This window comes from Cricetulus griseus, chromosome 10, assembly GCF_003668045.3.
Source record: "Cricetulus griseus strain 17A/GY chromosome 10, alternate assembly CriGri-PICRH-1.0, whole genome shotgun sequence".
NCBI lineage: Eukaryota > Metazoa > Chordata > Mammalia > Rodentia > Cricetidae > Cricetulus > Cricetulus griseus.
In genome coordinates, this window is record NC_048603.1 from 29,761,535 (window position 1) to 29,832,211 (window position 70,677).

The following is a 70,677-nucleotide window of genomic DNA, read 5'->3' on the forward strand; positions in this document are numbered from 1 at the left end:
TACTGCCAAACTCATCTTAGAAATTATTTTCTTTCCAATATTTTCGACATACTTTCTTTGTTCCCGACAATCTGGCCCATTTATCCGTTAAGCCCTGAATGCCTCCCGTGTCCAGGTCTTTTGCTGATCAGAATAAAACTAGGACCTGTCAGATACTGGATTTTATAAAGTCTTTCCATTTGGAGGAAAGGCACAGTAGTGGGAAAACAGGCTGTCTAGTTGAGTTTAGGTGGAGTTTTAAATTTTGCATTTAAATTTTAAAATTGCATGTTTATTTGCATGTGTTGTGTGCACCTGCCATGACACACGTATGAGGTGAGAAGGCAACTGGTGGGTGTCAGCTCTCTCCTTCTACCATATGAGGTTCCAGGGATCCAACTCAGGCTCCCAAAGTTGGCAGCAAGTGATTTTTGTCCCCTGAGCCATCTTGCTGGATCCGTTTTTTGCATTTTTGAGATAAGGTTTCAGGCTAGTCTTGAACTCACACGCCCCATCTGCTCCAGCTTCTCAATGGTTGGGATTATGAGCTGCTGTGCCTGGATTTGATGACGGCTGAGCTGCGTGTGACTTTGAGGAACTTTCACCTGGTTTTCAGTTTGCATAATTAAAGTGTTCATCTCTGGGTATTACTATATTAAATAAGATGACATATGCAAAGTGCAAGCACAGAACTTGGTGTTGGGTAGGTTCTTGAGGCAAACAAGCTTAGTGTGGGTGCCAGGGGATACTATTTTCTTGTTAGTGAATGGTCTACACCACACAGTAAACAACAGAAGAAAGGATGGAATTCCAGCTACATTTTATTTATTTTTAAATATATGTATAATTTATTTTTATTTTCTTTGCATTGGTGTTTTGCTGCATGTGTGTCTGTGGGAGGGTGTCACTCAGATCTTGGAGTTACAGACAGTTGTGGGCCGCTGTGTGGGTAATGGGAATTGAACTCAGGTCCTCTGGAAGAGCAGCCAGTGTTCTTAACCACTGAGCCATCTCTCCAGCGCCCCTGGCTACGTTTTAATATTGTTGGGAATGGCAGCGATAGGTCGTGACTCTTGCCACAGCATCTTCTCTTGCAAGGCGGGGCTGATCAACCTGGTATCTAATGTAAGGATGTGCTCCATGTAGGCATTATGCTGTGAACTTCTTAAAGAAACACGCCATTGTGTGTCAGGCATCCTGCTAGGACAGTGTTCCTGATTGTCGGTTGTGACCGAATCTTTGAGTTTCCAGCCCCTTCCGTCAGTACCAGAGAGCTGCACGAAACAGAGCTTCAGCTCTAGTCAGTCTCCTGCTTCTCTCTTAGAGAAACAATAGAAATACATTTTTATTTTTAAAAAATTGCCTTTCAAATGACTTTTATGTATATAAGGGTTTGGGCTGAATACCTGTGTGTGCACCGTGTCCATGCCTAGTGCTCAGAGAATCGAGAAGGCGGCAGCAGATTCCCTGGAACCAGTTATGGATGGCTCTAAGTCACCATGTGGGTGCTGGGAGTAGACCCCAGGTCCTTAGCAGGGGCAACAAGTGCTCTTAACGGAGCATCTCCCAGGCTCTTCTTACTTCTTACCCTTCTGCTTTTTTTGAGACAGTCTTGCTATCCAGCTCAGGGTGTCCTGAAGCTCTGACTCTCAAGCTTCTGAGTGGTTGGGATTGTACGACTGTGGTACCACACCTACCTTGGACTCGTGCTTTTTATGTGGATGCTAGGGCTTGAGGAACTATGTGCACTTTCCCAACGGGGCCATCTCTGCAGCTCCATCACCGGCAAGGAAACCAAAGGCCTGAGAGGTTAAGTGGTTTGCACATCACCACGACAGTGCTAAGCAGTGGTTTCTCACAATATAAACTTCAGTGTTTCTAAGCTGGGTGGTGGTGGTGCACTCGGGAGGCAGAGACAGGAGGATCTCTGTGAGTTGGAAGCCAGTCTGGTCTACAAAGTGAGTTTCAGGACAGCCAGGGCTACACAGAGAAATCCTGTCTTGAAAAAACAAAGGGCATGCTGTGGTCTGTCCTGTATCAGTCCCACGCTAGGAAGCCATTTATTCCAGACTGATGTCTTTGGGGCTGCAATTGGAGCCAGCAAAACAGCCCCGGGTCCATCCCTGAGTGGGAGAGTGCGGATTGGGGAAACTCCTAGCCACCCACGGGTGATACAGACGAGACAGAGGCATCTTGTCATCTCAGTCCATGCTGGAGTCTGGAGACCACGGTTTATTCAAGCATCCTCTTTTTTTTTTAATGTAAAGAAATTTTATTTATTTTTATTTTCTGTACATTGGTGTTTTGCCCTTGGTGTCAGGTACCCTAGAACTAGAGTTACAGACAGTTGTGAGCTGCCATGTGGGTGCTGGGAATTGAACCCTGGTTGTCTGCAAGAGCTTGTCAGTGCTTTACACCACCGAGCCATCTCTCCAGCCCCTCAAGCATCCTCTTAAATAGCTTTCCAACAGTGGGGGTGATATCAGAAGGCATGTATTATTATGCATAAAGCTGATATCAAATATTTCTTTTAATCCTAGAGGCACCCCTAAAACTGCAAGCCTTCACCACCCTCTAGGCATGAATATAAGCCCTCAGAATAGCCATGGGCCTGGGGCTGGACAGATGGCTCAGTGCTTAAGAGCACTAGCTGCTCTTCCAGAGGACCTGGGTTCAATTCCCAGCACCCACATGGCAGCTTGTAACTGTCTGTATCTATGGTTCCGGGGGATCTGACACCTTCATACCATTGCACATAAAATAATGTTAAATAAATTATTTAAAAAAAAGGTGTGGGCCCACCCAGGGCCTAGGTCTATTGTTATGCAAACTAGGAGACATTCTCTACTGAGGCCGAGTCATACTTGGTGGGAACCTGCCAACATCTAAAAGGCAACGTGAGATTCGAGCCCCTGGGATAGAGTTTGAGTCCTGCATCTGCAATTATAATTGATATTTTTGGGCCCCAACAAGGACAAAAACCTCTAGTGTTTCTAAAGCGGGCAGTCAAGTCCAGACCACTCACTCGGCGAATCTGGGAACACAGCCTGGACTTTGGCTTCGGGATATTTTTGTGCTTTTCTCATGCACACGTATGGAGCTCATTAGTGGAACTTTCCACAGCCATGTTGGGTAACCAGTTTCTTCCTATTCCTTATACCTTACTTAAGATGACAGTGCTGGGCACAGAAAGAGGCAAAGTTGTGCCATTTGAACTCTCCTGACTATGGTGGAAGAAGTTTCTTCATAGACTTTCTACACTTGAGAACCTGTAGGACTCCAAATTTTGTATCCTCTCATTAAACTGTGAAATATTTAGCACCTTTCTATTTTGAGAAATGTGCATTTCTTAACACTCAAAAGGGGTAGTGACCAAAATTCTTTGAAATAAAGGAACATTGTGGGTTTTTTTTTTTTTTTTGAGGGGGGTGGTTCAAGACAGGGTTTCTCTGTGGCTTTGGAAGCTGTCCTGGAACTCGCTCTTGTACACCAGGCTGGTCTCCACAGAGATCCTCCTGCCTCTGCCTCCCAAGTGCTGGGATTAAAGGCTTGTTGGGATTAAAGGTGTGGGCCACCACCCGGCAAAATAATGGAACATTGGAAACTGTAAATGCATCCATGTATTTTATCTTTGCCTGGAGAATGTGAGCCGCCTGGGCCACTTGGACCTAAGATTGAGGATTTTCCCCTCTCAGCGAGTCTGCTTATTTTAGGCCCAGGCCTGACGGTAATCAGACCTTACACACAGCTCCGGTCAGCTCTGCCTTCAACCTACAAAGCGCTGCTTCTTCTAGCAGCTGCCAACCCTTCCCCCTTTCCCTCCCATCCCATAATGACGCTTTTGTTTAGTGAGACGGGTCCAGGTTTCTTTCTTTCTTTCTTCTTTTTTTTTTTTGTTTTGTTTTGTTTTTTGTTTTTCGAGACAGGGTTTCTCTGTGTAGCTTTGGAGGCTGTCTTGGCACTCTCTCTGTAGACCAGGCTGGCCTCGAACTCACAGAGATCCGCCTGTCTCTGCCTCCCGAGTGCTGCAATTAAAGGTGTGCGACACCAACGCCAGGCTGGGTCCAGGTTTCTTTGGTGAACCATCTCTATTTTATTTTATTTTATTAGTTCAAATTAGGAACAAGCTTGCTTCAGATGTCAATCCCCTCCCCCCAACATCCCACCTGCCCCTAGCCATCCCCCCTCCACTCCCTAGGCAGGGTAAGGCCCTCAAAAGGGGCTCCCCAAAGTCTACCACATCATCCTGGGCCAGGCCTAGGCCCTTCGCCATGTGTCCAGGTCAAGAGAGCATCCCTTCACAAGGGATGGGCTCTCAAAATCCCTTCTTTTTTTTTTTTTTAAGACCTTACATATTTAATACAGTGTGTTACCCCTGTACAATTGGAAAAAAATTAAGGGTGAACCATCTCTCTCATTGCAGTTAAGTCCAAACGTTTTGTTCTCTACAAGTCAAGCTTACAGTTGTGTTCTCCACGGAAGGTTCCACCGCTTGCACCGTAGGTCCTGCTCCATGACAACGGCAACAAAATAGAATAAAAGTTCTAGTGAAATAGGTATGTTTCCAGCGACTGTTTTGTTTTTGTTTATTTTTTCGCATCATCTTCATTTGTAGCTAATTTAAAGCCCCCCCCAAGCAACCAGATTAAAAATCAATGGGGGGGGGGAGAGGGAGAAGGGATTGACATGTGAAGCAAGCTTGTTCCTAATTTGAACTAAAAAAAAAAAAAAATTAAAAAATAAAGAGCAGGGCTGGAGAGATGGCTCAGAGGTTAAGAGCACTGCCTGCTCTTCCAGAGGTCCTGAGTTCAATTCCCAGCAACCACATGGTGGCTCACAACTATCCGTGATGAGATCTGGTGCCCTCTACTGGTGTGCAGATATACATGGAAGCAGAATGTTGTATACATAATAAATAAATAAAAAATCTTAAAAAAAAATAAAGAGCAATACCCAAACAAACAAACCAAAACCAAGTCAAGGCCGAACCCCCTTTCAGTTCCCTTTGCAGTCCTGTTAAAAGCCGTCTTGTCTCTCCGTGACAAACTCTTTCCCTAGGTTTTCGTTTGTGCAGCCACCCTTGCTCAGAAGGCCACGGATGTGTCCATCTGCAGCCGTCTCTGCAGCCGTCTCCCGGTTCTCCAGTGCTCCGCTGCACCCTTCCCCGCCATCTCTATTTCCCCCACACCCTCCTCCGGAGGAAACCTTTGCTCCATTTCTCATTTTTTCCTGTCTAACCGTGCCACGGCCGCAGTTGCATCCATCCCCGGGTGTCAGCAACCCGCCATTCAGGGATTCACCGTGAGCAGACGGACGCCCGACGGGAGCCATGGCAACCGTGCACTTCGCCGCCTCCTCGCCCTTTAAATAAATAAACACTCACGGAGAGGCACCGGCTCGGCTTTCCACGCCAGCGAGCGCCGGCCGGAGGGCACGCGACCTCCCCGTGGGCTGCAAAGACTGGCCGTTGCCCCGGGCAACCGCGCGGTTTCCCACGAGACACGCCGCCCCGCCCACCCGCCGCGCTTGGCTCCGCCCCAGGAGGGCGTGCCCGGGTTTAAAGGGGACACTGGCCCTTTAAGGCGCGAGGGCCTCTCTGGTCACGTGGCCCCCTCGCGCGCGCGCGCACTGGCTCGCGGCCGCCGGAAGGGGAAGTTTCCCTGGTGAGCGCTGCCTTGGCTCGCCCGCTCGCTCGCTGGCTCGCCCGAATTCGGTGGCGCCACGTCCGTCGGTCTCCGCCTCCTGCACGGCGGCTGCGCTCCTGGCTGTCCCTGGCCGAGGCGGCCGAGCGGCGCGGCGCAGCCGGCCACCTGACGGGCCACCATGTCGGACATCGGGGACTGGTTCAGGAGCATCCCGGCCATCACGCGCTACTGGTTTGCCGCCACCGTCGCGGTCCCCTTGATCGGCAAGCTCGGCATCATCAGCCCGGCCTACTTCTTCCTCTGGCCCGAAGCCTTCCTCTATCGCTTCCAGGTAGGAGCCGGCGTCGCGCCGTGGGTGGAGACTACAGCCCCCAGGTGCCCCCGCGGCGGCGGGGCCGCGGCGGCGGGCTGCGGGGCGCGCTGGGGCTGGTGGGATTTGTAGTGCGTCCGGGGCCGCTGGTGGCGGTGGTGGGGGGGCGTTAAGGCTTGGTTGGTCCTTTGGGTGTCCTGACTTAAGAGTCGCTGGGAAGTGACTCACGACCCTTGTCGTCTGGCACCATGGGGCTCCCCGCCCTCCTGGCGCTGAAGGAGATGGTGGTGAGAAGGTAAGTTAGGGATGGTTACCAGTCTGTTGGCGGATGGGGACTGCCACCTGCCTCCATGTCCTCAGCCCTCCGTCGGTCCCCACCGCGGCAGTGCCATCCCAGTCAGTGGTGTCCGCTTGACAGACTTGTACACGGGCCGTTTGCATGTCTACAGCTTCTCTCTGCGCCTTATTGAAGTGGTTTAAGGTCAGAGATTAAAAAAAAAAAAACGAAAGAAAGTGTGAATTTATCTGTATTTCCTGAGGGCCCTAACCCAGCTCCTGGCGTAGGGTAGTTAAATGTATCAGTGAATGATTAAGTTACTCAGGAAGCGGGAGATGTCAGTTTTCTTAAGCTCCCAGGAAGACATCCAAATTACCTTTCCGGGCCAAAGAATATTAATTTCCTAGAGGTTATTTTTAATCGTTTCTGTGATATAAAAATTTAATCAGGGGAGGCTCAGGTTCTCCCATCGGGAAACACTGTGTACAGGCCCTCGACTTCGTTTTCCCAGCCCAGAATCTATCAAGAAGGTCATTTGGGTGCTACCTCACCTGGATAGCTGGAATACAGGCCTCTCTCTTTCTCCATTGCAAGCTGTTACCACTCCAGCGTTGCCCCATTTGTTCTCAGTGGGCAGCTAGAGTGATCCTGTTAAAACAAAAATTATGTCCTGTCAGTCTCCCTAGAACTCTCCAGTGTCTGAAAATGGATGAGTAAAACCCTTGCCTGCTTGCTGCTGACCTAGGTGGACCCCAGGGCTTTTGCACATGTATTTTTCTACTGAGGAGATAACCATGGCTCACTCATTTACCTCTGGGTATTTTTCAGGCCTCTGCCCAAATACCATTTTACTTTTTTTTTTTTTTTTATGAGATAGGGTTGCTCTGTGGCTTTGGAGGCTATCCTGGAACTAGCTCTTGTAGACCAGGCTGGTCTCGAACTCACAGAGATCCGCCTGCCTCTGCCTCCCGAGTGCTGGGACTAACAGGGTGTGCCACCACCGCCTAGCCAGTACCATTTTACTTTTAAGGCCTTCTCTGATTGCCTCCATGGGAGAATGCTCCTCCTTCACCGTGTCCCTTATCTTTGTTGTCTGTTGGTATTTGGTAGTTCACTTCCCATCAGGAAGGATCTTGACCGCTGCCTTTGATACCTGGACTAGTGCTGGGCACATAATAGCTGCTTGTACATTGCTTGAGTTGATGGAAATACCTGGATGCTTGCTATGTTCTGGGCACTTGACTACAATTGCGAAGCAGACAGAGGTTCCTGAGCCTATGGAAAAAGCAAAAGGATTTAAGGTAGCAGTGTTTCTGAAAAGTCTTAAGAGGACACTTGAAGAGTGTCCTGGATTGGGTCTGGTTTTGGACCTCACCTTCCAGCAGCAGGGATAATAAACTGAGAAAACAGGACAGAGACTGGGAACAGAAAGGGGGATGGGTGTCCAGTAGAGAGCCAACAGGTGGTGAAACCTGGCTGATGATGACAGGGAGTTAACCAGGGGTGTGTACTGCAAAGACGGGAATTAGATTAGGGCTGGGGTAAGACGTTTGTGTTTTAATTTTTATTTATTTATTTTTGGTTTTTCGAGACAGGGTTTCTCTGTGTAGCTTTGGAGCCTATCCTGGCACTCGCTCTGGAGACCAGGCTGGCCTCGAACTCACAGAGATCAGCCTGCCTCTGCCTCCCGAGTGCTGGGATTAAAGGGGTGTGCCACCAATGCCTGACACATTTTAATTTTTTACAGTGCTGAGGGTCAAACCTAGGGCCCTAGGGCGTTGCACATGCTAGGCAAACACTCCCTACCTTCAGACTTTGATTTGTTTGAACAAAACCCAGAAAGGTGACTGCCTACTCTGAGGAGTGGAGTTGGTGTGTTGGGAAGTGCTGGGTAATGGAATCAGAGAGACACAAACTAGGAGGTAAGAAAGGTGGTGTGTGGATGGAGGAGTCTGTGGACACATGTGGCAGTTAGCGTGGACAAGAGGGTCTCAAGGATAGCGCTGTTTCTCAGGAGTGACTGATTGGCGCAGGCCTTTATGTGAGTGGGAATGCTTACAGGGGCTTGGCTTCTAACTGTGGATTGTGGTGGTGCTTTGGCCAGTGTTAAATCTTGAGGTGCTTTCCAGGCCTGTGTCCTAGTGGAGACAACCTGCAGCAGCTGGTCGCAACAACACAGTCTAGAGCACAGCCAGGTCTGCACACGGTTTCCAATGACTTGCTTTAAAAACTGTTTTGACAGAGTGCTCTTGTGCACCTTGTACCTGGTGGCATGTTGGGTAATGTGTGTGCATGAGGAGTGTTGGCCGTGAATCACTTTATGAGAACGAGGTGGAAACAGACTCTTTGAGCCGTCTGGTGAAATCTTGCTCACTTGTAGCCAGATTGGTAGAATAACGAACATGAAAAGCCTTTCTGATAAGCTGCAGCCATAGCAGTGTTAAAGCCGGAACTGACTAGGGACATTATTTGTGTCACACCTCAAGTGTGGATACGTCAGCCCCTCCTGCAGATTTGTAACCTGCCTAGTGGAAACAGCGCAAGAAAGACGGAAAGCACAGAAGGTGTGCTCTCACAGTTTCTTCAGGAGATGCCTCTCCTTAGGCGCCATCTGTGTCAGCTCAAAGAAATTGTGGGATAATTGATTTAAAATTGAAGGAGCGAAACATTCACAATTTGAAGGAGCGAAAGATGTTTCCTCCTCCTCTGTGATTACTTTCGGGAAATGTGATGCTTTATACATGCCTATAAAGTTCCCAGTGCTATTTCTCTAGTTTGGATAACAAAACACAGCAAATGTGCTAAGACTGGCTACTTGGCTGTCTCCAGTTTCTCCCTATCAAATACTTCCCAGTGGTGGAGTGTCTTCATATTTGCCCTGATCACAGAGAGGAGGCAGTTTCCTGATGCCTTAGTGTTTGCCGAGATTATTTGCCCCCCCCCCCCAGCCTGCAGTGTTTCATTTTCTACAAACAAAACAGCCTCATTCCCTTTGATCAGTATTGTGCTCTTCTCTGTGGAGGCTGTCTCAGCTTCCACAGGCGTCCTGAGATAAGTGCTGGCAGCTTATGAACACTACAGCTGGTTTCTGTCTCACTAGTTAAGAGTGGTCTGAGTTGTCTTAAATCCCTTGTTAGCCCCTACCCCCAAGTGCTTAGCAGAACATTTTGAAAAGTGATATCTTCCAAATTAGTTATAGAAAATGATTTTTCCTTTTTTTCCTAGAGCTGGAAGACCATAAGACTTCATGTAATTGAGTCATTTACCATAGGAAAATCACAGGCTTTCAAGTATTTCAAGTAGTTGGGTCTTGACATCGAGGCCCCAACTCAGACCCTTACAAGTTTGTGCCATGAACCAAGTCTCTGTCGGGACCTACACTACCCTTACCTAAAAGCAGAGATAATATAATGACATGATAACTCACCAGGGTTCTAGAACTCTGTTGACTGTAGGGCTCTCCATCAGTTTAATGCTGTTTTGGAAGAAGAGTAGAAATTACATGAAGTGAATATATTAATTGTAAGGCAAGTCCTAATTTCAGAAACAAAAACCAAAGTGCTTTCAAATCAAGTAACTATATTAGCTGTTTCATAACTCTCTTTAGTATAACACACAAAGAAAATTGTTTATATAATAACCAATAGTCTTCATAAGCAAACTATTGAAATAGTTGCCATTTTTATGTATTAGTAGTAATAAGAGATTTTAATACTAATTTTAAATTAAATTAGAAATATAATTCATGAATCATAATGATAATGTAGTCTCTGTAAAAGAATCCCATCTTACTGGGCACGGTGGTACAACCTGTAATTCCAGCACTGGGGAAGCAGAAGCTAGGCTGGGCTGGGCTGGCTGTACAGCAAGTTTCAGGCTACCAAGAGAGAGCAAAATAACAACACCTGCAGGAATGAAAAAGGCCACTGGGGCCCAGGGACGTGGCTCAGTTGGCAGGGTGCTTGCCTGGGCCTTTGGTCTGACCCCTAACACCACATAAGCACCATCTAGACATGGTGGCATGTAATATAATCCCAGCACTCGAGAGGTGGAGGCAGGGGGATCACAGATTCACCATCATCCTTGGCTGTAGAGTATCGTCAGGGATAGTCTGTCTTAGAAAAATAGAAAGAACCAACAAACAACAAAAGGCCCCTAACTGAGAATGGACAGACAAGACAAGAGCTCTCAGCTTCTCTGGCTTGTTTGCCTGGATCAGAAATGGCCCAGCCACGTCTGTGCTGCAGGCTGGTGCTTACACTTCCCAGCTTTGCTTGCATTGTCACATCTAACCCAATGGCTGCAGGTTGACATAAGAGATTTGAGTTATGCCTTGTATGTAGCTGGAAGAAGAGTCCACTTGAACTGTAGGCTGACATGGCAGTAGCAGCAAGAGGGCTAACACCATCATTCAGCACACAGGGACACCATCATCTTGCTTGAAGACCACGGTGTGTGTGTGTGTGTGTGTGTGTGTGTGTGTGTGTGTGTGTATGTATGTATGTGTATGCATGCTCAAGAATACATGTGTGTGAAGGACAGAGATTAACTAACCTTGGGTGTCATGCCTTGGAGCTGTAAACTTTGTTTTTTGAGACGAGCTATCTCCCTGGGACTTGGTGCTTACTGATGAGGTTGGGTTGGTTGGCCTGCAAGCCCTAGGTGCTTTCCTGGTTCCATCTTCCTAGTGCTAGGGTCACAGGCGTGTAAAGCCACAGTGCCTGGCTTTTTATAAGGGTTCTAGGTATTGAGCTCATGCCCTCATCCCCCTTTCCCTGTCCCTGCCCCAGTGCTGACATTCTGGACTTCAAAATCACCCTTTGTGTTTCAGACAAATGTTTTCTCGCTTTACTATTTGACTGTGATAGTGGATGGCATTTGCAGTTATGTCATTAGCGGGCTATTTGGGAAGTTTTAGTTCAATGATAGATAGAACCGCCAACACTGTTGGAAGAGTAACTGAAGAACAATGGGCCTTTCTGAGGGTTTGTGTGACAGTGAACACGCTCTAGTTCCTCAGATTACCTGATTCCAATTAGGACCTAACTTCCCTCCCTCCCTCCCTCCCTCCCTCCCCCTTCCCTCCCCCTTTTCCCCTCCTTCCTCCCCCTTTCCCTCCTTCCACTTTCCCTCCCCTCCCTTTCTCCTCCCTTCCCTCTCCTCCCCTTCCCTTCCCTCTCCTCCCCCCTTCCCTTCTCCTCCCCTCCCCCCTCCCTTCCCCTCATGCTTTTTTCTTGAAGAACACACACATTTGAGCCGGGCATGGTGGCACAGACCTGTAGTTTGAACCCCTGGTAGGTTGAGGCAGGAGGCTTAGCAGTGTAGATTGCAATGTGAGCACCAGGGCCAGTTAGGATTGCCCAGCAAGACCCTGTCTCAAAGGAAAGCACAGCCTCCCCCCCCCCTCCCCCAAAGAACCTCATCCCCCAGGGCCAGGGCAGGGCCAGGGCAGGGCCAGGGCAGGAACAGCCCACTGTGTGTTGAGGGTCTGGCCTTGGGATGCTGTGCGATGGAAGAGTCTCCCCACCAAGTCGTCCTAGTGGGACCGAGACACAGTTCTGTCTGCCAGGCTTGGCTCCTGTGCTGTGCCTGGCTGCCCCTTTGGCTTTCCAGAGTTGAAAGTGTACCTTTCTGCTCATGGCCCTGCAAACAAAGCCTGTGTCCTCTCCTATTTCCCTGTCAGATAGAGGAAGGAGGAGGCTGCAGTGGAGACTTCAGAGATAAACACTGGAGCCTCCTCGAAAGACCCAGTGCTTAGTGATTTCAAATTATAATTTGAAAGTAATACAAAAATAATAAGTCTCTCAGATGAATGAAGCAAGCGTAGCTCAAGGGGAAGCTTAATGAACAGGGGAGAGAAGTGAGGTATTTTGACAGACACTGATTTCTGAAGAGCAGGTGCACACAGTGGCTAAAAATAGTGTTGTGTCATCAACGGTAGAGAAAATGTAGTCAGGGGAAAAAAAACCCAGGGTTCTTTTCTAAAATCAGGCCTTGAGTAATTTCAAGGAATATGGGAGTGAGTGAAATAAGAATTTCTAAAAACCAGGTCAGTGGGTGTTTTCTGCAAGGCTGTACTAGTAACACACCTCCATCAGTGCTTTCATTTTTTATTTTTTAGTTTTTTTAAACAGAGCACATTTTCAATCCACTTTCTTGATTTCAACCTTTGGAACCCTGTAAGGTAAAAGGGTGAGGGCAGGTGTTTCCAGGACAAATGTCATAGGGTAAATAAACAAAGCCAGCCCAAGATTGCAAGGCTTCTGTCCTGTAGTACAGTGCTTTTTGCAAGTGGGGGTGGGGTGGGGTGGGAGTCAGGTAGGTTTACTCTTAAGTCTGTTTCTGGGCCATACAAAGATAGCAGTATTGGGAATTTTCATTAATTGTAGTTGTAATACTGATGTCTCTTATGAGCGGCATTGTAGAAATGAGGGTTTAGTCTTGCAAATTCTAGAGTCATGCTAGGACAGTTCTGTCCCGACTAGTTTGTTACTAGCTACTGTGTATTGTCACACTGTTTCCTCATCTGTAAAACCCACCTTCTGAGTCATCCAGCCTAAATAAGCCAAGTAGCATGCTAATTCATTTTTTCGAAAGCCATTCATCGAGGTCTGGGGTTGTATTCAGGCTTGGTTGATAAAGCATTTACCCACCATATTCAGGTCCTGGGTTCCAATCCCAGGACCCCCTAAACAAAACAGAATAACCCACTGGGGACTGGACATGACTCCCCCCTTACTTACACTCTGAAATTGAGGCTGAGAAATATTGACTTTACAGGAACTTCTGGTCAGGGCCTCTTATATCATCTGCAGTGCTGTTTCTGTGGTCAAGTTGTGAATGGAGATGACTGAGCCTGCTGCTTTACTGCTTTAATGCAGGGTTCTTGGAAGGTCACGCTCACCCCACACGGAGCGCTAAGCTCTGAGGGTTCCATTTCTGTCCATGGAGAGTGGACTTGGCAGCTCTGTGCCTGCTAGTGTCTTCATTCTAGCAGCCCTGGATTGCTAGCAGTCCTCTTGTGTTTATCTTGCTCTTGCAGTTCTTGGGGGCTTTGTGCCAAGAGTGTATTTTCTCTTCCTGGTGCCAACTCTTGCTCATTTTGACAGCCTTCCCGTGATGGATGCAGCCATGCTTTTCCTGCTGGGCAAGTGATAGTGTGCCTTCAGACACATAGCTTTTAAGCCAAAGGTCAGCGTTATGTTGTTTACCGGTCTAGGAGGCCATCACTTTACTATTGCTGTTTAATAATTTTTTGGAGATAGGAGCCAGTGAATGGTAAGGTAAAAGACAATAGGAAATTTTATTGCGCATAGGCTGGTGTGCTTGGGAAAGGCAAGGGTTCGGTTTTCGAATGCTACCAGTTTTGAGGGTTGGTTATAAAAGGGAAACGGGAAAATGCTGTAGAACCGAGGCAGTGAGGCAAGAGTGACGTGTCACACTGACACAAACAGAGATGGATGCTGGGTCTGATCTACTTGAGAATAGTGTGAGACTAGCCAGGAAAGAATCTGTGAAAGAAATACGTTATTAATTTAGAAATTACAATAACTTAGTATAGGCATTCATTCCAAATGATCTAATCTCAAAGTAGGCCTTAAAATGAATTAGCCTTTCACATAATTGGAGAAAGTGCATTTGCTTTAATGGAGACCAGATAGCAAATGACCATCTAGAAAAATCAGTTGGATCTGTTCCTCATTCTGTGTGAATTGTAAAGGTGTTGCAGTAAAATTGAACATGTTTCTATCCTTGGGAAAAAAATCTTAGAAAAAATTTTGTAAGCATGGTAGTGACTCGTACTTGCCTACATGTTCAGCTTTTATGTTGAACACACAGCAAAAGTACTATAAAAATCAGTGTCTTTAACAGTAAAGACACTATAAAATAGATATTGCTGTATAAAATACAGCAAAAGTACTATAAAAGCATGAGTCTAATGACAGAACAGAAAATAGCGTGTGCCAAGAAAATCTCATAATATGTATAGAAACGCCCTTCTTTTGGGGGACTGGATGTTTTTAAAATGTGGAAAAGGTAGAAAGAAAATATAGTTAGAAAATACAGGAAGATGCTCAGCCTTCTCAGAGCAAAACAAATTAGTTTTCAGGTTAGTGATTGTAAAATACTCTCTGTGGTGAATAAGTGTAGAAAGATGGCACTCATTTACATTTTAGGAGGAGGTATAAATTAATTAAACATTTCTGTAGACATTTGGCAATGTCTACCAAAATAAGTGCATATGTCTGTTGATCTAACAGATTGATTCACAGGCATTTACTCTCTCTCCTTTTCTCTCTCTCTCTCTCTCTCTCCATGTGTGTGTGTGTGTGTGTGTGTGTGTGTGTGTGTGTGTGTGTATGGTGTGTGTGTATGGTGTGTGTGTGTGTGTGTGTGTGTGTGTGTGAGAGAGCAAGTGTTTGTAGAGGATATATAAAAATATCCATCATGGCATCATAACAGTTTAAATGAAGTTTGAATATCCACATAAAGAAATACTGTGAAGCCAATAGAAATATTTTGTCAAGGGAATGAAGATTGAAAGCTGCAATTTAAAGTATGGTGAAGACAGAAGAATCTGGTAGAGTGTCCAGGAAATGGGCCCCACATCATGGCGTGCTCTTAGATCTTAGCACGTGGAGGCTGAGACAGGCAGATCGAATGGTCCAGCATAGCCTGGGCTTTGAGTCCTTGTTTCAGAAACAAAGCAAAGGCCAGGTTGGGAAGCAGAGCCAGGCAGATCTGAGTTCGAGGTCAGCCCGGTCTACATAATGAGTTCCAGGACAACCAGGGCTACACAGAGACACCCTGTCTCAACAAACCAAAAATAAAAGCTTGGCCTTGGGGTGCAGGCAGCTTTGTAATCCCCGAAACTCTTGATGCTGAGGCAGGAGGATTGAAAGTTGAAGAACTAAATCTGCTATGGATAAGTTCAGGGCCAGATGAGGCAATGAGTGAGTCCCCCTCTCAAAATCAAGTGGGAGAAGAGGCTGAGTACTTCAGTGATAGAGTCAAGTCCTGGGTTCAGTTCATAGCATTGCCCCCTAAGGAAATCAGAGTGGAGTTAGAACGTGGGTGTGTGTGTGTGCTTGTGTGTTACTTTCTTTTGTGCCCATATTGCTTATTTAGCACAGTGGTTTGATCCCTGCTAACCTCTGTCTTTTGAGTGTGATGCTTTTACTTTAGGATTATCTGTAAGCCTGATCTCAGGCAAGACTAGCCATACATTACATAGTATTGATTTTGTGAACTTGTTTAAAAATGTTTATTGATCATTTTGATGTCCTTTTATTTCTCTGCTCTGTGAATTGATGTTGTATAAGCTGGCAGGAACTCTGTTTCCTCAAATTGTGTTGATGTCAAACTTTAGTTCTCATTGAAAGATAGTTTGATTTTGTTTAGTTAAAAGCAAAAATAAATGTTCGATCCCGCTCAGAGAAACTGACAGCTGTTTGTTTTGATCTGTTCAGATATGGAGGCCATTCACTGCCACCTTTTATTTCCCCGTGGGTCCAGGAACTGGATTTCTTTATTTGGTCAATTTATATTTCTTATATCAGTACTCTGCACGGCTTGAAACAGGTAAGTTAGCCATCGTTGTTTTAAGTATTGTTTCACTCTAACTTTCTAATTCATACGTTTACTTGGATTTGGGGGCCATCAGCAGTATATAAAGGAATCCCCCATAGTGATGCTTCTTACATGCACACTGGGTCATGACTATTAGGCACTTAGACTGAGTTTTGTGTTTTGTTTTTGTTTGTCCGTTCCCCTGCCCCCCCAAGATGGGGTCTTACTATCCATCTCTGGCTAGACCCAGAAGGCTTCCAATTCAAGAGATCCCCCTGCCTCTGCCTCCTGAGCCTGGGATTAAAGGTGTGCACCACCACACCAAATTCAAGGTTTACACACTCAGCCAAATGTTTGTTGTGTTATAGAAGCAATTAACAGAAGATGAGAATTTCCATGTCTTCCCCATTTCCTCCAGTCCTTGTCCTGCGGGAGTAAAGCTGGGCTAGAGTATATGCATCTCTCAGACAGACGGAGGGGGAAAGGCCCTACTTCACAAAGTCAGGGCCTAGTCTCCATCTCAGTGGTAAAGCACCCAGCTCGGGGCAAGGAGGGATGGCTGGGCAGGTGAAGTGCAGGCCTGAGGGTTTGATTTCAGATCCTTTTAGCTATGCAAATGAGCTGGGTGTAACTCGGTGCACCTGCAGTTCAGTGCTGGTCACTTAAGAGTCCTGGTGTGACACCCTGCTCCTGCAGTTCAGTGCTGGTCACTTAAGAGTCCTGGTGTGACACCCTGCTCCTGCAGTTCAGTGCTGGTCACTCAAGGGTCCTGGGGGTGCTCTGGCCATCTAGTGGACTCAGTTGGAGAGTTGCAGTTCCAGTGCCTGGCTCTAAAAATAAGGTGGGCAACAGTAGAAGAAGATCCTGACTGTTGACCTCTGACCTTCACACACGCCCCGTGGCACCCGCATGCGCACACATGCATATACTACAATGTCCTTTACGCAGTGAGCACTGCTACTGTGGTAGTTTTTCTAACATGACCTCCTGTGTGATAGAGTGGAGAAGCAATTCAATGTTTTCCAAGTGTCTTGTTGAATTATATGCTTCCTATAATACTTGAGAGGCCATTTTGAGTTGCTTATACAAAGAAGCAGTAAATTGACACCCTATTAAAATACAGATATACTTTTGTTGAGTGTAAATGATTTGCAAAGGTTGGCTGACTTTGGAGATTTTATAAAACTGCTGGCTCTTCCCTAGGTCAGGTGTCTGAACCATCCTTGAGTCTGCCCAAGTATTTGAAAATTGTCACTCTGTCTTACTGCTGCAGGGACAGAGTGGGGTCGACATTTGCTGTGAAATACAACTTTTAAAAAGAAGTCACTGTTTTAGTACAAAGCATAAGGTGGGGCCCCAGACCTTTTTTTTGCAGATAAACAGGAGACTGAGGCAAGTAAGGTAGTCCACCTGGTCAAAGTGCTTTCCACCAAGGCTGGCAACCCCAGGGTGATGCCCTGAAGCCTACATAATGGAAGGATGGAACTGACTCCCAGCAAGTTAGCCGCCTCTGCTGAATGCATGCTGATCTGCATGTATGCGCGCGCGTACACACACACACACAGACAGACAGACACAGACATAGAGATACACACACACACACACACACACACACACAGACACACAGACAGACACAGACACAGAGACACACATACACAGAGACTGAGACACACACAGACTGAGACACAGGCACACACAGACACATAAACACAGACACACAAACACAGACGCACACACATAGTCACACACGAATGCAGAGACACACGCAGACACATACTCAGTCACACACCACCATACCAGGGCTCTCCTCCTGTCTCCCAGAAGCTATGCTTTTCACCCTCCCTTGCTCAGTTCTCGTTGGAGTAAATTCTAGGTCAAGTTTGGCTGATCCATGACAAGTTAGTGACCTTTTCCTATGGGGAAAATGGAAGCATGTACAAAATTAGAGGTCAGTGACCTTTCCCCTCTCACCCTCATGGAGAAGAACTCATTTCACCTCACACTCTTTGTTAACCCTTTGGAAGCAGGTGGGTGATTCAGTGGCTTTAGTGTGTTCGTTAACATCACAGCAGTTTAATTTCACAGCCCCTTCCAGTGGACCCAAAGCAGTTGCTTTCCACCCTGACTCCCCACCCCCAGCTCCTGCCTGTCGCTGGCTGTATCTGTGTGGGTTTGCCTTTGTAGGCCATTTTTTCTGTTGGTTTGTAACTGGCTTTAACTTGGCGTTAGCATTGTCGGTTCTCACTCATGTTGTGGGATGTGTCGGTGTGATCTCTGTTTGACTGTCATCCCAACCACGGTTCTCCTGGAGTGCATTGTTTTGTCTGTGTCCTACCCACAGTGGTTTGAAGCAGAATGTCACGAATAATTCCATCTCATTTGTCAGTACTTAGCATACCTCTGAAGTCAAGCCTTAAGGACTCACTCTGACAATGGAAGCCAGATCTGCGCTGTGATAGTTATGTGGCCACCTTCTGCTTGTTTACTTACGTTCTTACACCACCTTCCCACTTTATTAACTTGGTCAGCTAAAGCAAACTGGTCTGTGGTGTTTTATATATGAGTAACAGGTTAGAGAAACCTGTCAGTTGCTTTGGTCCTTAGAAGTGGCTTACCTTTCTTTCTAGAAAGAGTAATTTTGAAATGCTCAAACTGAGAGGCATTTTGTTTTCTCAAGATTTATTTATTTATTATGTATCCAGTATTCTGCCTGCCAGAAGAGGGCACCAGATCTCATTGTGGATGGTTGTGAAGCTGCCCTGTGGTTGCTGGGAATTGAACTCTGGACCTCTGGAAGAGCAATCAGTGCTCTTAACTTCTGAGCCATCTTTCCAGCCCGCTGAGAGGCATTTTTGAAAGTTTCTTTGAGATAAGAAGTTGCTGTCTATATCTGGGTTCTGTGTCTGGAGTCAATTGCCTCAGAACCCCCCCCCCCCCAAAAAAAAAGAAAAACCCAGAAACAAAATACCTTAGCTGGGTGTTGGTGGCACATGCCTTTAATCCCAGCACTTAGGAGGCAGAGGCAGGCTGATCTCTGTGAGTTCAAGGCAAGCCTGGTACAGATCAAGTTCCAGGACAGCCAGGACTATTAAACAGAAAAACACTTTTCGAATAACTAAAACAAAACAAAAAGAAGCAGTGTTGACTTAAGAGGGTTCTGATTTGCACTGAAACACTACAATTAAAGACCAGTTATGTGTAAATTCCTAGTTGTTTGTACGCCAGTTTCTGTGATCACAGTATCTTAAGTACACAGCCTAACGAGTCCTTGGAAATCACAGAGCCAGAACCACACCAAAAAGCATGGCTCTTCTGCAGATTCAGAAGTCTGGTAGGGATCTCACCTGTATTTCATTATAGGGAGCCTTGAGCTAAGTGTCCTTACTGCTGAGCCTTTGAGGTAGGAGCGAGAGGGAGGCAAAGCAGAGGACGAGCGGAGGATGGTCCCTCCTTCCTCTGCCCTCCTTTCCATCTTGTGTCTTGAGAACAGGAACTTGCTGTGTGATATGGCCCTGGCTGGCCTTCTCCTTGCCGTCCTCAGCTTCCAGCAGGTGTACACTGCAAACCCTGTCACCCTCTTTTCTCTTTCTTTAAGACCCATCCTCTGTCTTTCTGATTCCTGTCTTAGGGGCCTGAAAACTTGACTGCCTGTGTCTTGTAGAGTGTGCAGGAGAGAAGGTAGCTTTTAGGCAGCTTTTGAGCTGGAGTGACTTTCTGGTCATTTTTGTATCTTCCTCTGCTTCTTTTCCAGTGCCCTGACTGAGGTGTGAGGATTTGTCCCTAGACCAGAGAGCTGACTGTTGGGTTTTCTCCCTAGGAATGAAGCATTCTTAGCAACAGTGCAGGCACAAAAGCACTAAATGATGCTTCCGACAAGTGTGTGACTTGAGTCGGGTGACTTTATTTTCTCACTTGGAAGTAAGGGGCTATAGACCTGTCCCTTGCACCTCACAGATGCCCTGTGGAGAAAGTCAGTTGTGGAGAGGTCTGGCCATTCCTTTGTCCGTCCGTTCTCTTCTGGTTGTTTTCCCTTGTTCCAGGTTGTAAGACCCTGTAATAGAGGCTGAATCTGCTCAGAGTGTCAGCCCTGGGTTGGACAAGTGGCAGTGCATCTGTCTGGTGTTAGTAGTGACAACAGCAGCAGCTAATGTCCCTGTCATAATAGCGGACTTCCAGCACAGTCGTGCTGCGGGAATGACAGTGGCAGCCAAAATGGACAAGGGTCTTGACGAGCTTTGGTCTGTAAGTGAGGACAGGAAGTAAGCTCGTATCAAGGTGTGCTCACTAGAGTATGTTAGGGCCACGAAGGCAAAGCCGGCAGGTCATGAGGAAAGTGAAAGGGCCTCACTGGTGTCCCGATGACTGTCCCCTTGGGTCTGGTTTAGCTTTCTGGAAGTCAGTCAGTAGAGCATGTGCCTGTGGTTCACTTTTATTGCCATGCTATAAACTTTGGAAAAAATTCACTTTTCTTTAAAGAAGAGATGTTAAATGTTTTAAATGAGATCTTGGGGAGAATTTTCTCCCTAGATGCTACTCTTTTCCACAGTTCTGCACTCTGATGCTTGCCTTGTGTTTGTTTCCAGGAGCTTTTGACGGGAGGCCAGCAGACTATTTGTTCATGCTCCTCTTTAACTGGATTTGCATCGTGGTATCCTTCAGGGCTATTCTGGCCCGGAAATGAGCTCCTCCATCCCCCTTTTTAACGTTTTGGGAAATAGAATTTTATAAAAACATTTAAATCACTTTTAATACCATTTTAAAAACTGTAGTTAAAGCTAGGGTAAATTGTAGGTTTTGGAGATGCCTCCTCTTAGCATTGCCTCTGGGATTTTTCCATATTCAATTGAGTTTTATTGCTGTCTCCTTGAGTCCAGTTCTCTGTGTTCTCTGGATGACAGTTTGTCAGCTGAAGCACAGAGACTCGGTGCCATGAGACAGCTTTTGAAATCTGTGGCTCTTACCAGAAAATTAATTTTCTGACTTCATTGCTGTATGCCTTTTGAGTCCTAAATAATAATCTAGTACCTCCATAAGGTCCCCTACTCTGGGCATAGTCCATCTCTCTTCGAGACACAGTTGATAAGCAAACAGTTGGCCTTGACTGCCATTTAAAGTTGGCCAAGAGCCAGAAAAATATAAGGCGAGGGATACACGCTCTCCTTTAAGAGAATGAAGAGAAAAAAAAAAAAGTTATGGGTTTATTCATGCTGTAAATCCCTGAGCATGAGCAGCATCATTTGTTTCAAATGCACAGACATCTCTACCCTGTACTTGTAGGAGAGATGCTAAAACAGTAGCAGGGTACCAAAAGGACCAAGTTGTGCTGCGGTGTTCATGTCTGTGTCTCCTGCTCTGCTGACTGTACAGGGTAGTGGGATATTTATGCCTGGTTATCAGAACTTTTGTGTGTTCCCATATGGTCGTAAGTAATCCAACTGATAGAAAAATGTTCTCCTTTGGAACAGTATACTGAAATTCCACTGGAGAGAAATAATCAGATCAACCTTGATATCCATAGAATACTTTCTACATATGATCTTTAACTTTAAAACCAAGATTACGGGCTTAGCAATGGATATGCAGGTAAGTCTCAACTCTCTGCTCTTCTGTGTGTTTCAGAAGTTGAGGTTAATTACATTGACCGTATAAAATGATAACTATTGTTATCTTGAATATGCTGTTAACTTAGCCTCTGAGGCTCTTGTAGGCGTTATCTAAATCATTGGCTTTTCTGTTTATTTCTGACTTATGCTTGAGCACTCAGAGTAATGGGTGTGCAGTATTCCCTAGGTAAGTGTGAGGTTAGGTAGTCTTTGAAAACAGATTATATGTGAAAGGAAAACTCCCCCTCCCCCAATTACAGCTTACACCGATGGCTTTGATTTCATGTAAGAACATTAACTATTGATTATAGATATTTTTATGGGATTCATTGTATGAACGTGATTTTAATGAGTGTCCTCTGCAGCCTTTGGGGTGAGCGGTGTGGCCGGCCGGCCTTTGGGGTGGGCAGTGTGGCCGGCCGGCCTTTGGGGTGGGCAGTGTGGCTGGCCGGCCTTTGGGGTGGGCGGTGTGGTTGGCCTTTGGGGTGGGCGGTGTGGCCGGCCTGCCGGCTGACACTAGCCGGTGGCACGAGCTCCTGGCGCGCTCAGAGGCTCCCATGTTGGCTTTTTCAGCTGCTGCTGATCCCCCTCATCATGTCCGTGCTCTACGTCTGGGCCCAGCTCAACAGAGACGTGATTGTGTCGTTTTGGTTTGGAACACGATTTAAGGTACTTCAACTAGGTGGGGCAAAACTCGTTTTTTGTCTTTGTAGTAATTCCCCCTAAGCTCCAATGTGTGCCTTCAGACACCTCCAGAAGGGGTCACTGCAGAGCAGTATAGCATAGTCAAATGTGGCCCCCCCACCCCCAATCCTGCTCCTAGCCATTCCAGCAGCCCTTGCTGGTATTGCTTCAGTAATCCCTCTGAACCTCAGGCTCCCCAGGGATATGATCTGTGTGTGTGTGTGGGGGGGGGCAGGGGGAGAAGAGAGGGGGAGAGGGAGAGAAGAGAAATTTGAAGACAGATAACATGCAGGAATCCTGCCGTTTCTTATCTTTTTGTCACTCCTGCACTTCCTTTTAGGTTCTAAATACTTTTCCTAGAATAGCACCCATGAGTGCTCCCTGAGCTTGCCATTGTCTACTGTAATGTCCTACTCTTTACAGATCTGAACATTGCTTGAGTCCCCTGCCGGGAATTAGACTCGTCTTGTCTGGGGATTCTGTAGTGCTCACCCACCTCAGTTAGCCTTCCAGCTGTTTATGTATAACCTTCTTTGTACTTGTTTGTGAAGTTCCCTGGAAGTTCACTCAGTTTGGACCCGGATGTCAGATCTGGGAAGCCCATGTCTTGTTGAGCCATCCACACACCATGTTAGATAAACATTCAAGCTCATTTTTTGTGACCATGTGCTGGTTGTAGTCACAGAATTTGGGTTTTTTTTTTTACCATTTTGACACTGGTTAATTTCTTTGCTAACATTAACTCCACAGTATAGTGTTTGAAAGGACTCCTTCCAGCAGTTACAGGTGCCCAAGTAAGTACAGTGCATTTGTGAAACAATATGATAGGGATGGTGTTAGAGCTGAGGAATTTTATAGGGACCCAGTGAGCTCTGGGAAGCCCTGGTTGGTATTTTCTTGCCCAGTTTTATAGTTCCCCAGTGTCTTCTGATGTGCTGTTCACACTTGTGTCCTCTTTCCTAGGCCTGCTATTTACCTTGGGTTATCCTTGGATTCAACTATATCATTGGAGGCTCGTAAGTTCTGTTAAATTTATTTGACTGGAAACTTAATTCATCTTTGTCTTTCTTTCCTAGTCTTTTAAAGACTTTAAGGAATCTCAGTGTTGATATGTGAGAACCCGTGAATATGTCTGGGTATGACTGCTTGCCCAGAGGACTTTAAGCACCCTGGACACTGGACGGCTATCACTTGTTAGCTTGTCGCTACATACATTGTGTTTCTAGTCACGTGTCTTTGAATATATGTGCCTTTCTGTATTCAGTATCCATACTGAGCAAATACAGAACTCATTTGCCTTGATTCCTCTTAGGAACTTGTCCACAAGATGACTCTATTGTGTATTTTTAAGGCACTTCCAGAGTGCCTTGGAAATGGTGTACTGCCTCAGAAGTGGAGAGTCTCAGATAAGAAGAGTCTTGAACATGGTTTGATGGTCTAGAACTTTTGCCAGGCAGGACCAAGTTTCTACTCTCTTGCTGAGATGTAGGAAAACCTTTCATGTTTCCAGTCTGAGTTCAGAGAGAGGCCATTTAGATGGAGCCATCCTGGGCTGGAGGGTCACACAGTGACCCTCAGTGGTCAGGAGTGGGCACTGCTCTCAAAGAGGACCCAAGTTTACTTCCAGCTCCTGAGTCGGGCAGCACACAACTGCTGTAACTTTAGCTCCATGGGTGTCTGATCTCTCTGGCTTGCTTGGGGGCTTGTATCCATGTGTACACACACATAGGCATGCACATACAATTACAAGTAAGTTTTAAAGTCTCTTCTGCCTGGTGTGGAGGGAGAGGCAGGCTCTGGGAGTTCAAGGCCAGCCTGGTCCACATAGTGATTTCCAGGAAAACCATAGCTATGTGGAGAAAAAAAATATGTGTCTCAAGAAAACCGAAAAATAGCGAGAATGTTCTTAAAAACAAAATAACAACAACAACAACAAAAAAACCTACAAGCTAGAGATATTTTAAGAACTCCCATTTCTTACATTACCAAATATTTTCAAGTTAGATTTTAAGAGTACTCATCCTTTCATGTAGCTGATACATTTCCCTGTGTGGTGCGTCCTCCTCCTGTGTGTGTGTGTTTCCAGGGGGCAGCGAGTGCACTAAATACAAGGCTGAGTAGATCACAGCACATTTTGAGATTGCCAAGTCCTCCTCCACCCCCAAGGGCAGAAGTTGCAGGTGTTGGTTTGCTCCGGCCAAACGGCATGTGGGTGAAGATGAAGAATGACTTGTAATAGCAGTGTGGATGGTGAGGTGACTGTGTGAGCCTGGGGACCTGAAGAAGGCGGTACTTACTGTGGGATGCAGGGCAAAGAAGGCGGTACTTACTGTAGGATGTAGGCGGTACTTACTGTAGGATGTAGGCGGTACTTACTGTGGGATGTAGGTGGTACTTACTGTGGGATGTAGGTGGTACTTACTGTGGGATGTAGGCGGTACTTACTGTAGGATGTAGGCGGTACTTACTGTGGGATGTAGGCGGTACTTACTGTGGGATGTAGGCGGTACTTACTGTAGGATGTAGGTGGTACTTACTGTAGGATGTAGGTGGTACTTACTGTAGGATGTAGGTGGTACTTACTGTGGGATGTAGGCGGTACTTACTGTAGGATGTAGGCGGTACTTACTGTAGGATGTAGGCGGTACTTACTGTGGGATGTAGGCGGTACTTACTGTGGGATGTAGGCGGTACTTACTGTAGGATGTAGGTGGTACTTACTGTAGGATGTAGGTGGTACTTACTGTGGGATGTAGGTGGTACTTACTGTGGGATGTAGGCGGTACTTACTGTAGGATGTAGGCGGTACTTACTGTAGGATGTAGGCGGTACTTACTGTAGGATACTGTAGGATGTAGGCGGTACTTACTGTGGGATGTAGGCGGTACTTACTGTAGGATGTAGGTGGTACTTACTATAGATGCAGGGCAGTGGTCTCTCTGTGTCTCGTCTTACTGTCAGCCATGCAAGCAAGAGAAGTGCGAGTCGCAGCTCCAGAAATAAGAGCAGTCATTGGTCATCTGCCTTTCTCCCCTCCCTGCTTGTCTCTTGGTAGTGTGTGTGTTTCTCTGTTTTACAAACACTGTGTGTTTCCGGTAATTCAGGGAGTCGCTTGCTTTGCACCTTCCCCAACTCCTGAAACAGGCTGGGACAAAGATAATATTTTGAGGGTGGGCTGGGGGCTTGGAGGAGATTTCAGAGGTGCTACTGGCCTTGAAAAGCTGTGGGCCTCATTAGTCCTTCAGGCCTGATTTCACTTTTCCCAGGAATACATTTGTCACTCACACTGTAAAAGGGCCCATTGTAGAGCTGTCACTGAGTCCCAGGGCCTGTAATGGACTAGAGAGAGGCTGGCTGTCTTTCCCAGGCTTAGTTAGAGCATGCTGCCCCGATGGAGGTCTTTCACTGACTTGACTCTCTTTGCAGGGTGATCAACGAGCTCATTGGGAACCTCGTTGGACATCTGTATTTCTTCCTCATGTTCAGATACCCAATGGACTTGGGAGGAAGAAACTTCCTATCCACACCTCAGTTTTTGTAAGTTTTTCTCCTCTTACTGGATGCCGTGTTGTCCTGTGTTTCAAGTGTCCTGATGGAGTTTAGTGAGAAGAAACAGTTTACTGCCCTTCCTAAGGGAGATGTGTGAGCCAGTAAAGATCTTCCTATGGTCACTGTCAGGACACCAGGGATTGGTGCCACAGCTCTGCCTCTTTCAAGACAGTTTCTTGCCAAGGTCACTGACTAGATTAAACCATCACAGAGATGAACTGTGCCCAGCAGGCTGAGGTACTTGAGGCTCAATAAGGACGACATCACCTTTTTCCTGGGACATTTGGTTTGGCCCATGATATTGGCTCAGTAAGGTAGCCCATTATTTGCAGTTTTTCAAATGTGTTTTTATTTGTTTCAGGGATAGGGTTCCTGCTGTGTAGCTCAGGCTAGCCTCAAACCCTCTATCCTCGGTTTCAGTCTCCCAAATGCTGCGACTGCAGGTGTGCTTCCACCCTGCCTGGCTTAAATTTTTTTTGGTTTTTCAAGACAGGGTTTCTCTGTGTAGCTTTGGAGGCTGTCCTGGCACTCACTCTGTAGACCAGGCTGGCCTCGAACTCACAGAGATTCGCCTGCCTCTGCCTCCCGAGTGCTGGGACTAAAGGAGTGTGCCACCAACGCCCAGCTGGCCTTAACTTTTATATATTAATGTTATAGACTAGAAATGTAAATTGTTTAAAGTTAAAATGAGAGGGTTGAGATTTGTGGAATGGTCTCAACTCCTTGGAAGAAAAACAATGATTTTCTTCTTTTAGAATTAACTAAGTAGAAGAGGCCAAGGGCAGTAGCTTTTGGGTCTTGGATGGCATTCCCTTTGTGTACTACTTTTGATACTGGTCAAGTGACTTATTAAAACTCCAACCTTTGGTTCATAGTCTGAGTTGAGAGGCTGCCCTGTCTCACAGGGCTGGAGAAAGCAGGGCTCATTGTTGGAGGCATAGCTGATGGGTTGTGGGTTGAAGGCATACGACTGGGATCTGGGTTAGTAAAACCCGTGGACCTAATGTTTTGGGGAGGACTGGCGACTGAGAAGAGATGCTAACACACTGAGTGTGTCAGAAGCATGACTCTTCTACTGGCCTAAAAAAGCTGCTGTCACAGCCTGCCTGACAAGCACACCTCGTCTTGTGCAGGGATAGAAATAATCACTTGCATTTAAGAGTTAAAACACTGAACCCTTTTGAATGAAGGCATTATTTTAATGTTTGCAGTTCTGTCTGTTTTCCACAAGGCAGGTGAGGGACAGTAACACCTGAGTAGTTTTTCTTTGCCCCAGCTCTGTGCAGGTTAGGGGATGTTTGTGGAAGACATTGAATTGTGAACTATAATATTCAGAAAAATTCAGTGGCTTGTTTGTTTTTAAAAGACAATAAGAAGAAATTTGTTTCTCTTCTTGCCACTGGGTTGCCTTCAGGCTGAAAGAAATAAATGACCACTCTGTTTGTAGTCACCAAAGGACATGCTGCGGCAGGCTTGGACCTCTGATCTAGGTTGTCAAGTAGGTTTGGCAGATGCAGCCACATAAAAAGCTTGCACTCTGGGGAGTCACCAACAGTCACTCTGCCTTAAATGGCTCGTTCCTGACTTAACAGCTTACAGATAGTTTTGAATTGTAGACAAAGGTTAGAAAATTCTAATGGCGAAACCAGCAGCACACTGGAGCCTGCCTGCCTTCCTCCCCTTGAGCGTTTCTGCTGCTGGACGCCCTTCTGTTAAATTTTGCATGAAGATCAATGGCAAACTGGCCTCCCTGCAAAAGCAGTAACTGCGTTGGAATTACCATAAATTTTTGTTGATTATGTGTAATTGGGTGTCTTTTTATTCTAATTACTGGCATTTAATTTCACTCTCAGCTTAAGCAACGGAGCTGGCTGTATTGTCTGGCATTTGCAGCAGAGTCAGAAGCCTTGCTGCCTTTTCAAGTGCTGGGTCTTTATGTACTTGAGGAGCAGTGCTCTACAAGAAGTCATAGGTGCTGATGAAATGCCCCTTCAATTTTTGGGTTTTGTATTTTATTTGTTAGTTTCTTAGAGACAGAGTTTTGCTGTGGACTTCCTGATGGCTGAGGGTTTGTCATCCTGCCTCAAACTCCCAAGTGCTGGGATTGTAGGCCCAAGTCCCATGTGTCACCATGTCACCATTCTAAGCTATCATATTCTGCACTCCATGTAAAAGACAGCCATATCTTCTTTTTGTTTTTTTTTAGACAGGGTTTCTTCGTTTCTCTGTGTGGCTTTGGAGCCTATCCTGGCACTTGCTCTCTGGATCAGGCTGGCCTCGAACTCGCAGAGATCCGCCTGCCTCTGCCTCCCGAGTGCTGGGACTAAAGGTGTGCACCACCAACGCCCGGTCCCATATCTTTTCTTTTGTACCGTTTTTTCTCAGGGTTAAGTTTCTGTTTCGGAGCTGCTAATGTTTCAACAGTGATACTCACTGTGCTGTTGTTCCGTAGCGCACGGCAAGGAGTGTGTAAAGGTACTGGCTTAGAGTCAGGGTGCCTGCGCTTGAATTCTGACCATTAGCCCTGAAGAGTTCTCAGGGCTTGCCTCCATTCTCTTGTTGATTTAATAAGTGTTAGGGCTGGGAACTGTGGCTCATTCCTCTAATCTCAGGTACTTGAGAGGGTGAGACCAGAGGTTCTGGAGTTCAAGGCCAGCCTGGGCAGCTTGGTGGGGACCTTGTCCATTTTTTTTTTTTTTTTTTTAACAAAAATAGTCTATGAGCATAGCTCAGTTGTAGAGTGTTACCCTGTACTCCTAAGGTTTTGGATTCAAGCCCCAGAACAGCCAAAAGACATAAAAAAGGAAGGTGTGTGTGTGTGTGTGTGTGTGTGTGTGTGTGTGTGTGTGTGTATGTGTGTGTGTGTGGTGTCCTCACAGGGTTGTTGTGACAATCCAATGAATTTCTAAACAACTACAGGTGTCCCTTGAACAGTGAGCTGCTTTCTTGTAAGGCTGTGCTGGTGTTGGGTGTTGATGTGAGTAGTCACTTGTCATGACGTATTCTGGGTGCAAAGGGTTTAAAACTAGGGTATCAGTTTGTACTCCCCGCCTCCCAGCAAAAAATTAAACTTTAGAATGTTGGACAATGTTACTGAGAACAAAGGCATGGGCTGAAGTTTTGTTAGCTGTCCTGTGATGTCTGGCTTATTAGTTTGTAAGGTGAGAGATCACGTGACTTTGAGCCTGTCTGTGATGGCAAGGGTGCAGTTGGATGGCAGGTGATGAGTGAACTAGAACCCATAGCTTAAAGACAGAGAGCGCCGACCCAGACGGCTCTGGTAGACTCCGCGCAGAACTGTGGAGATGGCTGAGAAGGGCTCAGGCATGCTGCCTGGGGTTTGTCCTCTGCAAATGAAGTGAGCTCATTTTGAGTTCTGTGATCTGGTCTGATATGCTGGCACACCAGTGTGCCTTATGCTTGCCGGGCTTGTGTGTGCGATCCTTTTCTTTCCATGTTGGCCTGCATACATTCCTTCTGTAATGGGTGCATCTAACTGAAAGCTTGATAAAGCTAAGGAATGTGAAAAGCAGTTGCCATCTGTGGCCAGGGCATGGCACTAAGTGCTGAAAAGGGAAGCTAAATAAGCCAGCCAGTGTCCCTGGTCTCTCGGTGTGACAAATGTCTGGAAGGTAGTCCACAAGTGACTGGCTTGTCTCTTTTTCTCTCTACTCCAGGTACCGCTGGCTACCCAACAGGAGAGGAGGGGTGTCCGGGTTTGGGGTGCCCCCTGCTAGCATGAGGCGAGCTGCTGATGAGAATGGAGGCGGGAGACACAACTGGGGCCAGGGCGTCCGACTTGGAGACCAGTGAGGAGCAGCCCCTGACCTGCCCACCAGCCTGCGAAGCAGATGGCAGTGCCCTCCCGCTGCCAGGCCCGCTTAATGGCCAAGGTTTTGCTGCCGTGCTCGGACCTGACCCACGCTGAATGTAGTCTTTGAGTACAAGATGAGATTTTTTAACCCTGAAGGAAAATACAAGTGTTGCTCAAGTTTCATGCTTCCCATTCAAGTCTTTACTGCTGTGAAGAACAAATATCAGCTGTGCAGATTTTAAAACCGACTCATTTGCTGGTGTCTTCTCTTCCTCCCTTTCCGTCTGAATAATGGGCTGGCCAAGTGGGGTTGGTTAGCCAAGCCCCACCCAAGGGCCCCTTCCTCTTTCTCACACACGTCCCCAGGGTTGCTGCTAGAGTTGTTCACAAAATGGTTTTGCCTTTGACAAACTCTTATGTATTGATTTTTGCCAAAGCTTGGTCACAAAGAGCTTGTTCACGCCTGGTTCTCAGCTGTCCCTGGCAGGACTGTGACAGTAGGGAGAAGACTGGATGAAGCGCTTTCTCAGCTGTGGGGACTGCATCAGCCTGACAACAGTGCAGCCATTTGCTGCCTCCTCAGATATTTTTATACAAAAAGCACCACTGAGTCAGTGAGGGCTCAGGCTGGGATAATGAGGTTTAGGAGTTGTTGCTACCCTCTTTTCTCCCCCTAAGCCAAGTGATCAGAACTATAGCGGAGGTGCTTCTAACACAGAGAATGGGTTTAAACATGACCTCCTTGTGTTTCTTCCATGGGGTGGGCTGGCATTGTGTACCCAGAGCAGTGGTGCTGTGCTGGGTTGTGTTAGGCGGTTCCAAATCACACTGGCCAGACAGATGTCCTTGGAGGCCAGCCTGGGGCTTGATTCCGTTTCATCCTCATTGTGAGTGTGTGTTCATTGAGTCGGTGGAGGAGAGAGCGTCAGACTCTTGAAATTTTTCTTCCATTTTGTTCTTGTCCCTTAATTCCGGTCAAGTGTCTTGTTAATGGTGAGGGAATTACGGCTCTTGGGATTCGTGTCAATCAGGTTTGGAGGCTAACAGAGGCACACCTGAGTAAGTCACACGGAATTAGAGTCTCCACTAGCTTTAGACTTACTCGTGTCTCTTGTCCTGGGTCATGCATGTATACACTTTGTGAATCAGACCCACTCCCCTTTTTACGGGTGGGCTTCTGGCTGCTGAGCTCAGCTCATCACTAAATAAAGTTTTCTGAAGGCTACAGTGCTTTATATAGTTACTTTATGCTTTCTTTCTGAATCCAGGCTGCTGGGAGCAGTGTCATGGCCGCTATACTTTGAATGCAGTCAAAAGCTTTCTGACACTTTGGTTGGTTCCTTGCAGGAAATGGGCCCTAACAGTATGACTTGTCTTTGTCTGCGCATTAAAACTGTGATGTGTGTTAAATTAGGAAATGGGAGTTGGAAAAAGAGTTCCGTTTCATGAGTTGGTGTGCCTCTCCATGTTTAATTTGTATGATACACTCTTGGGTGGAGAGAGGCTGAGCCTAAACTCTCTGGCTCTCCTGCTGACCTGAGGCTGTGATAACGTGTGTTTGTAAAATTCCAAACGCCACTCTCCCTATGGCCTTGCACGTGCTCTCCCTGTGCAAGGTGGAGGCTCGAACTCGGAAAGGACTCTACTAGCGAGAGAGCAAGAGATCCTTCTGTGCTCTCTTAGCAGGCTGGCTCCCGAGAGCACTGGTTGTTAAGAGTCTGCAAGTGTGTAGAACTTCCCTGTTGAAGGCAAAATGTTCATTAGAGTTTTTCTTCCAGACATGGGTAGGAAGCTGATAGTTTTATTTTCTTGCCTGGATTACCAAAGCGAGATATTTGAGTTTTGACTTCACAAGCTAAGACATCACAGTGGGTTCTCTTTATGAATGTGAAAAAAAAAACTTATTTTGTACAGACAGCTTTCCTTTTTGTAACTAATCCTTTTTACTGGTAAATATTGTAAATTAAAATGTGCAACTTGAAGGCTGTCTATGTTATGTTTCCGTACCTCTGCTGTGCTGTGTTATATGATGTAATTTATGTGACTGTCTTCACTGGATCAGTTTTATGTGATCTCCAGTAGTTTTTGATTAGCAGGACACAGCAAGCCTTTTTGTATATGATTGTTGTTCATATATTAGAAAATGTCAGAATTCCTGGAAGAATTAGTACTGAGTTTTCCTTTGTGTGTGTGTGTGTGTGTGTGTGTGTGTGTGTGAGAGAGAGAGAGAGAGAGAGAGAGAGAGAGAGAGAGAGAGAGAGAGAGAGAGAGAAGAGAGAGAGACAGAAGAGAGAGAGAATATGAGAGTGTGTATGTGTGTGTGTAAGAGAAAGTATGTCTGTGTGTGAGAGAGTGTGAGTGTGTTTAAGAAAGGGTGCCTGAGTGAACTTGTAAGAAAGAGTGTGTGAGTCAGCCGGACATTGGTGGCACACGCCTTTAGTCCCAGCACTCGGGAGGCAGAGGCAGGCGGATCTCTGTGAGTTCGAAGCCAGCCTGGTCTCCAGAGTGAGTGCCAGGAAAGGCTCCAAAGCTACACAGAGAAACCCTGTCTCGAAAAACCAAAAAAAAAGAAAAAAGAAAAAAGAGTGTGTGTGTGTGTGTGTGTGTGTGTGTGTGTGTGTGTGTGTGTGTATGTATGTATGTATGTATGTATGTATGTATGTATGTATTGATTGGGTCTTGGTATATACCCCAGACTGTAAACTTGGCCTTCCAAGTTCTGAAATTAGATATATACCACCACCTCTAGCTTGGGTTTTTATTTAATGAAGCAGGATGCTTCCAGATTTTAGGTTTTCACCCAGGGGTGTGAGTGTTGGAACTCTGGAATTATACAAACCTTTCTTTAATATAAGAACTGCAGACTAGAACACATATGCTTAGTTTTTCATCTTAATGGTGAGCAGTTTGAGTATGGCTTCCTGGCCTTGCGATGCATTTATTCCAAGATAGAGCAACACAAGGAAGCAGAGCTGTGCACCTCCTTTCTCCTAGAGAAATAATGGAACAAGAAGAAGGAAAGACCCTATTTATTTGTGAAGACAGGACATTGCCAGTCTTGTGATGTTCTGCTACATTTGAACAGTGCTAATAGGCAATGTTGCAGTTGCCAGCATCTTCCTTGCCGGCGGTGTAAGGTCCACGCTGTTTGACATTTTCAGTAGTAACAATACTGAATAATGAAGCTTGTTAACCCTTGGGAAAAGGTATGTGTCTTTCTGGACTTGTCACTGGTAGTGTCTTCGAAGCCTGGCCTTGGCAAGGGATTTGTTTATTTGTTTGCTTTCAGAGTGGCTGTGGGTTGGGACTGGGTGTGTCCTGTGATTCCTGGGGGGTGTGGCTTAAGGCCAGGCTCTTGCCCAGGTCTTTCCTTTCCCTTCTTCCACATTGTTAGGTTCTGTCTGGTCTGTCCTGACATGCTAACGTCTGTACTCTGGTGTATTCCATTGTGAATATTTTAGGACTCCGTGGTGGCTTTTCTGACACAAAATTCAGTTGGGATGGGGGGGGGGAGAGGGAGAGTAATTAGCTTGTGTCATTTGCTTTCTACATGTTTTTAAAGTTCCTGGCGATTCTGATACTCAGTTGGCTTTGGGAACCAATGTTTAAACCATCTCTTTCCTTTTATTAAATGTGTCCTCTTGATAATTTCATACACATGCCTGTATTGTACATTTTGATCACTGTTGCTGTCATCCTCTCTTATCCCCGCTCACACCTACTACCAACCCCCTCCCAGTCCTTTTCCCACGTTGAGAGAGTTGGGTTTTGTGACCCAGAGTGTAACCGGGGCTGTTGGTGTGTTTTCGGTTTGCTGCCGTTCACTGGAGCATGGTGAACTCATCAGTGGGTATACGGTCGAAGGCAATGTCTGCCCTCTGCCAGAATGCATCAGCAGCTCAGAGCTCAGCAGGGAAAGCAGGGTCACACGGGCCCCTTTTGGATCTATGACTCTTGACAAGCTCAGCCTCGTGCTGACCCATTGCTGGCTGCTCCTGCTGTTGTGAGATTGCGCCGTACCTGCACAGTCCCATAGACCTCCCTTTCCTCCAGCTCTGACATCCTTCATGTTCTTTCCGCACTGTTCCCGCAACCTTAGAGGGAGGGAGAGCTAAGCCCTCAGCTGTAGCTTGGTGTCTTGAGCAATTCTTCCTTCATTTGCTACCTTGCATTGTATTTAGAAGGCAGCGTGGGACAGTGTCAGTTCAGCTAACCGGTAACAGTAGGTGTCCACCAAGCAAGGCCTCAGATTTCAGCCATGAGTTTTTAACTGTTTGTAGTGCCAGGCTTGGGGTTCCTCTTGTGGAAGGGACCTCAAAACCCGTCCGTGCTTCGTTGCCCCCCACAGTTGTGCCACAATTGCATTAGTGGGCACATCTTACTTGACAGGTTGGTATTGTAGCTCATAGGGTTGTTAGCTGGGTAAGGCCCCTCTCTACTCAGCTTATGCTGTACCTTCTGGTACTGTGACAGCTGGCTATCCAGGAGGAAACCTCCAGTCAGATCCAGTTTGACCTCTCTCTGTCTCTTATACCCAGTGTATGTGGCGTCTTCAGCCATAAGGTCTTATCAGCTAGTTCTGTGGGACAGCCAAAGGGAATTTTGTTTTTTTGTTTTTTTAAGACAGGGTTTCTTTGTGGCTTTGGAGGCTGTCCTGGAACTCACTCTGTAAACCAGGCTGGCCTCGAACTCACAGTGATCCGTCTGCCTCTGCCTTCAAGTGCTGGGATTAAAGGTGTGCGCCACCAACATCTGCCTGCCAAGGGGAATTTCAAGGACCTATATTGTAGTGGAAACTTCTGGAGCCTCCCTGACCATCGGCTCATAAGCAGGTAACCCATACTTGGCTGTTAGTTTAAGCGTTATTCAGCCATGTAGGCTTATCACCCTCCTAACTCTTGTTTTTTTTTTTTTTTTTTTTTTTTTTTTTTTTTTTTTTTACAAAGTAGTAGGTTTCCATTTGGCTTTTTCCTGCACCCTTCATTCTGTAAACCAATTTTTGAAGTATTTTTTTCCAGATAAGGAAAGACTCGATAAGCCATGCCATTAAGTGCCAAAGACAAGAACCTTACTTCTTGCTGTTCTTTATTGAAAGCAAAGCAGATGCCAGCAGGACACGCTCTGTCTTCAGGATGTGTGCAGTCCACTTGGCCCCGCCGTGGGTAAATCAAACACCGTTCAATTCAGCAAGCCTCCAGCATGGAGATACTAGGCAAGAGGAGCTTGGTGTTGAGGAATCGGTAGGCAATTGTAGGCGAAGGTAGAGAGAAGCCGCTTGTTCTGGGGCGAGGCACTAGCAAGAGTAACAACAAAAGGAAGCTCATTCAGAAATTAGAGGGCTAGGTGTAGCAGCTTGTGCCTGTAATCCTGGTGTTGGGCTCGGCGGTCCGGAGATGAGGGCGTCCTTGAACCTCGCTGACCTAGCCTGAATGGATGGGCTTCAGGTTCAAACAATGAAGGTGGAGTATGCTTGAGGAAAGATGGCTGCTGCCCACCTCTGGCCTCCACACACGAGTGCACAGGTGCACACACTCGCCCTAGCAAGTACAGTCCAACCCACACAAAAGGAGTTTTCGAGCTGAGGGACTTTAGGCTGGACATGCAGAAAACAGGTAGGGTGTGGCTGGGGAAAGGCTGAGAAGGGAGATGGGGACCCAATTCAGCAGCGGGAGTTAGGAGAGAAGGCTGGGCCAGGAAGCCAAAGACAACACTGCCCAAATTTTGTGGTGGTGGCTGTGGTGCAGTTCATGATAAGGTTTGCTCTGACCCAAGGTGTTGGGTTTGGGGGTGGGGCAGAGTGCCACAGTGACTGGGCTGAGAGAAAGACCGGCTGCAGAATGGCTAGGACTTAGGAAGAGGATTGCCTATGCTGAATGGTTTCTACTGGCAGCTGGGCTCCGGGAACTCCGGGTAGGAAGAGGCCTGATAGACCTTATTTACAGGCAGGGCTGGTACTGTATGTTGTAGACAACTGGATGCTGAAGGGCAGGCATCCGTTCTGAGCCATCATGTATATACGTCTTTTTCTGTGGAAAAAGGCATCATGAAATTCTAACCCATCCAATGATCTCTTGCTGGGAAAGGGACAGCTCTGTAGGTCCAGGTGAGGGAGAGGCAGTTCTGACTCTGTCATCCTGCAGGGCTCAGCTTAAGCAGTATTTCATCAAGGAGAGACAGAGGCCTGCAGGGAAAATTAAGTGCCATCCCATGCGTTCCCATGGTACCCCGGTCTGTGCTTGGTGACACACATTCTGTCGTTTGCTTAATCTTTTCCATGGTTGGTAATTGTCATTCCACGTTCAAGACTGTTCAAGAACCGCAAAGGAACACCAAATAAAATGCAGGGGTTTGTGGGATTTTGTTTGGTTTATTTTTTAGTTGGGTTTTTGAGACAAGATCTCATGTAGGCTCATATTGGTCTCACTGGGTAGCTTTCAACTTCTGATCCATCTCTTCTGTCTCCTAAATGCATGGATTATAGGCATATACCAACCATGCCTGGCTTATGCATTGCTAGGGATCAAACTCAGGGTTTTACCAATGCTAGGAGAGCACTCTGCCCATGGACCTGGCTCTCTCGCCTTGTCACGTGGTTTTGGAGTTGAGTAGAGATTTTGGGCTTCTTTAGGAGAGCTAAGGACCTGGTCCCCCAAGAGCATTGAAAGATGATGGTGTTCATGTAAAAAGACATAGTTCTCCGAGACAAGGTATTTAAAGAGGTTGGGAACAATGGGAAGAATACACTCATGATGTTTCTTTTCAAAGCAACCAAACAGCCCTGTCTACAGTGTGTAGTTACAGGCTAATGAGCCTCATACTTGGGGTGCTTTGGATAAAGGAGATGGTACAGACTGAAGGCAAGCAAGAGTATGTGGGAGTTAGTTGAAGGTGTAAATGTAGTTCGCTCTCTGAGAAATCCCCCTGGGGTCAATGCACACGTCAGTGTACTAGGGAGGGGAAACCCCTGGTTTGTCATGGGACCACACAGACCTCGGAGTACAGAACTGAATTCAGTTAGGTACAGGACATGAGGCACTTTGGCAGAGTAACAGGGCTCATTGGAAGCCTTCACCTGACCCAGAGAATCTGATTTCTCCTTGGTGTGCTGGCCTTTTCCCAAGGGCTGGCATGGGCACAGTGCGTCCTTGTTATTGAGGACAATCAGCGTTGGCACAGGGAGCCTTTGGCTTTGGGCTGTACGCGTCTTGATAAAGAAGTAACTCAGCTCTAAGGATGTAATGCATCCCAGCCAGGGCCTGCCTCCCTCCTCGTGGTGCCTGGACTCATTCCTGGAGAGGAGATTGAGACTTCATGGTCATATAGGCTCTCGGTGTAAGAACCCTGGCTAAGTTAACCCCGAAGAGAGTCTATTGGAGGGGCGTGGAAGAACTGGTGGCCGGAGGACCTGCTTCGGACTCTTATATTGGCAGGTCTCCCAGGATCCAGGAGGCAAGCACTGGGCTCATCCCTTGCTGGGCCATGTTCATTTCACCGCTGACTCTGTGCCCGTGTTCCCTCAGTCTTGCTGGCCCAGATTAGACATTTTGCTCCTGGCTTTAAACTCAGGGAAAAACATCTGACTGGCAATCCCATGATGGCTACCCATAGTAGGAGGAGAGGTCCTTGTCTAAAAGGACATCCGAGTGCTCTTGCCGGAAGAAGTGGGTGCTGGGTATTTATGCCAGACATCTGGCCTCCAGGGAGAAGCTACTGGCTGTGTTTCATTTTAGCCTGAAGATGAGACAGTGTCTCCACCCTTGAACTTGGCTACCAAGAATGTAGCAGGGAGTGTACAGTTTGCTGATTATTTAGGGGCTGGACAGGGCGGCCTGCACTTGAAGGTAGGGACTGTGTCTCTCTGGCTGTCCATCACATCTCCAGCAGAGCCCTCCCTGTGTGGGCTTTTTGTCTTAGGAGTTATTGTCTTAGGGTTTCTGTTGCTGAGATAAACACCATGATCGGAAGGCAAGTTATAGAGGAAAGGGTTTATCTGGCTTACACTTCAGCATTGCTGTTCATCGCTGAAGGAAGGCAACGACAGGAACTCAAACAGGGCAGGATCCCAGAGGCAGGAGCTGATCCCAGAGGCCATGGAGGGACACTGCTTACTGGCTTGTTTCTCCTGGCTTACTCAGCCCGCCTTCTTATAGAACCCAGGACCAGCAGCCCAGGGATGACATCACCCACACTGGGCTGGGCCCTCCCGCATTGATCACTAAATGACGAAATGCCTTACAGCTGGATCTCATGGAGGCATTTCCTCAGCTGAGGCTCCTTCTCTGATGACTCTAGCTTATGTCAAGTTGACACAAAACCACCCAGTACTGACCCCTTGCCAACTTGACACACAAATACATCCCTTCCTTTCTTATTCATCCCCAAGATCTTAAGTAACTTTACAAGTCCCACCATCTTTACAAATTCAAACACATTAAAATTTCACTTCCTTTAAAATAGCCGACCTCTTTAAAAATACAAAGTCTTTTCAAATTCAAGTCTCTCAACTGTGGGCTCCAGTATTTTCTTACTTCAAGGGGGGGTGGTGGAAATGGGCACAGTCACAGTCAAATCAAAACAAAATAAAAATCTAACCATCCATTATCTGGGATCCACTCATGATCTGGAAACCTGCAAAGGGCGTGGGTCACTTACTCGGCTCCATCCTTGTCAGCACAGGCAGCTCCTCTTGAGGCTCCAGCTGGCTCCACCCCGCTGCTGCTGCTCTTGATGGTCATCCCACTGTATTGGCATCTCCAAAATGCCAAGGTCCGTTGTTGCAACTGGGCTGCACTTTCACCAATAGCCCCTCATAGGCTCTCCTCATGGTGCCTCAACTTCTCTGCATGACTCCTTCAGTCCTGGGCCTTTAACTGCCATGGAGGCTGCATCTTTGCCAATGGCTTCTCGGGGCCTCTCACTGTGCCAAGCTGGTCTCTTCTTAATCACCACCAATTTCTTAGCTCCAGCAACCAGCATCAGGTATCCCAGCACAGAAAAGGTTTGCTTTAGTATTTCTGGTATCTTGTTAATCACAGCTGATTCTTCAGCCCCAGTTAACCAGAACTACAGGCTCTTACTTCAAAATAACAAATGGGACCCCCTTTCTCTTCAGAATCACCATGGCGGCTGGGACCCTGTATACATACATATCCTGAAAACTGGAGAGCCTTCAAGGCCCTCATCGCTGCTCAGTACAGCGGGGCTCAGGTCTGCGTGCTCTCCACACCACCCCACTTCTACTTTGGCCAAACTGGCCGCACCCCTGAATTTCTCAGAAAATTTCCTTCTGGCAAGGTTCCAGCATTTGAGGGTGATGAGGGATTCTCTGTGTGTGAGAGCAATGCCATCGCCTATTACGTAAGCAATGAGGACCTGTGTGGAAGTACTCCAGAGGCAGCAGCTCAGGCAGTGCAGTGGGTGAGCTTTGCTGACAGTGACGTCATTCCTCCAGGCAGCACCTGGGTGTTCCCTACCGTGGGCATCACGCGCCACAACAAACAGGCCACTGAAATTGCAAAAGAGCAGTGAGGCGAATCCTGGGGCCGCTGGACACTCATTTGAAGACCAGGACTTTTTTGGTGGGTGAGCGAGTGACCCTGGCTGAGATCACAGATGTCTGCACCCTTCTGTGGCTCTACAAACAGGTCTTAGAGCCTTCTTTTCCTCAGGCCTTCCCCAATACCAACCGATGGGTCCTTAACCTGTGTTAACCAGCCCCAGTTCAGGGCAGTCTAGCGGGAGGTGAAGCCGTGTGAGAAGATGGCCCAGTTTGATGCTAAGAAGTTTACAGAGAGCCAGCCTAAAAAAGAGACTCCAGCCAGGCGTTGGTGGCGCATGCCTTTATTCCCAGCACTAGGGAGGCAGAGGCAGGCGGATCTCTGTGAGTTCGAGGCCAGCCTGGTCTCCAGTGCGAGTGCCAGGATAGGCTCCAAAGCTACACAGAGAAACCCTGTCTCGAAAAACCAAAAAAAAAAAAAAAAAAAGGAGACTCCAAGGAAAGAAAAGGGTTCACGAGAAGAGAAACAGAAGCAGCCCCAGGCTGAAGAAAAAAGAAAGAAGAAAACAGAAAGAAGAAAAAAGGCAGCTGCCCCTGCTCCTGAGGAGGAGATGGAAGAGTGTGAGCAGGCACTCCCTTGCTGAGCCCAAGGCCAAGGACCGCTTTGCTCACCTGCCCAAGAGTACCTTCGCATTGGATGAATTTAAGCGGAAGTACTCCAATGAGGACACGCTGTCTGTGGCACTGCCATGTTTTGGGAGCACTTTGGTAAGGATGGCCTGTGGTATGCTGAGTACCGCTTCCCTGAAGAGCTCACCCAGACCTTCATGAGTTGCAACCTCATAACTGGGACATTCCAGCGATTGGACAAACTGAGGAAGAATGCCTTTGCTGGCGTCATCCTCTTTGGAACCAACAACAGCAGCTCCATTTCTGGTGTTTGGGTCTTCCGTGGCCAAGAGCTTGCCTTTCCTCTGAGTCCAGATTGGCAAGTGGACTACGAGTGAGATACATGGCGGAAACTGGATCCTGGTAGCGAGGAGACCCAGACCTTGGTTGGAGAGCACTTTTCCTGGGAGGGGGCCTTCCAGCTTGTGGGCAAAACCTTCAATCAAGGCAAAATCTTCAAGTGAACATGTCTTGCCATTGCCCAGCTGCCTGCACCTACTGGTAAAGGAAACTGAACATTGAAAAAAAAAAAAAACAAAAAACAAATGGTCCCATAAAGTCTTTAAATTTCCCTCTGAAGCTTCACAAACCAGGCCTCCATTGCACTGCTCTCAATATTCTTCCAGAACTGAGGTCTCAATGGCTTCTCTTGCCCAGGGTTCTAGCCCTCTGATGACTAGCTCGTGTCAAGTTGATTCACAAAACCACCCAGAACAGTTACTGGAGGAATTAAGGTTTCACGACCTAAATTGTTTGCTGTGACTAGCTCTTCTATTCTCTGTATTTTTGCATCATGTCTAGGCCCCTCCAGTGTCCTGGGTAATTTAGCTCTTATTTCATGCTGCTACCCAGCAAACTCAGAATTTGTAGACCCATCCATCTCAGAACCACAGAACAAAGCTGTTGACCAGGTAGGTACAAGGGTCAGGTGAGGGAAGCAGATGAATTCTGTTAAAGAAATGAAGGCTATTCCCTGTGGATGTATTCTTCAAGATTCTGCAATACGCCGAATAGAGGGTTGAACGCAGATGCCAAAGTTCTATGTACCAAAAACCAGAGTGTGACCTCATTTGGAAAAGTAGGTCTTTGCCATTGTAATTAAATTCTGTTGAGATGAGGTCATCTTATATTAGCTGGGTGATCCTGAATCCAGTGGCAAGAGTCTTAGGAGACATATGGGAAAAGGTGACGTGTACAAAGATGGGGCTAGAGTTTGGAGTGGTATGGCCGCAAACCAACAGATGCCTTTTAGAAGCTGACAGGCAACAGGCTGCATTCTTATGACTCTGGAAGGAAAGTTGACCCTGCCAACGTCTTGTCTCAGGCTTGTAGCCTCCAGAAACTGAGAGAATTCCTGTCTGATTTTATATCCTGAAGTCTGTGGTTGTTTGTCCCAGCGATTCTAGAAAGCTGACACACCCTAAAGAGCTTGTGCCATCTTCTAGTCCCTGCCGTGCAAGGAGCCCGCTTTTCTCCCCCCTTTTTTTATTTCTATTTTTTTGCATTTTTTATTAATTTAGTTTTTTACATTCCAATCCCAGTTTCCCCTCCCTCCTCTCCTCCTGCTGCCCCCACTCCCCCTCTCCTCCCATCTGCTCCACAGAGAGGGTGAGGCCTCCCCTAGGAAGTCTACTGTCTGCCCCACCATCTCGTTGAGGCAGGACCAAGGCACCTCCCCACCCCAACCCCCTGTGTCTAGGCTGGGCAAGGTGTCTCTCCATCTAGAATGGGCTCCACTAAGTCATTCTGTACATTAGTGTTAGGTCTTGGACCCACTAATATATTGTCCCAGTCACACCATTGTCAGCTATATTAAGGGAGCCTAGTTGGGTCTTATGCAGATTCCCCATTAGTCAGACCTGAGTCAGTGACCTCTCACCAGCTTGGGTCAGCTGATTCTGTGGGTTTCCCCACCATGGCCTTGACTCCTTTGTTCAAGTTCTTGAGGGGCCCTCTTTTCTTCCTTTCATCCCTGCTCATCTGATTTTTTTTCTCTTCAACCGAGCCACGCTCCAGCTCCACCCAGCACACCACGGGTTGGACAGCATTGCCTGAGGTTGTCTGTGCTTCTTTTCTTTGTTCGCTCAAGAACTTTGATTGAGAAGCTGACCTCGGGCTTCTTTCTGGATCCTAGTGTCAGCCTTCTGTGTCCTGGATCACGGGCAAAGGGCAGAGGGCACCTAGATCAGGCTCTCAGACTCTATCCATAGAAGCCATGCGCTAATGAAACCTCGACTCTTACTGTGTAGAAGCCGAGTAGAGCTGATCTGAACTGTGTGGCACAGATGGCTCACCAACGGCAATTACAGCAATGAGCCACTGCGCTCTCCCGGGTGAGGAAGATGGCTCCGAGAGAAAAGGGCTTGCTGTGTACGGATGAGGCTCTGAGTGTAGATCTCAGCATCCATGTGAAGAGCCGGGTGTGGTGGTGCACGCCCATGATGCCAGCTCTAGCGGGCAGAGACAGATGAATTCCTGGGGCTTACCTGGCCAGGCTGCCTAGCCAATGGGTGAAGCACCAGGTTCAGTGAGAGAGCCTGCTCAAATCAATCAAGTAGAGAATGGTAGGGACAATTTGTAGCCTCTACTTGTGCACACACAGGTTAGCACTTGCTAACATGTACATTTGTACATGTGTGCACATACATACATATTCTAATCTGGCTTCATTTCTGGGCCACCGCTGTAGAGGTTATCTTTGTAGCCTCAGATTTTTCAGGGGGGGGGCGATAAATAGCTCATCCGTCCCCCGCTTAGTTTGGTAACTGGGGAATAGGCACAGCTATTCAATGGCAAGCAAATACTAGTATCGTCATAGAGACACTGTCACTTAAGGGTGGGACTAGGTGGAGGTCCTAAAAAGTAACCTCAAACATTGAAAGCCTCCACTGGCCACTGGCACAGCTGGGTAAGGACAGTTGGTCGCTGCCTGCTTACAAGGGGGGAAACAGGGCAGCGGGGCAGCTTCTGGGGGGCCAGCTGTGTCACAGGGCTGCACACAGTTCCTTACCAATTACTAAATGTTTCTCTCAGGGAAGAAAAATTAGAGCTTTCTTATTTACCTTCCCATCCGGGGAAAGTGCTTCCTCTTCCCCAGAAATTCCCAGGATGAATACTAACTACTTCCTAAGGGGTTCTTTCTGTTACCACTCATAGGACAGAAAGTGCCTGTTGGGGGACGGGACCTAAGTAAGGTTTATATGTATTGATAGCGGTGACAGTCCCCCACGTCTCCATTTCTTACCACTCTAGAGATTCAGTTCCCGTTCCCGTGTGGGTAAGCCAGCAGGGTGGTGGCTGTGAAGAGGCAGAGAGTGTAGGGCTTAGCTCGCTGCAGGGATTCAGAGCCTTGGAGTCCCTTCATCTGCTGAGGACTCTTAGTCACTCTTAGTCTTCCAGGACCCAGGTCCCTCATTGCATCCTTTGCAGGTAAAGGTCGGGCTGAGGGAGGGAAAGGGAGCAGAGAAATGTGCGAGGATATCCTTAGTGGCCAGGCTGAGAGCAGCTCGCATCACTGCCCACACACCCACACGTCATCTGTTGGCCAGGGCCCCTCCCCGGGTCCCAGCCAACGCCAAAGAAACCCACAAATGTAATCTTGTGCACACAGGAGGAAAATCAAATGAAGGCTGGAGAAAAAGCCAAGCGCAGTGCCACATCACATCCCAGTGACCATGACCATTATGACAGGAGGCACAGTGCCTCCACGAACAGTCTTCATATATCTTGGCAAATATGTGGGCGCGTGTCTCGTTGGCTGCACCGTGGCTGGTTCCTAGGAGCTGGAGTGTAGCATTCAAGGCCTGAACATGTTCAGCTGCAGTAGCAACTATTGGAAACTCAAAACTCACAGATTTCCCAGGCCAGTGAGGCAGCTCAGGGTAGAAGTGCTCGTTATACAAGGTGGGAGAGAGAACCGACCTCCACAAGTTGTCCTTTGACTTCACACACGCACCAAGCCGTGTGTCTGCATGTTCGTATGGGCACCTAGATGCATGCACGTGCGCGCGCATGCGCGCACACACACACTAAATAAAATTGTTTGAAAAAAAGAAACTTGAGTCTGGAGAAATGATGCCGCAGTTTAGAGCACTTGTTGCTCTTTCAGAGGACCTGGGTTCAATTCCCAGCACCCACATGGTGGCTCACAAACATCTGTAACTCCAGTTCCAAGAGATCCAACACCAGCAGGCACCAAGCATGTATGTGGTACCCATATATTCATGCTGGCAAAACATTCGCCACATAAATCATTCTAAAAATAAAGCAGCAACTTAACAGGTTTCTAACTGAATAGGCTGACCCTGGTGGTGTGGTGAGAATGAGGAAGACGTTTGCCCTCTGGGGTGATGGGGGAGGTCCTTCTGTACATATCTTTCTCTTATTGGTTGATGAATAAAACACTGTTTGACCAATAAAGGCAGGAATAGAGGCAGGGCTAGGAGACGATGAGGATGCTGGGGAGGGGAAAAGACTCCATGGAGCTGAGGAAGGAGTAGCAGGTCCAGACCCTTCTCTGGGTAAGATAAGACCACGTGGAAATACGTAGATTAATAGGAATGGGTTAATAATTAATACAGAGCTGGCCAATAAGAAGCTCTAGCCATTGGCCAGCAGTTTCATAACTAATATAGCATCCGTGTGTTTATTTGGGGCTGAAGGGCGGTGGTGAAGGGAACAGCTCCCCATTTCAGCAGCCATAACAACCAAACACATGCTTGCCTGACTTTGTCTTGGTCACTAGAAAGTCAGATGCCTGCCTCGTGGCAAGGAACCAATCAGAAGTTAGCTGGTGGTGCTATGCTTTACGGCTCTGGGTGTGTTCTATGGACAAGTGCACAGCAATGACACACAGAGCATAGCAACCACCCTGGGAGGGCCTATGGGCCATAACAACCAGTTGACCAATCAACACAGGGCAAACCCTCCAAGCCTGGAGGCACACCAATCGTGAGCCTGTTCGTACCCCTAGACACGCCCCTTACGCTGCCCTATATAAGATCTCTATGATGCTTCAAGCTGTCTTTGCTAGCCATCTGCCATGGCGGGTGGATGAAAGACCCGAGCTAACTTGGGGTTGGTTAGCTCATTAAACAACTATAATAAAGCCTCATGCAGTTTGCATCAAGCTTTCAACTCCACCTGGTGATTGGGGTGGCCGAGGTCCTGGGCAGAGATCCTGGGGTCCTCAGGCAGAAAGCCTGAGCTTTCCGGGGGTCTTACAGTGGGACCTGGCAGGATAAGAAATGTCAGCAACACCGGGGCTTCCCGAGGCCCTCTCTCTGTCCTGTTTTCTCGCCCTGCTACCTGAGGCCCTGCTAGAAGCCTTGACTTCTTACATCCAAAAAAGTACCCACAACCTAAATTTTGGAACTGGAACCCCCCCCCCCCACACTTCCTTGTCTTCAGCCTTCCTGTCTTCTACTCCAGTGTCTTCCTGGTGGTCATCCTCTCCAGCGTGCAGCCTACACATTGGAGAACACGCCTCGTGCAAGGAAGCACACCGGGAGGCCTTGCAGACCCGAAAAGGCAAAGATGAATTTCCTTTAGGGATAGTGGTGGGGAGGGAAGCTGGGATCACTCGTGCATTAATGATTTTTGTGTCTGCCACACAGAGAAGGGGAGTTACAGAAAAGCCCTTGAAGACCATTAAGATGAAATACCTGAGGAGGACGGCTCCTTATTAATATTCAAACCCTCGGGGCTGTGATCAGAGGGAGGCAGGGCTGAAGTGAGGAGGCAGAGGGCTGTGGCAGGGAGGGCACTGGGGGAGGAGCCTGCTGCTGGGGCTGTTAGACCTCGGCAGGGAACCTGGCGTGACCCCTGGGCTGGGCCCTGCAGGTTCCTGCGGGTGGGTTAATGGTCAAGGTTCTAACTCCTCTGTAGCCTGGCCTTGATTAACGTGCATTTGGGGAGGTGCAGAGAGGCTCCAGCTTTCTCATCTCCCGAGAGAAAAACATAATCATTAATCAACATTACTGGGTCCCACTCAGACTAAGTGGCCTCTTGTGATTAAGAAGGGGCTCTTGAAAAAAAAAAAAAAAGCAGTCTTTTTAGCATTTTGATATTTTGAGCCTGTGCATTTGACAATGGATTTCTTGCTGGGGGGTTGGCGGTGGGAGGAGCTGTTGTCCAGGGTGGGTGCTCTCTCTCTCTCTCTCTCTCTCTCTCTCTCTCTCTCTCTCTCTCTCGTGTGTGTGTGTGTGTGTGTGTGTGTGTGTGTGTGTGTGTGTGTGTGTGTGTGTGAATACACTCACCTGAGAAACAATGACAGACGGAGGGCTGTGTGTGGGAGTGTACTTAGGCAGCCGGCCATGCTCCCCTCTCTAGCGAGCAGGGCTGGATTCCCACTGGGCGCCTTTCTCTGAGCAGGAGCTGCAGTCTGCTGGGAGTGAGGGCAGCCGAGGCGGCCCTTTCTTCTTTCTCAGTTATATACATTCTCCAACCCCAGGGTGCCAGAATCAGGGTACAATCCAGCCCCACTTCACAATGAGAAGGCCAGTGTGAGATTAGATCAGATATTGTGAAAACACCCTTCAACCGTCCTGAGAAACTTCACTCCCCACTCTTTACCAGGTGTCCATTTAGCCCTCGCCGCCAGTCACCCTGGAAGATGTCGTCTTTGGCCCTGGGTTGCTGGGGATACCAGGCTCGGAGGCAGCCAGTGACCTTGCTGAACCCAAGTCCCTGCCTTCTGTGAGCGTCGGCATAGCTTGGGGTACCTGGCAGGCTTTGCTAGAGCTGGTGCTGCCCTTGGCCAGCTTGATGACTTGATGACTTGATGACTTGATGACTTGATGACCTCTCTGAGTCTGAGCTTCTCAGCTTTCGAAAGAGAAGGATGAGCTCCCAGGGCCTCAGCTGATGGCGAGAAGTCAGCGAGCTAACGTTGCAAGGAACATGCTGTCCACAGCAAGCATCTGCCCCTGCCTCCTTCCTGTGCTCTTCAGGCCTGACACCAGTTCGATCCTCAGCAGGGCCTGTTAGGGTGGTGTTGCTACAAGTAGGGAAACAGAGGGTCAGAGGAGCAGGGAGCCTGCTCACCTGGCCAGGACCTGCTGCAGGGAAATAGCAGCCGTGTCACTCAGCTCCAGGCTCCCGTTGATGTGGCGACAGTAACAGAAGATGCCCTGTGCCCGGGGAATCATCATCCAGCATCAGAAACGGTTCCACGTGCTTTGAAGACAGCGTGGGGGACATAAGTTAAAAAACAAAACAAGGGCTGGAGAGATGGCTCAAAGGGTAAGAGCACTGGCTGCTCTTCCAGAGGTCCTGAGTTCAATTCCCAGCAACCACATGGTGGCTCACAGCCATCCGCTATGAGATCTGGTGCCCTCTTCTGGCATATAGGCAAACATGCAGACAGAACACTGTATATGTAATAAATAAATAAATCTTTAAAAAATTCTTTAAAAAATAAAACACAAGTTACAAAAAAAAAATCACCTCCTTGTCCTCATAAAAATTTGAGAAGCCTCAATTGTGCTTCTCCATGTGACGAACACACATTCCAGTGAGGACACGCGTGAGAATGCACACAGCAAGGTTACCTGTAATAAAGCCAGATGACAAGCAGCCCTTGTCGTCTAACAGTGCTGGAGTAGCTGGGTTCTTGTTTGCCACGCATGACATCCCGTACTCGAGGAGTCAGTGCTGCCACGCAAAGCAATACTGACAAATCTGAGACAAGAGAAGTGGAGGAAGATGAGGACAAACATTGCACGGCCCATTGCTGTGAACATACAAACATTGCACAGGCCATCGCTGTGAACATATGAACATTGCACAGGCCCATTGCTGTGAACATATGAACATTGCATGGCCATCGCTGTGAACATACAAACATTGCACGGGCCATCGCTGTGAACATACAAACATTGCACGGGCCATCGCTGTGAACATACAAACATTGCACGGGCCATCGCTGTGAACATACAAAAACATTGCACGGGCCCATTGCTGTGAACATATGAACATTGCATGGGTCCACACTGTGAACATACAAACATTGCACGGGCCATCGCTGTGAACATATGAACATTGCACAGGCCCATTGCTGTGAACATATGAACATTGCATGGGCCATCGCTGTGAACATACAAACATTGCACGGGCCATCGCTGTGAACATACAAACATTGCACGGGCCATCGCTGTGAACATACAAAAACATTGCACGGGCCCATTGCTGTGAACATATGAACATTGCACGGGTCCATTGCTGTGAACATATGAACATTGCACGGGCCATCGCTGTGAACATACAAAAACATTGCATGGGCCCATTGCTGTGAACATATGAACATTGCATGGGTCCACACTGTGAACATACAAACATTGCACGGGCCCATTGCTGTGAACATATGAACATTGCACGGGTCCATTGCTGTGAACATACGAACATTGCATGGGCCATCGCTGTGAACATACAAACATTGCACGGGCCATCGCTGTGAACATATGAACATTGCATGGGCCATCGCTGTGAACATACAAACATTGCACGGGCCATTGCTGTGAACATATGAACATTGCATGGGCCATCGCTGTGAACATATGAACATTGCATGGGCCATCGCTGTGAACATACAAACATTGCACGGGCCATCGCTGTGAACATACAAACATTGCACAGGCCATCGCTGTGAACATACGAACATTGCACAGGCCCATTGCTGTGAACATACGAACATTGCACAGGCCATCACTGTGAACATACGAACATTGCACGGGCCCGTTGCTGTGAACATACAAACATTGCACGGGCCATCGCTGTGAACATACAAACATTGCACGGGCCATCGCTGTGAACATACGAACATTGCACAGGCCCGTTGCTGTGAACATATGAACATTGCATGGGTCCACACTGTGAACATACAAACATTGCACGGGCCCATTGCTGTGAACATATGAACATTGCACGGGTCCATTGCTGTGAACATACGAACATTGCATGGGCCATCGCTGTGAACATACAAACATTGCACGGGCCATCGCTGTGAACATATAAACATTGCACAGGCCATCGCTGTGAACATACGAACATTGCACAGGCCCATTGCTGTGAACATACGAACATTGCACAGGCCCATTGCTGTGAACATACGAACATTGCACAGGCCCATTGCTGTGAACATACGAACATTGCACAGGCCATCGCTGTGAACATACGAACATTGCACGGGCCATTGCTGTGAACATACGAACATTGCATGGGCCATCGCTGTGAACATACAAACATTGCACGGGCCATTGCTGTGAACATATAAACATTGCACAGGCCATCGCTGTGAACATACGAACATTGCACAGGCCCATTGCTGTGAACATACGAACATTGCACAGGCCCATTGCTGTGAACATACGAACATTGCACAGGCCATCACTGTGAACATACGAACATTGCACGGGCCCGTTGCTGTGAACATACAAACATTGCACGGCCATTGCTGTGAACATATGAACATTGCACGGGCCATCGCTGTGAACATACAAACATTGCATGGGCCCGTTGCTGTGAACATATGAACATTGCACGGGCCCGTTGCTGTGAAATTCAAGGCTATGATGTCAGGAGTTAGCGATTAATAGTGCAGGACAGTTGCTGGACAGGTCAATGGGGACCCATCCAGGGCGACCAGTCTCTTTATTGGTTTGGGTGGTGACTCAGTTTATGACACTTGGCTGAACTGTGTATTCATGATTCGCATACTTTTCTGTGAGGCCATCCTTCCGTTTTGTTGTTTGAAAGATCGTTGGGTAACTAAGAGTCATTGGGAAAGCTGGAGGCTGTACTCCGGGAATAATACCAGCTCTGCTGCAGGACTGACTGGAGTGAACTACCACCACTCAAAGCGAATAAACTTTGTACCGCCCAGCGCTACTCCCTAGAGATGGCTCCCACACAGTGGGATGGGCTCGCCCACATCAATGAATGACGAAGGACGTGCTCCACAGACACGCTCACAGGCCAATGTGACGGAGGCCGTTCTTAGGCTGGGGCTCTTTCCCAGGTGTGTCAAGATGACGGCCAAGATCAGCTATCCCACCACCCCGGCATCAAGGCCTCTTTCAGCAAGAGCTCAGCCAATTCTGCCACCTTTTCAAAACGTGGACATTGACTGGTCCCTCTATTCCAATAGTTCCTATGTTGTGGAGTCAGTGCTCATTCTTAGCTGCAAGGGAGGCAGGAAAAGTAAGACCGCAACTCCTGTTTGGAAATAGAAGGCAGGAATTCTTCAAATGTAAGAGGGCTTTAAACCGCTACAACAGAGCCATAAAACATGGTAGAGGGCCACACTGCTGTGTTTATCCTAACAAGTACCCTCTGGGCGTGACCACCTTATTCTCTCATGGTCCTAATGGCGTAGTAGATGTCTTTTGGCGTCGACTTCCATACCTGCCCTTTGATGCATTTTTCCTCTACCACAAAGACTGTGAAGCTATATTTCTTTGACTTTCCTGTCAGCTGGATTTCTATAGATTTTTCTCTCTCTTTTGTAAACAAGGGGGCACAAGATCAAAAGTATAAGTCATTGTCCCCTGGCACTAGTGTCACTGGGTCTTAGGTGCATGGATCCTGGCTCATATTTCCATGTATACCCCTTAGTTTTCCCAATATGAATGCCCTGTAATCACCCACTTTATTTTGCTAACAAACAGGCACTCAACACACGGGCATCTCAGAGCCACGGGGTGGAGGTTTTACATAAGTGTATTTGTAAGGGCTTGGAGAACTGAGCTTTCCCCTCCATACAGAGAGCGGGGACCAAGCAGCCCCTGGATCACTACTAGGATGACTCATCTGTCACTGGACACGAGCAGTGACTACTCGCCTAGATTGCAGGATTGCAGGCTGGCACACTGAGCTTAGCAACGCTAGAGGCCTGGAGTATGTGGCGGAAGAACAAAGGAGCTATCAGAATGGCCACTTTAGTCAGGTAGCCTTGGACTCCCATCCTTTGCCTTCTTCCGGGGTACAGTCTAAGCACTCACGTGTCTCCCAGCCTTAGCTTCCTCACCTGTGTAGTTAATAGGCTAACACAGGGAGAGCCATGAGGAAGTGTGTGAGTGTTTGTGAACACCCTTTGCTTCCCATGCAGAAGGCGTTTTCAGACCACCGCAGAGTGGTGAAACCATAGCAGTGGCTCGCATGAGGGAGAAGGCTTGTTTGTTTGACTGGACATGCTCTCTAGGCCTGGTGTTGTGCTAGGTTCTGGGGGTACTGATAAAAGACAAGGCTGGGTAGGAGATGGCGGATGTGCTGAGGCTATTACGATCCTTTATGGCAGAGGCATACGGGGATGCAGACGAGGCCATGGCCCCTCAAAGAAGAGCTTCTCTGGACAGAAGTGAACACTGGAAATTTCTAGAAGCAGTTTCGAGGCTGAGCTCTGAAAGAGGAGTGAGTACAAAGCAGGAGAGAGAGAGAGAGAGAGAGAGGGAGAGAGAGAGAGAGAGAGAGAGAGAGAGAGAGAGAGAGAGAGAGAGAGAGAGAGAGAGAGAGAGAGCTTGGGCTGGGCTGGGCTGCCAGAGAGTACATTTGTCCCTATCAGTGTGGAGGACACATTCTCTGCCCCAGGAGAGAGGTGGCTGGCCTGGAGCCCAGCTGCAGGCTGATTTGCAGGCATCTAGTGCCAAGAGTGGCCATGCCACCTGCTCTTAAATCCAAGGCACGTAAGGCTCTGTGCCTTTGTCCAATGTTAACATGGGCCTAGAGGAGCAGCTTCCCCTGGGATGAGTGCTCTCCTGCCCTAGCCCTGTGCCCCGTGGCACACACAAAGATGCAGGCGGCAAACGGTTCCTGGCAGCGCCTCTCCACCCTCTTCTTGCCTTCTGGTCCTGGCACCTGTCACAATCTGATGTCCTCTCTCTCCTGGGTTTGCCAGGCTAGCGGGTGTCTGTTATGATTCACCACTTGGTGCCTTTTTGAGGAGACAAAAAAAAAAGATAATCTAAGGGATTCTCAGAAAGCTGTTTGCCCAGGGAGGAGTTAAAACCCCTCTGTGTGCTCAGGGAGGGCAGGTTGAAGTTAAATCTCTGAGGAAGCCAGAAGAGAAAATGCTAGGCTCCTATCAGCTCACGGGTGTCAAACCCTGTCCCCTGCCGCTTTTCTCCTTGGTTGTTTTTGTCTCTGACATCTGTCTGGCAGGCATCCCCTTCTGCAGGAACACACCTGTGACCACCGGTTTCACATTCGTTTCTGCTTTGGATCTGGCTGCAGTTGCGTTTAACATGTCTGCCCCCCCAACCCCCACCACAACAAGTCCAAGTTCAACAGCAATGAATGGTTCCCATGTGCTGGTCCCATGCCAGGGTCTGAATGGGCAGGGAGGGGCTGGACAAAGTCCTGGGATGGCAGACAATTTACTGAGGGGCAGCCTAATGAGGTTTCCCTCCCAACCGGTGGGAGGAAGGGCCCAGCATTTGTTCAGTTTCGTTTACCCAGAAATTACAGTGCTTGTCACAAAGCAAGTCCTCAGTAAGTAAATATTGACCAAATAGTTTTGCGCTGTGGTTGCTATTTCTCGAGAGTTTCCAAAAAAAGAAATGCAACAGCACTCAGAAAGTGACTCAGCAGTGAGGCTTTGCCAGCTGTGTGCCCCTCCCGGGACGCTCCCATTTCCCATAGGTCCAGGCACTGCAGAACAGGACATGGAGTTGTGGGAAGGAGAAGTGAGGGCTAGGGGACTTCCTCTAGTCCAGGGAATAGGAGTGTCCTTTGGAATAGCTTAGCATGGAAGACATTATGTTCCCACCTTGTGGACACTGGCCAGGTGACAACCACTTATCCTCGCCTTCATCACTTGTGACAAAGCACTGTTGTATACACGGCGCCTTCGCCCAATGGCTAACAGTTTGCAGAGCACTGGTTACTGCTTTACAGTCTCTTAAAAGTACAGAGAGTGCCAGGTGTTGGTGGCGCACGCCTTTAATCCCAGCACTCGGGAGGCAGAGGCAGGCGGATCTCTGTGAGTTCGAGGCCAGCCTGGTTTACAGATTGAGTTCCAGGACAACCTCCAAAGCAATACAGAGAAACCCTGTCTTGAAAAACAAAAACAAAAAAAGTACAGAGAGCTTTGGGGGGGTGGGTAGAACAGAGGTTAGAGATTTGTTTAAGCCACATTCAACTCTTTGATGAAAAATGGGAGCAGAACCATGGCCTTGGGCTCTATGTTGACCCCCCCCCAACACACTATGTAGTTAGAACTGTAACCTCTCACTTAATGGGTTTTTATCATAAAGGGTAGATAAGTCAAATCTTGAATCTACAAGAGAGGCAGATATCTTTTTAATCTTTTAGCCACCTGTGCTAGTTACTTTTATGTTGGCCAGACAGCCTGACAAGAAACAACTTAAGGGAGAAAGGACTTAGTTTGGCTCACAATATGCGTGGTTACCATCCATCACGGTGAGAAAGGCATGGCAAGTCACTCTGTAGTCAGGAAGCAGAGAATGGACGGACGTCCTGCCCTCAGTGACTTACTTCTTCCAGCAAGGCTCTAGCTCCTGAACATTGCACAGCCTTTCAAAACAGCACACTAGCTGGGAACCAGGCTTTCAAACACATGAACACATGGAGGACATTTCATGTTAAAACCACAACACCGTATCTTCATTTTTTGATGACTCATTGCCTACCTGTCCATCAGAACATCCAGCCATCTGTTTGTCCATCTACCCAGTATCCACCTAAATACTTATTCAAATATCACTATCTGTTGCTCCACACAAGTATCTATGCATTTTTCTCATTTACATACTTGTCTGTCTATCCACTAACCCACTCATATGTTCACAACCTATTCATTCAGTCCATCCACTCCAGCCATACACCCATCCGTCCATCTGTCTGTCCAACCATCCACTCATTCATCTACCCACTCACCCATCCATCCATCCATCTATCCATCCATCCTTTACTTAGTTCATTAACATATATTGAATATCTACTCCATGCCACACAGTGCATGACGGCACGGGGGCTACAAAGGAGACAGGGCCGTCTCTTTCTTTTGAGGCGTTCTGACTGGTGTAGCCAGGGATGGATGCCATAATGATAATCTGTATAAAGGGCCAGAGGAAATCAGAAGGAGTGACTGTCTGGCAAGATAAGGACACATATTCGACTCTACCGGTGACAGTTGTAAAAACAGCTGAGTGTGGTGTCAACTCATGCCGGTGATCACATTCTGGGACCAAAATTGGTTTTGCTCATCAGTTGCAGGATGCATTTGCTTACTGAGGTGGACAGAGATGTCTTGGGATGAGGGGCTTGAAGGATAGTGAGATAAATGCCCAAAGACAATTCCGTACTGTTTATTTGGTATTCACAACATATAAAGAAGTGCTGAGTAAATGTTAAATATGGCTACCACCTTCAGCAAGAGAAAATTAAATGAATAGATCAGCAATGACATCAGCAAATACCCCTGCCTTCCCACGAGGCTTCCACTTGAACTCAGGCTTGCGATTTCAAGGCGGGAGGGAAGAGTTGTTTCTACTACATTCAGTGGCTAGTGTAGGTTCTGCTGCTGAGTTACAACCCTGGCCTTTCATTATTTTTTTGAGTTCTGAAGACCCTTTGTTCCCTCTTGTTTGGACTCACAAAAAAGACGATTCCAGATTCTCATAGCTTAGGTTAGGCAACCAGTCTTTTGTGCTTATCAACTTCAAGGGTCTTCGTGTCTAACAAAGCCAACTTGGACGAATAGCTGCAAAAAATATTTGTTTAAAACTGTCTTAGCTGGGCGTTGGTGGTGCACACCTTTAATCCCAGCACTCGGGAGGCAGAGGCAGGGGGATCTCTGTGAGTTTGAGACCAGCCTGGTCTACAAGAGCTAGTTCCAGGACAGCTTCCAAAAGCCACAGAGAAACCCTGTCTTGAAAAACCAAAAATAAATAAATAAACAAACAAATAAATAAATAAAAATAAAAAAATAAAATAAATAAATAAAACTGTCTTGTGTTGGGGCTGGAAAAAAATGGTTCAGCAGTTAAGAGCACTGGCTGTCTTCCTGAGGACCTGGGTTCAATTCCCAGTACCCATAGGGCATCTCACACCTGTCTGTAATTCCAAGATGTGACACCCTTATAGAGACACACATGCACACACAATACCAATGCAAATGAAATAAAAATAAATTTTAAAAAGCTATCTTGTGTCACGGGTTGGCGAATGGGCTGGAGCGATGGCACCTATTGCTCATGCAGAGGACCCAGGTTCAGTTCTCAGCACCCACACAGAAGTCTGCAACTCCAGTTCCTGGGAATCCAATGCCTTTTGACCGCCCTAGGTTTCTAAGCATGTGCACAGGGCACATACATAATGAAGGCAAACACTCATGCACATAAAATAAGTCTAAGTTTCTAAAAAGTTCTTGAGGCTAGAGGAGTGTGCTTGACAATAAACCTATATATACCTGGCAAGAGGGACTCTCAATTGAGGATTTGCCTTCATCAGATTGGCCTGTGGGTGTGTCTGTGGGACATTTTCTCTCCTGAGTGCTAATTGGTACAGGAGGGCCTAGTCCACTGTGGGTGGTCCCATCCCTAGACAGATGGGCCTGGGCTGTATAAGAAAGGCATCTGAACAAGCCATGGGGAGCAAACCATGGTTCCTGTCTCTGCTCCTGCTTGAGTTCTTGCCCCGGCTTACCCTCAAGGATGGACTGTGATGGGAACTTGTGTGCCGAATCAACCTTTTCCTCTCCCAAATTGCTTTTGGTCAGTGTTTAGTCACAGCAGCAGAGAGCAAACTAGAACAGGGAGAGAGCTCAGTGGGGAAAAGCTCTTGCTAGGGCAACACGAGGATCTGAGTTTGACCTCCAGACTCTATGTAAAAGCTGGGCTAGGCCATGTATGTCTACAACCCCAACACTGAGGGGCAGAGACAGGCAGATCCTGGGAGCTCACTGGCCTGTCAGCTGAGCTAAGTCAGTGAGCTTCCTGTCGGTGAAGGACCTGTCTCAAGGGAATAAGGTGGAGAGAGATAGAGCAGGACACTCAACATACTCTCCTGACCTCTTCAAGTGCTCACAGGCTTGTGAAACTGCACATTTAAACACACACACACACACACACACACACACACACACACACACACACTACCACAATGCACACACATTTTAATGTTTTTTTTTTTTAAATAAAAAGTCACAACAGTTAAAAATAAAAATCTAGTTCCAAAGAAAAAGAATTTGTTCTGGTCCCAAAATAGTAAAACAAGCCATAGAGTTAATTGCCATGTTGGATGGCTCTTTCCTCAAGCCTCAAAGAAGAGTGGGAGTGGCTAGAGGAATCTTAACACTTTTCATTTGGGTGTTGTCGGTTGATAGCTTCTTTAACGGAATCCTTTTTAAAAACTGCTACTATTGTATGCTTGTGCGTGCATATGCAAAACCACAACAAGAATTATTATCGGATGTGTGCCTGCATGCACCACACTGCATGTGTGGAAGTCACAGAGCAACTGTGGAGTTAGTTCTGCTCATCTTTACATGGGTTCATGGGTTCGAACTCGGGTCACCAGGCTTACAGAGCTAGACCTTTACCCACTGAGCCATCCATCTCACCATCTCACAGGCATTTCTTGCCAATGGAAATCCACTTGAGTTATTTGAGCTGTTGCCTTCCTGCGGCTGCATCTTGGAATGGTGGTCTTGCAGGGCCACCACTTTCTGTTGTATATGAGCTGTTGCGGGTGCTTAGTGTTCTTGTGTTAGACCCCCAGAAAACTCAGGCCTCTGGGGTCTCAGCCCAGGACTGAGGTCACCCCAATCACCAGGTGGATTCGAAAGCTTGCTGCAAACTGCATGAGGCTTTATTGTTGTTTAACAAGCTAACCCCATGTTAGCTCGGGTCTTTCACCCACCCGCCATGGCAGATGGCTAGCAAAGACAGCTTGAAGGGGCTGCATAGAGATCTTATAGGGCAGTGTAAGGGGAGTGTCTAGGGGCACGCACAGGCTAAGGATTGGTGTGCCTCCAGGCTTGGAGGGTTTGCCCTGTGTTGATTGGCCAATTGGTTGTTATGGCCCATAGGCCCTCCCAGGGCGGTTGCTATGCTCTGCACGTCATTGCTGTGAGCTTGTCCGTAAAGCACACCCAGAGCCATAAAGCATAGCGCCACCAGCTAACTTCTGATTGGTTCCTTGCCACGAGGCAGGCACCTAACCTCTAGTGACCAAGGCAAGGTCATGGCAAGCACGTGTTACTGTCATGGCTGCTGAAATGGGGAGCTGGTCCCTTCACTTGATGCTCTGAAAACCAAATGGAAACGTGCGTTTGAGGGGGCAGGAAAAACGAAGAGCCCCTTGTCACCTGGCTTCTGATAGATGCAAATATAGGAAGCCCTGATGGAAGATGGCAGGGCCAGAGTTAAAAGGACCAGGCAATGCAATTTTTAGTTTCTTCTTTGACAATTTCCCATTTATACAGTATATTCTGGTTATATCCATCTCCTTACCCCCCCTTCCATCTCCACCAACCCCCCTCCCTTCCATCAAGTCTTACTCACACTGTCATCTTTGTTTTGTGACCAATGATCCAGGGCTGCCTGTACGGGCATGTGTGTGAAGCTATCCACTGGAGTATGGGCTACACCACTGAAGACAGCGTTATGAACTGTCAATAGCTTCCTGGGGAAAGGCCAGGCCACATGGACCTCTCCCTGACCCACAACTGAATACTGGCTGGTTTCAGTCTTGTGTAGGTCCTGTGTACGCAACTACAGAAGCTATGTGTTAGTTGACGAGAGCAACAGCCATATCACGCCTGGGAGACAGCATCTTATGAACTGATGTCTTATCAGTTGGCATTTAAATTCCCTCTTCTGTGATATTCCCTCTCTTGTGATATTCCCTGGCCTCAGAGGGCATGTTACGGATGTCCCTTCAGTCTCTGTATTAACCACCGTTTGCTGCAAGAAACTTCAATAAGTCAGAGGGCAACACTAGTCTATGGGTGTAAGCATCCATACTTAGAAAGGCACTGGACAGCATATTCATTGAGTAAAACAAGCAGTAAGTTCATCCCCAGGGCCTGTGACCTTTCCAGCCATGGATTTGGACCAGGTCCTCAGTATTAGTTATGAAATATTTCCTGTGGCCTGAACCGCAGATCCAATCAGAACATAGCTGGTAACCCTCATAACAGTAATGACATTGTGGTTTGGTAAGACTCCCTGCTCCCCATCTGAGACAGGGTTACTCTGTGTAACAGCTCTGGATATCCTGGAACTTGCTTTGTAGACCAGGCTAGCCTCGAACTCACAGAGATCTGCTTGCCTCTGTTTCCTGAGTGCTGGGATTAAAGGTGTGTGCCTCCACCTGGCTAAGCCTGGTAAGGCTATTGATGGCTTTTCTCCAGCTGTTTCCATAGCAACTTCCGTCATTATGAAAGTTACCCTGCTCAGTTCCATCCCATCTCTATGTCCTGTACCCAAAGTACATGGTGTCTCAGTTTTGGTGGGCAACCAGGAGCAATGGCAATTAATTACCTGCATTGTTTTGGAGGCCTTTGGTGCCTTGCTTCCAGGGAAGCATTCTACTCTTGGCATTTGTATTTTGTTGAGTAGCTCATGCCTTCTGGATCGCATAACCCACCCACTCAGGGCACTTGCATTTAAATTAAAAAACTTTTAGTTTTGAAATGATACTATAGTTACAGCATCTCTCCCTTTCCTTTCTTCCTTCAAAATTCTCCCATATGCTCCCCTGCTGTCCTTCAAATTCATGGTCTTCTTTTCCCCCACTAATTGTTATTGCATGGATATATGTATATATGTGGGTATGTATATCCATATATATTCCTATATATAACCTTCTCAGCTCATATAATATTACTTGATGTTTTCAGGGCTGACCATTTGGCACTGGACACCAAGGGGTGTGCTCTTCCCTGGGAGGACCACCTTTTCTTCCCTGGAGGACCAGCCTGGAGGACCAGCTTTCTTTCTTTCTTTCTTTCTTTCTTTCTTTCTTTCTTTCTTTCTTTCTTTCTTTCTTTCTTTCTTTCTTTTCTCGAGACAGGGTTTTTCTGTGTAGCTTTGGAGCCTATCCTGGCACTCGCTCTGTAGACCAGGCTGGCCTTGAACTCACAGAGATCTCCCTGCCTCTGCCTCCCGAGTGCTGGGATTAAAGGCGTGCGCCACCAACACCCAGCTTGAGGACCAGCTTTCTTTAGCTGCCTGTAGTCCTCGTGTAGGGTTGAGGCCTCGTGGTCTTTTCCCTGCCCACTTGGGCGTGTTCACTGGTGTCTTCCTTGGTCAGCTCATGCGTAGGCAGTCACGTTGGCGAGCCTCTGATGTTACTAGGAGACACAATGCCACAGCAGACTCCTGGACCCCTGTCTCTCACAGCCTTTCCAGCCTCCTCTTCCATGATATTTCCTGAGTCTTAAGTGCAGGAGTATTTTGTAGACGTGTCCATGGGGACTGGGCCCCGCAACTCTGCATTTTGATGGGTGTGGCTTTCTGTAGTTGCAAAGAGAACTTTCCTGGATGAGGGCGAGGACTTTACTTACCTTTGGGCCTAAGGACACGTTGAAATCATTGTTAGGGGTTATGCTGGGTTAGTAAATTAGTGGTTGTGTAGATTCTCCTCCGGTGACCATGACTTCACTAGAGCTGAAGTTAGCTAGATTTCCAGTACCAGGTATAGTTGCCCCCTTGGTGAGAAGCCCAGTCAGAGAGGTTTGGTTACACCCAAGGCATGAATGTTACTACTTCATCTTTAGGGTTATTCAACCCCTTTTATTTATTTATTATTATTATTATTATTATTATTATTATTATTATTATTATTATTGGTTTTTTTGAGACATGTATTGCTTTGGAGGCTGTCCTGGCACTCACTCTGTAGACCAGGCTGGTCTCGAACTCACAGAGATCCACCTGCCTCTGCCTCCCCAGTGCTGGGATTAAAGGCGTGCACCACCAACGCCCGGCTTCAACCCCTTTTAAAAACATTATATTTTTAATTAGCTTGTAAAGCTGTAGGTTTCTCTATTGCTTCTTCATATATCCTCAGTTTTGGTTAACGCCCTGTCCCCTCACGTATCCAATCATCCTCAGGAAATGTGCTCTCATTTCTTGTGTGCTTTGTCACCGTCAACAGCTACAACTATGACTCCAGCTATGTGACCCAGTCTTTCTCGGTGGCTCTCTCTTACTCGGGTCTAATAACCCTGCCCCTTTTGTTTGTTCCTTCAGCTCTGACAGTGATAATGGCTCTCCTATTGCTAATCTCTGCTGACACCCCTTGAATATTCTTTCAACTCTGCCCACAGGTGCCTCAGAAGAAGTCCCTTTGATGTAGTGTCTTCATTTGACTGACCTATGATGGGCAAGGGTTCTTTGCGGGATTCTTTGTTTAAAGATAGGCTCTCATGTGGCTCAGGCTGGCTTTTAACTTGCGACGTAGCCAAGGCTTGTCTTGAACACTGTATCTCCTGCCTCCACCTTCCAGATGCCGGGATCACAGGGATACACCATTAAAGTGAAACGCAATTAATTCAGATCGCAATGGAGTCAGAGCTACTTTGAAAAGTAGATAGTTTATTAGGAAAGTAGTCATGCAACGGAGTACTCACCAGTCCTGTACAACCAGGTGATCCGCAACAGAGAGCTGCATGCGTGCGACCCTCATGTTTAAGGCCTTGCTACGTCACCCTGACCACGCCCACGTGTACGTGGTCAACATCACTTGTGCCAGCCCTCAAGCGGGCGTGGCCAGCATTTCCTTCTACATACCACCACATGTAGCTTCTTGAGACTCTCAAAAGCCCCATATGATACTAGTGTCTCATATTGACATCTAAGTCACAATGCTCCCTACCCCACACCTAAGGAAACCAAGGCCAGGAGAGGCCAAGTGACATGTCCCCATCAAAGACTGTGAACCACCTGGCTTCCCGAAGCATCCAAAGTGTCTTAACTGCAATTGCTTCTCTGGGTACTTGCAGCATCTCTAGGCCCCTGCTCTCCCTTTCTCTAGTCAGAAGCGGCTTCCAAGCCTTTCCATCCTTGGACAGGGTAGCAGTCTCCATCCGCTCCAATTTTATGTCTATAAAATGTCAGTGTGTACCTGTGGTCGGTCTCCAATCACCAGCCTTGGTGATAACGGATGTGTGGTTAGTGGAAACACAACCTTCACACTGGTTGGGGTCAGCTTCATCAGGCAGGAAGCAGCTGCCTTGGGAGCTTTCTTCCTGTTCAGGGAGAAGGTTCGAATACGGAAGGACTACAGGCTTCATAACACAGTCTGTCACTCAAACAAGCCTCAGAGTCTTCTGGTTGGCTTTGATCCCCAAAGCCAAAGCTTGGTCCACATTCATCCTAAGGAAATAACCAGATACAGGAGAGATGGAGAAGGAGCAAAGATTATGGCAGCCAAGAAACGAAAAAACACGTCCATCTATTTGTAAGGGATTGGTCAAATAAACCAAGGTTTGCTGTATAGCAATGTCCTCCTGAAGGGAAAAGGGAGGTTCATTTACCATCCTGCACTTTTGAAACTTTTTTTTTCCTCGTTTTTCGAGACAGGGTTTTTCTGTGGCTTTGGAGGCTGTCCTGGAACTAGCTCTTGTAGACCAGGCTGGTTTCAAACTCACAGAGATCCGCCTGCCTCTGCCTCCTGAGTGCTGGGATTAAAGGCATGCACCACCAACGCCCAGCTTGGAACACTGTTTTTTTTATTAGTTCAAATTAGAAACAAGCTTGCTTCACATGGCCCTCCATGGGGATTCCCCAAAGACTGTCATATCATCCTGGGCAGGGCCTAGGCCCTCCCCCATGTGTCCAGGCTGAGAGGGATGGGCTCTCAAAGTCCCTTCTCCTTTTTCTTCTTCTTCTTCTTCTTTTTTTTTTTTTAAAGATTTTATCTATTTATTATGTATACAGTCTTCTGCCTGCATGCCAGCAGAGGGTACCAGATCTCATTCAAGGCGGTTGTGACCCACCATGTGGTTCCTGGGAATTGAACTCAGAACCTCTGGAAGAACAGTCAGTGCTCTTAACCGCTGAGCCATCTTTCCAGCCCCTCAAAGTCCCTTCTTACACCAGGGAAAAATACTGATCCACTACCAGGGACCCCATAGAGTACAGAGGCCTCCTCATTGACATCCATGTTCAGGGGTCTGGATCAGTCCTATGCTGGCCTCCCAGACAGCAGTCTGGGGTCCATGTGCTCCCCCTTGTTCAGGTCAGCTGTTTCTGTGGGTTTCACCAGCCTGGTCCCAACCCCTTTGTTCTTCATTCCTCCCTCTCTGCAACTGGGTTCCAGAGTTCAGTTCAGTGTATCCAGCTTGGAACATTTTAAGTATTTAAATTATATGTATGTTACAAATAATTCCATTTCATTCCTTCATGATGCAGTGGTGAACAAAGAGAGTGTCACTCCATCAATAAATAATAATAATCGTTTCCCAATGTCATCTATATTCAGATTTCTCCATTTGCCTCCAAAAGTGTCTTACAGTTGATCTGTGCAAGCCAGACAAAGACCACGCATCCCATAATAAAAACCTAAAATTTATGTCCTATTCTTGGTGGGCTAATTTTACATGAGTTGCACAGATCTTTGTTTTAATCTCCTCGTTAATCTTTCCCTCCCTCCCTCCCTCTCTTCCTTTCTTCCCTCCTCAGTATTTACTAATAACCTTGTGATGTCTTAGGCTGGACACTGGGGATGTAAAGATGAGCAAAGTCAGACCCTGGCCTCAGGGATTGCACAGGCTAGAGAGTGCAAACTGTTCATCTGATGAATAATGATAATTATACATGAGTGTCCTGCCAGAGAGGAAGGCTAGGCACCCCCACACCTGGGCAGCTTCTTACAAATGACAAGGAAAAGTCAGCTTAAGAACTCAGATGGAACTGCTAGTGACATGAGGCAGAGTTTCAGATCTGGTCATGACATAGATCTGAAATCCTAGTGGTTTCTTCATCCGTATGAAACAACAGGAAGCGATCATTCAAATCGTCATCTTCCATCTGTTTAAGGTCTTGTTTTAGTCCTCTTCACAGTTCTTTGAAAGGCTCTGTCCCAGCTCACATCCCCCATTCTGGTCATCTCTCCATGGCCAGACACGATTGTCAGAGCCCTCTGGAGTGGCTGGCCTGGGAGTGTGTGGAAGAGCCCGGGGGGGGGGGGTGTTCAGAACACAGCCACACGTGGCGGCCCATTTCAAATGTTCGTGTGTCCGTGGGCTGCTCTCAGAGTGGTAATCGGCTCCCAGCTGTGGCAATCACCTGACGAGGGACTGCACTGCTGCGGCTAAAAGCCCGGGCTTTGGTTTCAGAGAAACCTGGCTTGAGATCTTGGCTCTGACACTCATTAACTGTGTGGCTTGGGAAGATTCCTGAATCCGATCTTGAAGAACTCTGAAGTCTAGGTTTCAGTCCCCTAATGTGGAAAATTATGCAATCTCCCCACGTGGAGGATCCAACTGTAATGCTCTGTGGACATCTTTCCTCCCCAGAGCCCTAGCCACTCTTACACAATATGCGGCCCCTCTGCCACTGCCACACAATGGAGCTGGAGGCACCATGCAAAACATCCCTCGGGGCATGTGCGGGTCGAGAAAAGACCCCTTAGGGAGAAAGTCCCTCTGCTAAGGCCAGCTCAGCCTTTAGCTTGGTTCTGGTTCTGGTGCTTGGAAGGTCCACCACCTCTCTGGGGTAGAGGTTGCATCCAGGGGCAGCTGTCTTTCCAAGCAGCTGGTTCAATGACCTCAAACAAAGGTCCTCTGTTTTCTTTCACAGGCGCCACTGTGGCTGTAGCTTGGCAGAGGAGAGATGCCGAATGACATGTTCTGGGTTTAGATAACTATTCCCCACCAGTCCGCTTTTCACTTCCCCACCCCATTGTCTGCCCTTCTGTAATTATATACTGTGGACTCGAGCTTCTCCACAGTTCTCCAGGGGAGCTTGCTGACACCCTGCTCATAAGCGTGAGAGGTATGGTCCGGAAGTACACTCAACTCCCGACTGTCCTGTGACACCCCTGCAAAGGCTTTCGTTAGGGCATTGGTCCAGTGCTGGGATCTGCAGTCTCTGTTCATGCTGGCCCTGACTCCAGGAGCCATCAAATCTCAGAGCTGGAATGGCAGTTAAAAGGTCTAAAACCCTCCTTTCCAAGAAAGGAAACAGAGGCAGAAAGGAGAAGAGTGACTGACTTTCCTAGGGCCATGAACCCCATTAGTGTTAAAGCAAGGGACAGAATTCTGGTACCCCTGACCCCTCAAGGCAGATGGGTGAGCATTGTCCCAGCTAGCTTGAGTGAAACACCGGTCCCCTTCATGCTTTAATTGTATCTATCTCTTCTAGGCCTCATAAGGATTCCTACCAGGTGGCAGGCAGTTTGAGCTAATGTGGACACACGGAGTCCATGGAAACGGATAACAAGGCACGTACTAGGAACAGGGGTGTGGCTCTAGTTGCTTTTCAGCATGACTTCTCATTTGCTGGCATTTGCTCATGAGACTCTATTGAAAATGTGACCACATGGTCCATCCTGGCAGCACGGGCCAAGCAAGCAAAACAAGACTAAAAGGGAATTTATTATTTTTTTTCTTATCTTCCTAAGAGACAGTAACCAGGCTTCCGTGTTTAGCCCATGGTGACATGTCTTAAATGCTTCTCCTGGGCACTCTGCATTGCCTAGCATCCTCACGCTCTGTTCTCTGAAGCTGTCTCTGCTTCAATGTCTGTAAATCTTAACGATGACTGGCCCCGTTTGAGTCACACGGGTATGGATCGGGCATTGGCTGAGGTCAGAGATGTGATGTTTCGGGCTCTGCGTGAGTCATATGATCATCCGGGGACAGAAGGGTTGTGCCGTGTGTTGTTATCACTGCAGCACTAGATGTGTTGGAAGGACTGCAGGAGACTTTCTGAATGGGCAGGAGCGTGCGTGTACGTGTGTGTGCTGTTATTGCGGGGACCAGCAATACTGGGGAGATGGAAACTTACAGGAGTCTCTCATGGACAAGAAGAAGTCAGACAGCTCTGGTGTGATTAGAAGGAAGCGCTGGTGGCTGCCCAGGAGTTCAAAAGAACAGGCGATCCCTAATGGATGTCATCTTTAAATCTAGTTTTTCCATCACCCCAGACTTTGTTTTATTTGGTCTGGTGGAATTTAGGTTGGGCTTCTAGGAATGGGTGAAATTTAGGTAAGAAAAGGGGAGCTTTGGGAAAGATTGTAACAGCCTAAGGACCATTCACCCATCAGCCCCCGGACAGAGGGACAGGCCATGGAAGGAGCCAGGGCATAGATTTGGAGAGAGTGACCTAATTCCAGGGCTTGTGATTTAAACTCAGCAAAGAGAAGCAAACCCAAGGTGAAAGACTTCAAACAAACCTCATCTCCCTTCCCATTTGTTTTACTTACACTAGAAAAATCCCAACCACATTTCTCTTTCAGATTTTGTTTTTCTTTCCAAATAAGTAATCATTTCTGATTTTGCTTTCTGGAAACAGGGTCTCATGGAGGCCAGGCGAGCTTCAGATGCCTATGTGGCCGATGATGACTTTGAATGTCTGATGAACTCACCTCCTGACTCCTAGGATGACAAGCGGGCCCCACCATGCCTGGTTGCATGTGGTGCCAGGGAGCTCGCCCAGGGCTTTGGGGATGCTAGATCCCGCTGAGCTTCATCACCAGCTCCCCAGCTAGGCTTGAGTTAGGGTGATGTGGTTGTCAAAACCGGTTGTTCAAAATTGTTGGTTTCTTTCTTGGTGACGGTTTACTGCTTGTCGGAGCCTTACTCCCTAAAAATCCCGAATTTACCCTTTCATTCCTGCTGCCTGTGTCTTCCTTTGGTTTATTCAATTGGCAAATACCTACCAGTCCTTCAAACACAGATCAAAATTTCCTTGAGTAGGAAACGAACATGTCTCCCGTTTTGCAATTAGTGTAGGGGTAGGTGAGTAGGTTTATGAATGAAGATTTCTATATCGTGCAGGGGTGGTATTCGGGTTTTGTGCTGGCCATGAGTGCAAATATCAGAGTGCTCCAATGCAAAGTTAATTAAACAGATAGAGCTTTGCTTTTCTCTCATATAAAGGAGTGTGTAAGCAGCAAGTATGACATGGATTCAGTCAGCTGGTCACAGTCCCGTTTCATGATCAGTACCTTGTACACGGTAGGAAACGAGGAGGGTAAGTTAATGGCACTAGCCATACAGTAGTCATCGGGCCATGTCTAGTAGCCACCTTAGCTGCGAGGGAAGTTGGGACGTTCCTCACTTGAGAAATGTATTTGGTTGGTTGGCAGGGATGGGGTGGAGTGGGGGGTGGGGAGGTGTGGGGGTGTGGCGATGGGAATACCCAACCATGTGGGATCTGGCGGCCTGCTAGGCAGCCGGACCAGTTGAAGCAGTGAGTTCCAAGTTCTGTGAGAGCGTCTGTATTGAACATTAAGGTGACGTGTGACAGAGGAAAACATCTGATGTAGACCTCTGGCCTGTGTGCGTGTGTGCGTGCGTGCGTGCGTGCGTGCGAGCGTGCGTGCGTGCGTGTGTGTGTGTGTGTGTGTGTGTGTGTGTGTGTGTACACGCGAACGTGCGTGCTTCAAGATTACAGACAAACACAGAGGCAAACACACCTGCACATACATGTACACACAAATTCAAAACCGAAGAACAAAGAGGAAGTAACTGTTAGCTAGGCAGCCAGTGGTACCCACTACAAGTTTCATCTCACATTCTAAAGTTAGATTCACCGTTGGGCACTATCTTAATTATGACGAAGTCTGACACTATCTCAAGTATGGTGAAGGTTAAGTTGAGTCATTATTGTTTACTTCAAGTGTGGAATGTGGCAGAATGGGAAGGTTGGTGTGGATTTGCCATCCCGAGTCCACGGTGTGGATGGATCTGTTTCCTGGACCATCGGAAGGATTTGAGTAACAGATGTTTTTGTGCTTGGCTTCTACTTGGGGTTGGCTATTTGGAGGCAGAGGAGCAGACGAGCAGAAGAGCAGAGGGTAGTTTCAGCATATTTATTCCCTGGACTCTTTTCCCGCTGGGTCACCGTGGCTTATGCCATATGTCCTTTCAGGTAGCCTACTCAGTACAGCTGTCCCCCTGGTCCCTTGCCTGTTCTAGCCAACCTGGCAATGTTTTCAGTAAACTCTATCTCCACCTTTGTAAACAGTACTTAGAAGAAACGACCCAAGTTACCCAGTCTAAGTTCCATGTCTTTCCTGCAAAGATCCGGACAAGACTCTAATACTTGAGGGACTTGTGGGAGAAGGGTTTAGAACGGTTGATGGAAAACTCATTTTTCCCTGTTAGAGTTTAAGTTCTTCAAAGTCGAGAGGAACTCAAGGGTGTTTCTTCTATTCTGTGGGACATTTACCCCACATGCCTTCTGAAATGTGCGCAAGCATTGACCCCTCCCACCACCACTAGAGCCACGATGGTGTCCCAGGTGGTTCCTATGTATGTTCTGCTGTGAGGTGTTTTAGTCCAGATTGCATTGCCAGGCCTCTGAGAGCTGTTATTCCCAAGGGCTGTGGCTGGAAGTGGGCTAGATAGATAAATGTGCTCAGTCTATCCTTTGCATTCGTTCTGTTTCTCTTCTCTCCAGGCCATTGGTCTACACTTTGAAGATGGGGTGATATGTGATTGAATCCACCACTCACCCACATGAGCGCTGGAGGAGGTTGGGGGTGGCTATCCAACGTCTTCAGTGTCGTTTTTCTTCACCTTTAGTGAACATGCCACTCACCGGGGTACCCTGTCCAATTGCTGCTGCTGGAGAACTAGAAACCATACGTGAGTGTTGACCACATAGCCTTGCACCATCCAGCTCGGCTTCTGGAGAACTAGGGACCACATAGCCTTGCACCATCCAGCTTGGTAGTTACTAGCCCTATGTATTGCTTTACATGTATTTTATTTTCCTTGCTTTTTTATCTTGTAATCTGATCAACCCATTAGAATTTGGAAATTTTAGCAAAAGCAACCCAAGTCCTGAGTTTGTCCGTTTGTTTAGCTCATGTCAAAAGGGGAAATGGGAAATTGGTTTCATGGCAATAGAAGGACAGGGAGATGGTCTTAGGAACTGCAGACTTCAGGGACTCAAATGATGTCACGGCCACAATTTATCATCGCCGTGATACCCCCTTCTTGACTTTCTGGGCCCTGCGTAGTTTTTACTTGTACACTGGCTTCCTCTCCGAGCAAGACATCTGACCTCTGGAGGCTTGCATGGCTGTCTCCCTCCTCTGGGTCTGTTCCTTCCTTCAGGGAAAAGGGAGGGAGGAGTGGGGAGGGGGGCAGAGAGGAGGGAAGAGAAAGGCTTATAAGCCTCGGGAAACTTAATAAGGCTCCGGAGTTGAGGTTCCCCTCCACCCACAAGTTGCACAGAGAGCTCCGAGCTCCTCCGGTGACTCAGCTTTTGTGAGTCATCACCCATGCTAGGTGACAAATATTCCTGAGTCACCCCCACTCCTGTTAAGCGACCATTATTAAACTTATTGGTTCATCAAGCTGAACTTGGGAGGGGCCATTCGTTGGGCTCTGTTGTTGGTGCCCTGACTTGGGTGCACGGATATTTGTTCATGTCTCCCAAAGTCTTGGACTGATTAACACACTCACCGTTGTCATTTCTGGGGTCCCACGGCCACCCACGTGGCCATCAGCATTCAGACAAAATGTCCAGTCATCCCAGGTGCTGGCCTTTCTGGGGCTAGCCGTGCCTGCGCCATCAACGTTCATCCCAGGGACTTATGGCCATGTAATGGATGGGTGGCGTGAGTACATAAGCCCCCATACGCATGCGCTAAGTGACCTTTAGAAGCAGATACGCCCTACCCACTCTCTCCATGTTTCTTCCAGACAGGCGTGTGCACACACCCTCTGCCTACTTTTTACTAATAAAACTATTAAGTGGGTTTTGTTGTCTCTCTTGTGGTGTGTTCGCGCACACAGTAAGTAATACCATCTCCACAGGAAAACGCAGCCCTTTCTACCAGAACCTGACTGGTCCAGATTGGGCTTTGTGTGTGGCCTGGAACCTGTCTAGATGCACTGTCTAGATGCTCGCCCCTGCCTGGGGGAGGTGAGTCCCCAGGATGGGCAACCCCCACCCTCAACAGAGGGCGAAGAGAAAGTCCCTTGAAGGAAGTGCCAGGCACACAAAGGGTCCATGGTTGAGATGGATGGACCCAGCAGCCGGCTGATCCACCTGCTCTCTTCGGCAGCCTCGAGAACCTTCCCTGCCCCATCAAATCTCTCTTCCAGGTCCGCCAGGCTTCATTCATTCCCACAGAGAAACACAGCTTGACACATTTTTGCTGGGTGGTTAAAAGGACACGGCCATCTCCCGTGTTTTTCATTCCTGCCTATTATCAGGGCCTTTCCTTCTGGTTTCTCCAGACATGAGGCATTTGATGGTAGCTCCCACTGACTTGCTTGAAGAATTCCTTTAAATTGCTTCGGAGTGGCAAGCCTAACTGCAAGGGTGGTGACTAGCGGGAGGGAAGTGCGGCCACCTGTGGAGACGGGCTGGGGACCTTCATTAATGGGAAGCACAGGACAGCATGGGGGTGATGAGTAGCCAGGTGCTGGGAACACAGGGACCAGAATGAGTCAGCTGTGTCTGCTGATGCTAAATCAATCTCTCTCTCTCTCTCTCTCTCTCTCTCTCTCTCTCTCTCTCTCCCTCCCTCCCTCCCTCCCTCCCTCTCTCTCTCTCTCTCTCTCTCTCTCTCTCTCTCTCTCTCTCTCTCTCTCTCCTTCCCTCCCTCCCTGTCAATCTCCTCCCTGAATCTCTTAAATGCTATTATAAGTTGCCTTGCTCATGGTACTTCATCATATCAACAGAAAAAACAACTCAGACAGTAGCAGAGCAGAGAGCTGACTCCAGGCATCTCCACCGGCCGGGCCTGCATGCCCTTAAAGCACCACAGTCTCCTCACCTCACACCACCTCTTTACAGCCCTGGATTCAGGAGGAAGAACGATGCACACGGGCCAGCCTCACTCACGGTTACCCTCCTGGCGACCGGACAGGAGCCTGTAGCCCCTGTTTTAGATTGCCAACCCTCTTCTCTGGTTGGGCAGACACTCAGAGGGACCCCTTCTTAGGTGGGAATCTCAGTGCCCCTTCCGGTTTCCTTTCTCAAGAGCCGCCCCCCCCTCTTATGAGCCCCCAGAGCCTCTGGCCTCGCCAAGCTTGAGTTGTCACCACACGGAGGAGGCATTTTGCAGGTGTGACCCAGTGGCCAGCCTATCTGGCACACCGAACTTCTAGACAAGAAGCTTGACATCCACGCTCCTGAAGTCAGAATGAGGGATTCCAAAGCGGCATGGGGAGGGGTGGCTGCCTGCAGATGAGTCTGTGGTCCCCAGTGTCTTCTACTGTGCATCTACTGTACACAGAGAGGCGGTGTGAGCACTCACGGTCCAACCTGAGCTAATGTGCCAACCAATCACCACTGCCAGGCTTCCCCTATGTTAGTAGTCGCACATGTGCAATAAAGCAGACACTGTTGCCCGAAACTCTTCATCTCTTGTCGGAGGACGCCCGGGTAATGACAGCAACCACAAATGTGTACACCGCAGAAACAGATGGGCTAGGTGATCTTCTAGACTCCAGAGACGCTTTACACAGAGGGCAAGAGTAGGCTTTGACCTTGGAAAGTCTTGAAGAAATTCTAAGTTCAGCATGACATCGGTCATGAGTCTCAGATTAAACCAGATGCAATGAAAAGTAGCCGCCTGCGGCCAGGCAGGGAGTTGGACTGGAGGTCAGATGTGTCCAAATGTCCTTGTGGTTGATTGTCTGACCGTGATGGCCACTCCACTTTCCTCCTAGGGCAAGGACTCCTTCTCTGCGGGTTCTGGGCCACGTGGCCAGCTTTCCTCAAAGCCAAGTGCTACCATGACTGGGATTTTGGTCACAGGGTTATAAATCAAAGTGATCATTTTTGTTTCGTGACTTTAACACACACACACACACACACACACACACACACACACACACACACACACTTAATAAAATAAAAATAAACCTTAAAAAATAAGGCCATAATGGATTGGCAGTAGGAGGTGACCAACTACTGGAGCCTCA

General features: G+C 47.7%; 1 protein-coding gene, 1 long non-coding RNA gene and 1 pseudogene across 3 annotated transcripts; all 3 read left to right on the plus strand.

Annotated features, from left to right (window-relative positions):
- Positions 1-5,621: 5,621 nt before the first annotated feature.
- LOC103161457 (derlin 1) lies at positions 5,622-31,413 on the plus strand. 2 transcript variants are annotated; one of them, XM_027431664.2, is made up of 8 exons: positions 5,627-5,955; positions 15,682-15,793; positions 20,365-20,429; positions 21,338-21,364; positions 21,958-22,053; positions 23,032-23,084; positions 25,495-25,605; positions 29,295-31,413. In XM_027431664.2, the coding sequence occupies exons 1-8, from the start codon at positions 5,803-5,805 to the stop codon at positions 29,428-29,430; spliced, it is 753 nt and encodes a 250-aa protein (XP_027287465.1). In that variant the 5' UTR covers positions 5,627-5,802; the 3' UTR covers positions 29,431-31,413. The 2 variants fall into 2 exon arrangements, with proteins under 2 accessions (XP_027287466.1, XP_027287465.1); XM_027431665.2 differs by lacking the exon at positions 25,495-25,605 and having other exon boundaries at positions 5,622-5,955.
- Positions 31,414-37,746: 6,333 nt separating this feature from the next.
- On the plus strand, positions 37,747-41,130 carry LOC113837491 (annotated as a pseudogene).
- A 23,345-nt stretch (positions 41,131-64,475) lies between these two features.
- On the plus strand, positions 64,476-67,567 carry LOC118238092. The gene is made up of 2 exons (XR_004771329.1): positions 64,476-65,758; positions 67,190-67,567. It is a non-coding gene; the product is annotated as an uncharacterized LOC118238092 (long non-coding RNA).
- Positions 67,568-70,677: the final 3,110 nt, after the last annotated feature.

Bases quoted from the DNA above. Each gene is read 5' to 3' on its own strand.
- LOC103161457 (XM_027431664.2), top strand. From the start codon at position 5,803: ATGTCGGACATCGGGGACTGGTTCAGGAGCATCCCGGCCATCACGCGC. The intron at 23,085-25,494 runs GTAAGTTCTGTT...CTCTCTTTGCAG, and splicing joins AACTATATCATTGGAGGCTC to GGTGATCAACGAGCTCATTG. The intron at 25,606-29,294 runs GTAAGTTTTTCT...TCTCTACTCCAG, and splicing joins CTATCCACACCTCAGTTTTT to GTACCGCTGGCTACCCAACA.